This window comes from Sceloporus occidentalis, unplaced genomic scaffold (assembly GCF_023333645.1).
Source record: "Sceloporus occidentalis isolate IW3139 unplaced genomic scaffold, rSceOcc1.0.p SCAF_48, whole genome shotgun sequence".
In the NCBI taxonomy this organism is placed as follows: domain Eukaryota; kingdom Metazoa; phylum Chordata; class Lepidosauria; order Squamata; family Phrynosomatidae; genus Sceloporus; species Sceloporus occidentalis.
In genome coordinates this window covers 1,654,945-1,727,033 of record NW_028317028.1, presented here as the reverse complement: position 1 = coordinate 1,727,033, position 72,089 = coordinate 1,654,945, and the positions used below count along the sequence as shown (strand labels likewise).

General features: G+C 40.3%; 3 protein-coding genes across 4 annotated transcripts in view; 2 read left to right on the top strand and 1 right to left on the bottom strand.

Moving 5' to 3' along the window:
* The window catches only part of LOC149289066 (MAP kinase-activated protein kinase 5-like), a 20,356-nt gene extending 15,306 nt beyond the window's left edge, over positions 1 to 5,050 (top strand). The window contains exons 10-14 of one of the 2 annotated variants that reach the window (XM_089490983.1): positions 630 to 750; positions 1,688 to 1,818; positions 2,875 to 2,990; positions 4,750 to 4,854; positions 4,953 to 5,050. In XM_089490983.1, the coding sequence (XP_089347109.1) occupies positions 630 to 750; positions 1,688 to 1,818; positions 2,875 to 2,990; positions 4,750 to 4,854; positions 4,953 to 5,050 (571 nt within the window). Of the gene's footprint in view, positions 1 to 629; positions 751 to 1,687; positions 1,819 to 2,874; positions 2,997 to 4,746; positions 4,855 to 4,952 lie in introns of both variants that reach the window. The other variant, XM_089490981.1, reaches the window with a different exon arrangement.
* A 26,341-nt stretch (positions 5,051 to 31,391) lies between these two features.
* LOC149289065 (endoplasmic reticulum resident protein 29-like) lies at positions 31,392 to 46,535 on the top strand. Its single transcript, XM_089490997.1, has 5 exons — positions 31,392 to 31,433; positions 36,337 to 36,467; positions 42,186 to 42,309; positions 44,000 to 44,138; positions 46,033 to 46,535. Exons 1-5 carry the CDS (start codon positions 31,392 to 31,394, stop codon positions 46,533 to 46,535), a joined length of 939 nt encoding a protein of 312 aa, XP_089347123.1.
* A 6,324-nt stretch (positions 46,536 to 52,859) lies between these two features.
* LOC149289064 (N-alpha-acetyltransferase 25, NatB auxiliary subunit-like) lies at positions 52,860 to 71,522 on the bottom strand. Its single transcript, XM_089491070.1, has 24 exons — positions 71,465 to 71,522; positions 68,675 to 68,760; positions 68,180 to 68,318; positions 67,267 to 67,385; positions 67,017 to 67,091; positions 66,405 to 66,512; positions 64,659 to 64,737; positions 64,155 to 64,266; positions 63,435 to 63,524; positions 63,078 to 63,247; positions 62,611 to 62,723; positions 61,679 to 61,886; positions 61,404 to 61,490; positions 60,878 to 61,061; positions 60,411 to 60,510; positions 59,614 to 59,765; positions 58,732 to 58,851; positions 57,639 to 57,882; positions 57,125 to 57,248; positions 56,412 to 56,477; positions 56,235 to 56,332; positions 55,621 to 55,728; positions 55,228 to 55,374; positions 52,860 to 52,982 (listed from the first exon to the last, which is right to left on the bottom strand). The coding sequence occupies exons 1-24, from the start codon at positions 71,520 to 71,522 to the stop codon at positions 52,860 to 52,862; spliced, it is 2,910 nt and encodes a 969-aa protein (XP_089347196.1).
* Positions 71,523 to 72,089: the final 567 nt, after the last annotated feature.

Below are 72,089 nucleotides of genomic sequence, written 5' to 3'. Positions count from 1 at the left end.
CTTAAGTTCCTCTAATAAAACATTCATTGCTGTGCCTTAGTTTAAAAAGATGATCTTGTGCAAAAAAAGGTTTCAAAGCGGCTCGCATATTGAACATTCAAGGTTTGGGAGAACACAGTCCTGCCACGTATCTGTTCTTAATTATTTGCTTAAATAAGTGACTGGTGGCTGGTTAATTTAAGGTTATGCAGTTATTCAAACGATGTGGAGTGTGAAACTCAAGGCTCCAACAACCGTTCATCTCTAAGTGGTGGAGGTTAAACATGCAAAAGCACACGGCTATGCTGTAGCAAGAAAGTGTTCCTGCTAGTAGAAATGTAACAAAAAAACAGACATGTTGCGCCATTTGGGTTTCTATGATAAGCGCATATATCATGCATCTTTTTCTCCAAACAACCTAAAAGGATCATTTTTATTGTGCAACCTACCAGAGTGACTACAGAAAGGATACATTGTCGAAGCTCAGATTTCTGATTGTCTTAATTAAATTAAGCATTGTGCAGGGCCAGCTCTGTGTTTCTCGAAGGTGATACCAGTAATACCAGTTCATTCTTCGGATTTCCTACAGCCTCACAGTTTAGTGAATATGCACCTATTGTCCCTGATGATTACCCTTTTTTCTTTTATAGGCTGCTAAAGGTGAAGCCAGAGGAGCGACTCACTATTGAAGGAGTTCTAGACCACCCTTGGCTGAACTCTACTGAAGCCCTGGATAACATCTTACCATCTGCGCAGATGATGATGGACAAGGTTTTAACGCCTTCTAATTCCACCTCCTTTGTTGCTAACAGCTGATAGATTTCATTTAAGATTAATCCTTGATAGAATGTCATACTTGCGCCCATTTCAAAGGAAAATGAATGCACCGGTCGCCTATAACCGCAAAAAGGGTTTCTGGGTCATTAGCGTTTTCCTTGGAATAGTGATGTTCAGAATTGTGTACTAGCTCTCGTTTTGCCCATATTTAATTTAACTATTTTTTAATTTCCAATTCTTATGTTGGATTTCTAGACTATACAGAGTACAACCTGCTTTTGCAACATAATACAGAGGGGACCAGTCTTGTCTTTCTGTTGTACAATATATGATTATTGTCTTACAGCCCCTGTTGAGTGTATCAATATCATTATTGATTAAATCTACAGCGACTGACTTAGGGCCCTTGTAACTTTGAATTAAATCAAACTTCTAATTTAAACCATAAAATTAAATCTGTTAGAAGTAATGACAATACAAGGATGTATTTAAATCATAGAAGAACATTTTAGATGTACATCTATCTTCTGTAGCTAACAATCAAGAAGACCATTTTTGTTATAGAGGGGATCCGTTTTCACCCTTTAGAAAGTGATCACCCTTTTTGGAAAATTCAGTTGTTCACAGGGCCTCATGGCAACTTATGGAAGCCCTGCAGTCTCCCACCGATGATTTAGCACGTCTGCCATGTGTTGACCTTTTAGCCTAGGCTAGCCCCAGGGTTTAGTTGGTAAGCCCCCAAGCGGCTTCATGGCATGTAGAAATCTTGTGTGTGTAGCTTTGGGCAGCTGGTTTGGCATACATTGTCGCAATATAATTTGTAGATTGTGTTCATGTTTGTCGTGCAGTCACTCCTGTCTCATTCTCTGTGCATACACATTGTTAAAGACCATCTGATTTACTGACATATTTCTGCGTCTCCCCATTGCAGGCAGTCGTTGCTGGCATCCAGCAAGCTCATGCAGAACAACTCGCCAACATGAGAATACAAGATCTTAAAGTCAACCTAAAACCTTTAAATATAGTCAACAATCCCATCCTGCGAAAAAGAAAACTGCTAGGGTAACTCCTTTTTATTATTATTGGTTTTAACCCGTTGGCCACATCTTGCTTCAGAATTTGCTTTGCTTTTGGTTAGTCCACATGTGTGGATATAACAAAACCTGTCTGCCTCCTTTATATTGGGACCACTTGTTCTAACATTTCTCCTCCTTTGAAATCCCTTAATTTTTCCCAATGATTTCTCTAATGCATACTGTTCACGGTTTTAGTAGCCATTCCCTCTAGACTGTCAATATCCTTCTTGAGAGGATCATCATTAAACTTCCATGGGGTGATCATTCTTCTAATCTACTTAAGTCATTTACCATTTGGCTTATTCCACCTGGAATATCCACAGTGTTGTAAACCTTTATAAGATCTGAAAAAATACATACCTTGCCATTAAGACCTTTTGCAATATCACTACCAACAAAAAAAAACAAGTATAGGTCCCAATACTCATCACTGTGTTACCCTATTAATAACAAGTCCTCTGAATATACACCATCAACTACAAACTTCTGCCTTCTGTCACTCAACCATTCTGACCTCCAAACCCAAAGACTACAAAGTCTATTTAAGGTTTTCTATGTTGTGAGCAGTGTGAAGATGTGTGTGTGTGTGTGTGTGTGTGTCCCCTCGTAGGGCTATAGATAGACTATATCGACAGCTCCCCCGCTCTATTATTTTATTCACCCGATCAACAAAAAAAAATTGTTAGTCTGACAAAATCTTCCTGCGGTAAGCCAAGTTTCTATTAATTACTCAGCTGCCGACGTAAGACTTACTGGTCTTTACTTGGCTTCCTTCACATTGCATGTTATAGGATGAAATAAATGGTTTGAGAACACACTGGTGAGCTGTGATTGCACCTTAACAGTGAATAAGCTTATTATTTTTTATGTTTTTGACTTAAGTGATGTATATGTGATCTTACAAGAAGTCCATTTTATCCACGTTTGATGTAATACCAACCTTTTAAAGGAAATAGTCCAAAACAAAGAAAAAAAATCAAATTTTGCTGCAAACAGTTGTATTCGTTTAAAAAGGTATTGAATCTGTCCTTTTTAATTACAGTACTAAGCCAAGAGATGGAGTTTACATCCAGGATCCAGAGAATGGAACTGACGACTGTAATGTTGCTGTAGAAAAGCTCCGAGATGTGATTGCACAGTGTATCCTGCCCCAGGCTGGTAAATTTACCTTTACAGCTACATAAGTGTATGCAGATGAATCATTCTAATTCTAACCACTGTTTTGCTGATATTCTTATACGCTGGGAATTGGTTTTAAGGAAGGATTACCGTATTTGCTCGATTATAATCGAGCAAATACGATATTATCATTATTATCATCTTTTATTTATATAGTGCCAACAATACAATACATATTCAAGGGGTATGACAAGACGAGAATTGACAGACTGATACATTAGGTGGAGAGAGTCCGGCTCGCAAGCTTACAATCTTGAGGGAATGGGGTGACAAACATAAGGCACAGAGACGGGTGAGAGGTAGTGTGGTGGTTGTATCAATGAATGGGAAGTTCTGGCAGCTAAGATGGTGCGGCTTTTCTGAAGAAGTGGGTTTTGAGAGGCTTCTTGAATGTTGGGAGGGAGGGTGAAAGCTGAAGGTTTGGTGGAAGTAGTGAAATCTTCTAGATGGGAAGAGGTGATAAGTGAGGAGCAGAGCCTTAGCCCATGGGAAGAACATAGGGATCGAGTAGGAGAGTATTTGCTTATTAGGGCAGAAATGTATGGAGGAGCAGTGTGATTTTAAATTTAAAAGGAATCCAGTGCAGTTTTCCTATTCAAGAAAATAAACTACTGTATTTGCTCGATCATCAAGATCCCAAACTTTGGAAGAGCATGAATATAAAACAACCCTTATGGGGGGGGGGGGGATCAAAACCACAGTTTTTGCTTTCTCACACACTGTCTCCGTACCTTCTCTGACAACTGCTTCCGTGTCCCTATCTCCTTTTCCATAGCTCCGCCTTTTCTCTTGCCTTTTCTTTTCTTTCTTCATCCGCTTCTCCTTGGTATCGGCTCCATTATCCATTTACCTGGATATGGACATGAGCCTCCCCACACACACGCTGTCCACTGATCAGAGAAACGGGGGATAAGGTTGCCGTACTCCAAAAAGTCAACGTTGTAGATGGATAACTGAGCTGATACTGGGAAGAACCAGACTAAGAAAGAAGACAGAAGAACAAGAAGAGGCAAGAGAAGAAGCAAAGGAGACGGGGACACGGAAGTTGTCAGAGAAGGGAAGGGATGGCAGTTGGAGAGAGTGCGGGTGAGTGAGAAGCCCCTGGGCTTAGTCAGCTGTGCACTGGTGCCACAGATCTGATGTCTGAATAACGATTTATTGATGCTAAATCTGACCCCCCCCATTATCTATAGTCATTGTGACGGTGTTAAACAAAATACCTTTGTAACTATTTACAGTGCTCTCAAGAGTTAAACCAAAGATTGTGAGTTCCATGGGAGTGTGTATTTGTGTACCCATTAAGTGTCCATGTGGCATCGGCAGGGATAATCCACTTAGTGTGTTAATATCCGCGAAGTGAATTTGTGTTTACTCTGGATGTGGATACATACTTTGTAGATCTGCTTTTAAACGATAGTCTTTAATAGTTTTGGAGAAGTAAAAACAGTCCGGAACTAGACTGAGATGATAAGACTGATACCTATGAGAAGACCTCCAAAATATCAAAACGTATAACCCATGTCACGGGCACTATGTCTTGGGCCGGCCCAGTATAGTCCTATAATACAACTATTCTGATTTTCCATAAATCCATGTCCATGGGTACATGCTCGTTTCTCTCCGTTCTTCGCTTTCTTCGGCCCCTGCCCTCCTTTTTTTTTTTTTTTTTCCTTTCCTTTTCTTGTGTGACTCTGCTTTCTCTGTGACTCTGAATTTAAAAATAATTATATTTGTACAGGAGAAAATGAAGATGAGAAACTTAACGAAGTAATGCTGGAAGCGTGGGAATGTAATAAAGACTGTAAATTATTGAGAGACACCTTGCAGAGTTTCAGCTGGAATGGTAAGATGTGGATTTAATGGGAATTTCTTGCTGTTAAATGGCGTACATAACGGCTCAAAAAAGGAAGCGCTGAAACCTAATATTTCTCTCCCTCTTAGGTCGAGGATTTACTGATAAAGTTGATCGTCTCAAACTTGCAGAAATTGTGAAGCAAGTTATTGAAGAACAAACAAACTGTCAAGAGGATTCTCAGTAGCTAAAGTGGTTTCGCCCCCCCCTTGTTATTTTATTTCTTTGGTTTTTTTAAACACAGGAAAGATCTTACAGCGTCTTAAACTGTAAAATAATTTTATGTAAATTAGTTATCAATGAATTTCCACATCGCTTGAACATACAGTATAAATGTAGATAGAAATTCTAGTTAAAAAAAAAAATCATTGGTACTGTAATTTATTTAAGAAAAAAAAAAGATTTGAAGAGATTTTTTTTTTTTTATCTTACTGTACGGTTAATATGTACAACCCTGGCAGGGAATACTCCGTCGTTTATTGTATTGTAGCGGTCTACAAAGGATTTGGCCCTCTTTCTGTTTTTGCCCATACATAGCCAGTAAGGCTGTGTTACACATATCCACAGGCATGAGCTGGATAGCGCTTTCACTGACAGCAGGACCTGCGGTACATGGCAAAGCACTCTGCGGCAGAATCAGCTGGCAGTCAAAGAATTAAAATAACTTGAAAATAGGCTTTGTGGAATGTAACTGATTGGTTACACTGGCAACCGGCATCCTCAGGAATACTTGGAAAGAGCACACGCCTTTGACCTTGTTCACCAGCTGCTCTGATTTCGTGCCAGTATAATTCGAAAAGAAATAAGACTCTGGATATTATTTATTACCAAGCCCATTTCTTTTATACTTTTTTCCTGTTTTACAAGGACAGAATATTCCACAAAAAAAAAAACTTAACAACCCTGGAACAAGGAATGTTGCTGTTGACATTTTTAGCCACTAGATGTCGCTCTTAACCTCACATTTACAGCAATGTATTGCAGACCTATCCAAACTGTAAAGGTGTTTTCTTTTAACCATTTTGGGGTTTTATGTTTTTCCATTCTGCTGCACAATTCTGAGCTTTAACAGACTTTTTTTTTTATTAGCACATTCGAGTTTTCTATTTTAACATACTTTTCCTTACTATAAATATGCATCTGTGGCATAACTGATAGTGTGCCTGAGCAAGCAGTCCGTTACTGCCGACTAAAGTGCCAACTCTGTGGTTTTCTACTAACAAACTAGTACTAGGTAACATCCGTGAGTTGTGATTCAATGTCCTGTGGTGCACTTCGGGAATCCCCTAATCTTTTTGCAGGAATGGTTTGGTCCACACCAACTTGCGGTGTCCATTGCTGCGGGAAGCTAAGCCGTGAGGAGCAGTAAACACATTCCAGCATTTCAGTTACTAATTCCTTCTTTGCCGATATTTCAGAGCCTTCTTACAAAGAATGAGTTAATATCTGCTGCTGTTGTAACATTTCTAAGTGGTTTGCAATGGCAATCTGTGAATACTTATGGAAACACAAAAAGTTAAGTGCTCATTATGATGCGTGTGTGTGTATGTGTGCGTGCATGCGTGTGTGTGTGTGTGTAACGAAAGGTTACAAATGATCCTTCCAAGATACGTTACCCATTTTATGTTAACGTTTAGGTGTTTGGTGGCTAGAGATGCAGCGGTTGTTAAAAATGCCTTTTTTACCCACGTGAAGGAAACTGAATGATACTTTAGAATATTATGCAAAATATTGGCTTTTTTTTTTATCAGGACAGCAAAACACGTTGTGAATCATATAATTTAGTGTCTGTACTACCAGATCTTTATTCTTGTGGCATTCTAACCCTATGATAACGGCCATGGCTCCTTTCAATTAGTAAGTTAATGAACCAAATGCATTATGCTGCTTTATAATGTTATAATGCGTGTGGGTTATTACCCCCTCGTGCACTAGATTAAAATCTACCCTAAGGTGGTACAGAGGACAGTTGGAGTGATGGTGTCTGGTATCATTCAAGTATTGCCCCATGGTTAGACAGTTGGGAAGGGAAAGGCCCAGTTGGTAAATTACGGTTAACCCTTTCATTATCAGGGCTGCAGAGTGGCATACTGCATAAATGTTATTGGAGGACACACTATATGCCTTATCTAGCCAATGTAATGAAAGTTTCTGTACAACTCATTTCTGAAACCTTAAAATATGAGAAAATACAGAATCCCTGCGTCGTCATGGTTAATGGGAGGTATAAGGCACTCTTGCCCTATTCAGTGGCTTTTGCCGCCCTATGGTGACTACAGATTGTTTGCACAAAACACTAAAGCAGAGCATATGTCACGGTGCTTATAATGCCCCCAGATCTCCATATTAATACATGACTTGGCTGGTCCTAGCACAGGCCTGCAGTGTATGTTATTACGCTACGTCGCAGTTTGTATAGTGCATGCAGTCATGTCGTTTTTCCTCTGCATGCAGGATCTGAATCAGGATGCTGCATTTAAATTGAGAACGTTTGAAGCCTTTTGGGAACATATTCCTTGTTCTCAGTTATTCTTTTTCTGTATGCCTGCAAAAAATTTATTATGAAAATGTTTCCGACTATGTCTGTAATATACGCTATAATTTGCAGGTTTTATTTTTTCATTGGCAGCTTTGTTGGAGTAAAGGAAAGCGTGCGCTCATTGAGGTGGCGGCCTGAGCCAGCATCCACAATTGGGGAAAACAGGGGTACTTCCGTGTAAACTGGTACTTAGATGCTACTGCGCCTTGTAACAAATTGCACATTTTTCAATATTATTTATTATCGAAGTTCATGCTAATTGTTCTATTGTTTACTCAGCCCATTCGTGAAATATTAAGTGGCTTTGTACAGAGAGGGACTGAACTTGGTGGCTTTGCTTCACATATCCAAGATCACTACAATACTACACAGCCTATGAACTATCTCTAGACTTGACTCTTATATCAGTAAATGTGAACTTATGAACTAAATGTATGGGTAATATCACACCTTTTTCTTGCAAGAGGGTCCAAAAACACTACGAAGCAGGAGACGGGTGAATCTGTGGTAACTCTTTGTAGATCATGATAGCATTCATGGTTAAGTAAGCAGTTGCTGACAGATCTCCAATGTCTATCAAACTACGTCTTCCATGATTCTCAGGCTACATTTGGCTAGGCATGGATTGGCCACGGATCTGGGACAGTTGTAGTTCGGCAGCTGTAAAACCCCTTTGTTACAGGCTGCCCACCGTTTGTTCCCCAGCGGACTAACGGGACAATTTATCACAGGAATGGATAACTAATAGCTGTAGCTGGTTCTTGCCTCTATCGTCTTCAGTAATATAGAGTCAGTTCTTCAGGTGAAATAGGGTGACCGTACCTTTTGTAACCCTCGGCTTGTCTGAAAACGACAGCGCCGTTATATTCTAATTTATAATGTTACATAACTCTGGCCAAGAGAGCCATAATCTACTGCTCTTCACGCAAAAAAATGACCGTTAACATTTTTGTTGAAGTAGACTACTTCTTCAGGAATGCATTGTACTGTTGTCATACAAGAAAGATCCAATTTAGTATTGCTTCTCTGAACCTTCTAATGTTTTCATTCACTAATATGGACTTTGTAGCAGGGATGTACTTTCAATTCATATTCTTCATTAGGCGTTCTAAATGGCCAGCCCAGTGAGCTCCTCTTCTGACAAGGACTTAGCTGCCCATTTATAATACATAGTTAAATAAGTGAGTTGCTCTTTTTCAAGGTGTGTGAATAATTTCATCAACGCTAAACCATCTCTCTATAATTCAGAACAGAAAAGGCGTAAAGTGTTGGATGCCACCATTTCCAACGTATCCTCGTTTATTTTTAAGTCACAAATTACCCACCATCTTGATATGTCATATCAGCATTCATTCGCTGACCTTCTGCTGTGCAGCAGATTCAAATGGGATGATCAATGCTAGCTTAGGATCAGGAATTAAAAGTATTCAGTAGAGGTGGTTGTATATTTGACACTTTTATATAAAATGTAATTGTTTGGTCTTAGTGCTCCTAATTTATTTAGTGTTAATGAATGAATAAACTGTATAGAATGTTTTTTGCTGGTAACTAAAGGTCAAATGTTAGACACTAGCTACGGACAACAAAACTAATGGATTACTCACCCCTCAGGTGTGAAAAACTAAAGTCACATTTACACCATGCCTATAGGCAATTCCGCGTCGTTACTTTTTTTTATTATTATTATTATTTATTTTTTTTTAACCAAAATGCTTTTACCTTGGTCATAAATTCCAGATTCTCTGTTGTAGTTAACGGTGCCAGCATGATTTATTTTGTTTTAAAGACCGAAGGAAATGCATCAAAGCTTACTTTCTGTCTGTGTCTTACAATGTTATATCGTCACATGATTGCTTGGCAGGCTTGTTTTTAATTGCAGTTAAAAATATAGGCGACTCCAGTTTACATAGGTCTGTATGAAAAATGTAGATTCCCACAATTTTACTGGTGCAGTCACTCAGCGTGCCCAATGCTAAGGGCGGTCTGGCCAATACAGTACAGGAGGGGCACTAAAAAAATTGCTTCAATCCAGATGATTGTTAGCAGAAACGGCACAACTGTGAAAGAATTACGGTACATGTTTTGCGATGTCAACTAGCGAGCAGATCTAATGATTTACATTGCCCACGTTTTGCTGTTGGGTATAATCTGTACATATATTACAGAACAAGGTGCTTTAATTACCTAAAGAAGGGTATATGCACATACTATCTGTGAATAGGCAATGCTTCCCATTAATATAACACTGGAACATGTTGGCAGCATCTGTGAAACAAGATAAAATCATTAAGATGTACATTCCTGCTATTTATTCTCACGATAGCTTGCCGTAATTTTGCTTTATCGTTTGACCTCTAGTGACAATTAGGAACTCTGCTAAATACTGTGTGTCCAAGAGCCTTTCTGTTGAAGTTAGGTTTTTGGGGAGGTATGTTGCATTGAAGTGGGTTTACTGTTTTTATTTTTATTTTTTTTTGCTCCATGCTTGCTCTTTTACTTTCATGTTTAATGTGCTAAACACTTTTTTTAATTTAATATTCAATGTTTCCTGTTAGAAGTCCTGAACCTTTTCTTCTGACCAGTATTATGTAATGTAAATATGCATCGGTGTATATAAAATGATTTTACTTAACTCATCTTGTCTGTAACTTTTATTAATAATTTTATGTTCTTGCATATTTGATATTCTAATATGTCATTTATTAGAAACCTTGTGGCACATGAAGAGGAAAGAGAGAGAGATATATTTCAGGAGAAGAAATCTTAGTAGAAGAGGTCATAGTCTAAAACTGTAGGGTCTTAGATGTGATTTAAAGAAGCTTTACTTCACTTATATAATGGTAATAGTAATGGAGTAGCATCCAAGCAGAAGTAGGAAAGTAGTTTAAGTATAAATGAGATGGGTGTAAGGCTATTGTATTTGAAACAAAACAAAGGTTCAAGTGAGGGTTTACGTCTTGTCAGGGACACTGGACTCTGGAGTTCAAATGAAATCTATAAGCAGGTAGTAAGCTGGTATCCTGCCTATGGGCATTTAAGACTGGCATGGTATAAGACTGGTATATTCATAAGTTAGCTTTGGTTGCTGCTTGGGTATCCTACTCCAGAGCTACTAGACATGTTACCATCAAAGAAGGGCAGGTAACATTAAACACTGGTGGCAAGCCCAAACAAGTGACCTTTAATACAGTAAGACAAACGTATTTGGTAGGCAACAAGCTCAATGCACACAAACCCATTTTTCCCCAACACATACCTGCTAAAAGGAAAATGCATATAAAAACTAGATTTTGAATATAGAAAAGATCCAGTCATGGTGTAAATGCTGAATAAAGTTACTGATTCTACACACCCCAGTGGCTACGTGTGGAATTGCAAATTACATACACAAAAGATGTTTTCTGGTAGTGGCTCCGGGTGTTCAGATCAGAGCAGCCCAGACCGGCATCCTTGCAACTCCTGCCTTGGTTCCATTGAATATTAATATTATTCTATCTTCTGGCTTTCTACCTTTTGGTAAATGTTTATTCTGTATTTACAAGAAAATGCCTTTCTGCACAGAATGTGAATCACGGTTTATACATCTTGCCCCTAACTGCAAATTGATCGTTTGAGTGTTTTTCCTATCTCTAAGCTGGTTGTTGCCAGGAATCCAAGGTAAAAACTTATTTTTACTTGGCACCAGGATGTTAAGTTGCCATTTTACTGCCATGTTACTGAATATGCTTTATAAAAATAGCAAAAAATATTTTTACAAATTTTAATCATGTGTTGACAAGGAGATTGCTTTTGCTGAAGTTTTGTAAATCACTTTGCAAATAAGCTTCGGATGCATGGTCTCTATCAAATGGTCATAATCTAATTATAATGAAGTTACCTGAATATGCATGTATAATTGTTTTCTTGTAAATTTGTGATGGTCTGTAGATGAATTATCCTCAGATTGTTCTTACAGTTTGCTTTTAGAACACCGGCACATTCTGTAGTGCTATTACAATGAGGGGAGAAACCAAAATGAACAATAACATTAAAATGAGCTCTGCGCAAAGGGTCCTGCACTTAAACTTAGAGCCACTGGAGGTTGAGGGACTACTTGGGGCAATTACTTGGGTAATTGTATCAAAGGTCATGTAGCAGGTTCAGCGACTTTTAAGTTTGAATGTGTTTCCAAAACAAACATTGAATATACATTGTCTGATGTCGTCATTTTGCCCTTAGGTATTTGAGGCTTTCAAGAGCCATTCAGGAAGGATAGGATGAGGGGTTTTAACCCCTTAAGGACAATGGTCTGTCCTTAAACCCGTGAAAAACAATGCATTGCGAGCCCGTACGGCTTTGTCATGAAGGGTTAAGGAACAATGATGTAAACAAAAAACTTTTGAAATGCTGCTCCGTGTAATTACCCCCATTTCCTGCAGGTTGGTACTGTGTGGGTCATTGTGCCATATAGTGGCTGGCAGGGTTCAATCATGTGCCCTATTGCTAAGTGACAATGTATGTTGAGTGCATGCAAACACTTGCTTCTAGTGAATGTCTGCCTAGCATTAAACATGGGGCCCTGGAGCCGTTGTTCAGGATTTGAACGTTGGCAGCCATTGCAAGTAATCAAGAGCGAGCACAAAGTGGTAGGAATATGGTCCATCCAATAAATATGCGGTGTAAAGGGGAAGAAGCAAAGCAGTAAGACGCTAACATTGTTTGGTGGGATATGTATATTGTGACAGCATCTGTGCCTTCTTGCCCCCGGGCTCCATGTACAGATACTGATACCCAATTTACCTTTCAACTTGGTACCAAAGCGTAGGGTCGTTTTGCCTGTAATGACAGTTATGCTGTTCTTGCGTGTGCTATTACAACAGTCTAACACAAACCACTCATTTTGGTAAACTTAGAGGTATAGAGCAAGTTCTAACAATCCCCTGGATCTGCAGGCCTTGTTCGTGGAATGTGTTAAACCGACAAGGACAGATCACCCACCTTACCCAACGAGCCATCTCTCAGCCCTCCGTTGCAGAGCATTGTGAGATGGATGGATGAGTGGCAATGGAAGTCTGTGGTGTGACAGCACAGACATACTTTTTTGCTCCCTTGCCCAGACCGAAGCGATCAGAGGATCTCCCCAACCTCTCCATATTCCCACAAAATCAGAACAATGCACAAAATTAACACTTGTTAAGTGTCGGCAGGCTATACAGTTTTGTACTGGAGCTGTCGCCACGTAATATTGTGGTGATAAGTGAAATACCTAGTCCTTTTACATAGGGATGTCTACTCTCTAAACATGTATATCACTGTGCATTATGTCAGTGAGTGAGCTGCCGCCTTCATAGTGCATCGGTATATTAATGAAAATACTTTAATATAGTTAAATTGGGAACATTTCTTGAAACAGCGCCAACTCAGCCCTTTTTAAAAGAAGACACGAGTAGACCTTTGACTAATGCATACGGAACACACGGAATTGCCCTGAAAACTCGCTTAGTGAATATACCCCAGGTAGTAAATAAGTGTTGCATAAACTCTTCAGTTTGACATATCTGTTGACTGTAGTAATGACACAAAAGTGACAAAATTGTTTTTTGTTCTCCGCCTTTTTTTCCAATAAAAAAAAAAAAGGACCCACTCCGCAACATAGCTTTTCAGCTTTGCTTTGGTATGTAAAGTGTGTGCTATGGGTGTCTTCTGGGTCACATACCTACTTCTGAAGTGCTTGTCATGTGAAGTTCATCGTACAACATAAAAAAATGGGCCTCAGCAGTGATTTCCCAACCCATTCCAAATTCCAGAGCATTCCAGCCTAACGGGAATGATCTTTTGGCCAGTCTTTAGTCAAAGCAAAGATGGGCTAAAATGATGAGTCTATGGGTAGGTAGCAGTGTAGACAGTCTGGTCACAAAATACCAAGTTCCAATCACAGCACACAGATGGTATTATTTACAACCTGAATAAGTCATTATTTCAACAGTTTCTTTTAGGGAAAATAAATACTGAGTAACGCTAACACATACATTATATAAAATAGAAAAAACCAAACATAGTATTAATCATCAAAAAATTCTTGGCACAGGTATGCAGTAGGATGTTCAGAACAATTTACGCAAACACAATGTATGAAACACGACATAAGAGGTTTGTGGCTCTTCCAGAGTCCTAAACTGCGTAGAGATTATTTTCCTCTGATTTGGAATTTTTACCTAACAGACATAAAACCTACATCAATATGAATCATTTATGTATTTCATTTTATTGTTAGGTAGGCAGTTTGCCGTGTGCAAAATAAATGGAAAACCCAATGGGTATTTTAAAATGTCTTTATGTCCTACAAAAATGAGACACCCTGAAGCATTTCCTGAAGACACCCAATAAAAAATGTAATTTGAATAGCTGCAGCCTTCATTCAGTTCTTCTTGTTGAAAGTGGAGATGCCATTAGACCAGGGGTGGGCAATTAATTTTCCCATGGGGCCACATGAGAAATTGGAATGGTTTTAGAGGGCCAGACCTCTACAAACTACAAACTCCGAAGCCTTGTCCATTTTGTTAACTTATGTGCTGTTTAATAACGTTATTCAAGCCTACGTCATTGGTAGAGGTGCTTGAATAAGTAAGGCCTGAATAACTATTAGCACAGCACAGAAGTGAACAAAATGAACAAGGCTTCGGAGTGCATACCGTATTTTTCGCTCTATAAGACGTACCTGCTGATAAGACGCACCTAGATTTTAGAGGAGAAAAAAAAGGAAAAAATATTTTGAGCTAAAAAATGGGCTAAAATATTTATTACAATAACTGAATAAGCTATGAACACAGTAAGACACACGCAGTAAGACACACACAGACACAGTAAGACACACACAGACACAGTAAGACACACACAGACACAGTGAGACACACACAGACACAGTAAGACACACACAGACACAGTAAGACACACACAGACACAGTAAGACACACACAGACACAGTAAGACACACACAGACACAGTGAGACACACACAGACACAGTGAGACACACACAGACACAGTAAGATACACACACACAGTAAGACACACACACACAAACACAGTAAGACACACACACACAGTAAGACCTCCCTCCCTAACCCCCCTTCTCAGTATCTCCCCTCTAACTCCCTAACCCCCCCTTCTCAGGATCTCCCCCCCCGCCCCGGTCACTTACCTTAAACTCCTGTGTTGGAAGCGTGAGGCGTTTGTCTCGGGTGCCGGCGCTTCACTGCTGATCGCCGGCGTCTGACGTCATATGCCGGCGCCCAGCGTAAAGCGCCGGCACCCGAGACAAACGCTTCCAACACAGGAGTTTAAGGTAAGTGACCGGGGCGGGGGGGGACACCGGACTCATTGGTGAGTCACCAGGACACTCTTTGCGGGCCGGTCCGAGCTATTCAGCGGGCCGGATGTGGCCCGCGGGCCGTGCTTTGCCCAGGTCTGCATTAGACTGAAATGTATCTGAAATCCATCATTCAGTCTGCTGACGACACATCCATATTTGTAGAATTGAGCTGCACATTTAAAGGTCCACTATACATATATACAGTATATATAAATGTGTACTGATCATCCGTGTTCCACGCCTAGTGTTCTCCTACTCGCAGGTACCAAACACTCTATTGATATTGTCTATCGTCTTCTGTTAAATATAAACGCAGTTCTTGATGTACTCATAAAACTGTGATGTTTTGTGGCTGTGTACAAAATGTGGATGTTTGTGTGCTAGCGTAGTGTCTCTTCTGTGAGCGTAGGAGGGGTGTCTGAGTTTCCACATCATGGAAGCTGTTCTGCTTTAAACATCGTAACATTTGATGAGTCCATCCGTATGCCAAGCAGTTGAGAAATCCCTGAGATATTGAAGTAAAAGCCTGTAAAAATATAAAATGGTTAGTGTGTACGTTCTTGAATTATACTTCTATAATGGTGTTACTATGTTAGCTGCTACTTATTGCCCTATCTGAGTAATGTTGTCCACGTCTAAGACCTGTGTAAATGGACTGGTGCTACCATATTGGCTGTTTTTTCCAGGACACATATAGACTTCCAATATTGCTCACCAGAATTTTAGGTGCTGCCCTGCAATATGTGGTCCATATGAACTTACAGAAGGGAATCAATCACTCAGTTACATGGCCAACCCTAGGGTTTTCTAGTGCTCTAGGGAAATTGTGCCTGGTGTCTGCATGCATGCATTTTCTTGAAAATATGTTAGAACGTGTAGCACTCCCCACCAGCCTTTAGGCAGTTGCTTAGATGTCCTACATGCTGATCTGCAACACCAAACGTCTATATATGCGTCCTGGAAAAAGTGGCCAATGTGGTTACTTTAAGTGGGACGCATACTTGTCATACATAATGGGGACTTCTGTGCTCCTGTTACCGACAGGCTAAGTAGGTATGAGAAACCACACACATTTTATCATAGACAAACAAAGCTATCGTAGGCCACGTTTGAAGGTACAGAACAAGGTTGATCTAAACAACAGTATGACTGTTCGCTTTGGGTATTAGATTTTAGTTAGGATGAAACCAAAGATTTAAGTCTAGGCTTCTCTGTCTCAACGTATTCACTGCTGTATGTACGAAAGACGAGACTGCAGCAAGGAGTACAGTGTATTTACTGCTGTGTCTGTATACTTAACCAAATGCAGTTCTAGCTTCCACCCAACAACCGAGGACAGCATCTGACATGAAATCCTCAACACACAGATCCATGAGCACAAAGTTAGCTTTTTTGTATTGTGTCTGGATCTGTTTATATTGCTTAATTTTGGCCCAAACCGCACATTACATGGGGAATGACTAATCCTTTCCTCTGACCAATGTAGGGAATAGATGAGAAACAGTTTCCACCATCACAGCACAAAACATTTTATCCAGTTTGATGCTATGGGAATGAACAACGTCCGGGGGGATGTTTTTTTCTCGAAGCCAGAGAGAAAGAGGAGGAAATGTGGAGAACAGACCAGGCAAAAAAATGTAAAGGTAACAAAACGGTACAAGAACTATATAATAGTTGTTTAATATTTCCTTTTTAATTTTACATTGTTTTTGCCAATATATATATATTTTCATATATCCTCTTTACCAAGGTCAGACTGCAAACTTCCAGTGAATTGGTTCAGTAATAAACCCAATGAGCCTTCTCTTGCCTGGTAAGTAAGGCTTAATGTTAATGGTATAAATGCACTCTTAAAACTCCAAATTTACGTACCTGAAAAAAATAAAGAACTCTGTAATCTTCACTTTTTCCATCCTGATCAACCAGTTTACAAAGGGTTAATGCAACCCCTATAAAGAAAAACAGAGAATATGGATCCTAGGCTGTAATGCTCCCACGGTACATTGAAAACTCTTTATAGACAGATTTTGAAGCACGCACCTTGATGGGCACCTTTCGTTATATCTGGGCATGCTGGAATGGACTTGGACATATTATCAGGTGGAGAGGCTTTCAAAACCTTCCGCTGAAATGGCTAAAATGCCACCCAGTTTCATTTTTGGGGCACAGGGTCTGTCTCGGCCCCAACCCAGCTCAATCTGCTTTGTCACTGATTATGGCCATCAAAACATGATGCTATATGACTCTAATCTAATCTAACAGAGACATGAACTATAATAATAACATATTACAAAAAAAAAAAACAATTACGTTCGTTAAAGGGTCCCATACGTCTAGAGAGCAGACATTAACGTGATGCCAAGCTACATGTAAATATAATCAACCTGATACACAATATGTAACTCACATACCCGTGTGACCTCTAATATGACTGGATATGCGGACTTAATCAGAGTTGCGAATTTGCATATTTAACTGCTTGTATCATAAATGATAAGACTGTTTGTCCTGCTCTTTCTTTGCTGATCAAATGACTTTAGCTAAAAGATTAGTCATTAGTTCCTGTTTCTATGTTCTAAAGGTGTTGGCTGGACTGAACCTGTGAGCAATCTCTTTAGAGCTCTTTGTGGCTACATTGTTACGTACGGACGGCCTGGTTCTTAAAAGTACGCGCTTACTTCCCAGCTACTGAGCAAACACTTGGAAAGAGCTGTGACGGAATACGGGCTTTCAAAGGCATCAGCCACTTGAGCCGAGACCTGGGCTTGCCAGTACATCTACCGTTACCGGAAATGACTCCTTCGGTGACTTGAGGATTTTAACAAGGTTTCGAGTGTGCTAATGATGGGCAATCACAGGGCTTTCCAACTGTTTTTGAGTTTAACCTACCATAATATTCACTGAGCTTTTCCCAAGCCAGCTGAAGACTATGGAGTTTTCATTTAACAATAGCTGGATATGATCAACCCTTTGCCTCTCTTTGTTTCTCTTTATCGGCTATGAAAATGTCAAATGCGAGAAGGCTTGAGAACACTACTTCATAAAAACGTGGGGGGTTTTGTATTTAATCTACTCCTGCCTTTTAAGTAAAATCAACATTCTTAGATTATTTAATTTAACATATTTCATAAAAAAAAAAAAAAGACGCATTATTATTGTCTCTGGAGGAAAGTTTTTATTGGCAGCTTCTTTAAAGTGAGACATGGACAACTCAAACAGCAGATTAATGCTTCAGTCGTGGGTACAATTCCACAGGCACAGTCTCTACTGAAACGTATAAAGGTAGGACAACCACATCGGCCAGATTTCACATGATACAATCGGTTCCAGATAAAGATAGGTAGGCACTCACCTGGTAATGAGCAGAAGAGGAAGATGGCCGAGTACAGCAGAAAGGCCCGTTTGGTTACTGTGATCACCGTCCGATGTTCGTCTGCTATTTTACACTTCCTTAATAAACTAACCACAAATCCCAGAAGGACCTAAAAGAGAGAGCATTTGTGAAAGGTGTTGCTTGATCTTGGAGTTTGCTTGTCTTACATGAAGTAGGGCAATTATTAAAGGAGAAGTATTATTTAAATCGTATGGAAGATTCAACTTCCCTTATAACATTTGTGTTTGGTCCTCTTCCCTCCCCTGACTTCCATCTTTTCAGAATGTCTTGTGGTGTAAGTATTGTAAATAAAATACGTATTTATTCGTCTAAATGCCTTACTTAGCTGCACAAACACCTGTCAATAAGTGACAAGGCACAGGGGTTTAGTCACTAAAGACAGAATTGGGGAGTTGTGTTTCAGTTCCTTCACTACATAGTATGAGGAACCAACCTCGGTGAGCTGGTGCAGGAATAGCTTGAGTGGCTATAAATAATGCATAGTTAAATTATAGGGAGAAATGTGTTAGTGTCGGTCATTCTTACTGAATATTGAAGTAGGGGAGTTATAACCGCATCTCTCCTGAAAACATCTCTGACAACTCTCCATTTAGCGAATAAACTCCAAAAGTACATAAAAAGTCTGAATAAAGCCTTTTCTCCCAGTCATCCTTCACCCCTTGAACCCGAACTCTTTTTTGGCAATTTGAGATGTTGGGAGGTAGATTTCTAATAACTATGTTTCTTATTTGAATTAACAAACTTTCGTACACAATAAGAAGTGTAATACAGAACACTTTGAGGCTGTCTTGAACAAACATTTACCCCGAATTGCACAGTAATTAGTGCATTGGAGCAGACTAGAATTACTTACCAATATAGAAATGACTGTGAGGAAGAATGTGGATAGAAAGACGGCTGTGATGTAGAAGTGGATGGCTTTGCAGGTGTTATTGGTATACGCATGCACATCTGATGTAACAGATGATCCTACGTTCACAACCAGGCAACTGTCAATAACGAGAGAATGGAGACGGTCACAGAATATAACACTTCGTACTACGTGTCTCCACGTGTACAACTTAGGACCTTGGTATCCTCCCAGCAATAGGGGTCACAGAGTCAGAAACATATTTACACAAGCCTTGGTGCTCTAGTAAAGCTGGTTGAAGTATAAGAACATTTTCCAAAAACAAACAAAACAAACATTACCTAAACTTTCCTGGTCAATTCTACCGAGAACCCCCTGCAATATTGTCAGTTACCCCAAATCATCTTAAAATAGCCAATTCTCTAGTAGTTCCACCACTCTTGTCCCAATGGGTGTCAGCCATGGGCAGAGAAATATATCCATGACCCCACACTCGCCCGCCTCCATTTATTTTTCCTCTTCTATATATTTCATTGTATATATCGTTTCCTTTCATTTAACCCCTAACCTACCCCAAAGCCACTAGAGGGCACTGTTGCAATGGTAAGAATTTCCATGGGTTCATGTTTTGCCCTTGCCATTGCCAGCAGTTGATATTTCAGTCTTCCTTAGGAGGATAAACTCTGTGCCAGACAATAAAGGTTTTGCTCTCAAAACCACAATTACAACTTCTAATGAGCTTTTAAAAGATATATAACCAACTTACTATCAGATAAAGTTGTTACGCAGTGTAAATAAAAGAATTACCTGTGTGGATGGGTGGCATTTCCATAACATTGTTCACTATTCCCGAAATACAGAACGGGGATGATGAGAAATGCAGGCACAACGCTGATAGAAAGAAAAAAAAAAAAAAGATGAGCATCAATGGGTTAAAATTAAGAACATACAAAATTGACAGTAACGTATAATAATAATAACTATCTACCTATTCCCCATGATGTGATGAAACAAAATCCATCTAAGTAAGAGGCAGACTATGAGATAACAAAACGCGGAAAAGTCACTCATTCTGAGCACCTTTGCTGCTAAATTGGGTTGCACAAGATAGATTTAATGGTAGATAAGAACCATTTGGCCCATCTCACTGGCCATTGTTTCCTGCTACTAAAATCCATTTTGGCCTTTGGTTTGAAACAGAGTTTATTCTGGAATATTGTTCTATGGACAGGTATTTGTTGTTGGTGTGAATAGGTATCTATACAAATACTGTAAACTGTAAGGGCATGTTTGCCTCACCATGATCTATATCATTAGAAAGCTGGCTGTGCTCCAAAATACATTATTACAGTGAGTTTGGAAAGAGAATTTTCCAATTCTGCGCACTATCCTTACTTTGCATTATGAAGAGCCAACCCTGGTAAATGCAACGTTAATGCGAGGAGTCTTATTGTCAGCCATCTCACCTATTAATCCATACATTAGGCAGGCCACTTCTACCCTTGCTGCGGCTGCTATAGACAATTATTTATTAAGGGATTTGCTAAATCATGTTTCACTTCGGAGAACATATTACATACAGGCTGACGCAGTATTTGCAAAGTGTACATTTCTAGGATGTACCATTTGAACTGTTGAATCAAGACGTTTACCTGGAGAGTATTAACGCAATTCTTCCTATGCAGCGTTCTAGGTCTGATATCTACACACAAAAGACAAAATTAGATTAATGCATACTTTATAGAACCGTAGATTTTAACAACTAAAAACCACTTTGGTGAAGGGTCCTAGTGGCATTGGTACAAGTGATTAGTCCTCGCAAGGATCCTTGAGGTCTGACGTCACTGCAGGAGTTATTTGTGTGGCTCTAGCGTGATCTTGAAGTACATGACTCACAGTGGGAAGTGTCCATAGTCTATAATCCTCTCTATAAGAGGGGTTTATTCACTAAAGCATGAGACAGGAGTTGCCAAGAGAGTTTGCAGGAGAGCTGTGGCTTCAGTGCAAGAAATGCATTATGGATGATGAAGGGCCAACACAGTTATTGTTACTAAAAATGTCTTCTATCAAGTATCTAGTTCATTCTTTTAAATATTTACATATTTACATTATAAGACCAATGATTTTCCTCTTTTGCATTCTCATTATGTCCCTCGCTCGTTTCAGCGTATGAATTATTATTACGAGTGGTCAGACAGAGGCTTTCCTGCTGCCCAAACTACCACTGGCTTACCCCCAAAAAACTGAGAATAGTAAGAATTCCAGTAACCAAAAAGGATGAGTAGCCACTCGGCTTTCGGAATTCTATAGGTGAAAGATTCCAGTGGCCAGATAATGTTTTCATTAATGAAATAAGTGGGTTTTGCCGATATGTATTATATCAAAGTGATATTAGATCTACTTAAACTTATGACTATCGCAGCAGACCTTAAACAACATTACACAGAAGCTGCAAGATGATAAAAGATGTTGTCAGTAATTTAGATCAACATGCAGGAATCCCGACCTTGTGTAAATCATTCTCCAACTTTCTCTTCAGGCTACTGCAGAGCTGCCACATGTAGTTTAATGTATAGAAAAAGGTAGACAAATAAAACATCTGTAAAGAAAAACAAAAAGATATAAAGTGTGTTTATTTACCTTGGTGGAACACTATTTTTCATATATATTTGTGTAGTAACCATGTTCTTTTTATTGTTTTCCTTATTTCAATACACCGATCAGCCATAACATTGTGACCACCTGCCTAACATAGTGTGGGTCCCCATTTGCCACCAAAACAGCCCTGACCCGTCGAGGCCTGGACTCCACTTGACCTCTGAAGGTGCGCTGTGGTATCTGCCAAGACGTTAGCAGCAGATTGTTTAAGTCCTGTAAGACCTTGACTGGTCTGCCGCTACACAGCCCCATACACAACAAACTGCGATGCACTGTGTGTTCCGACACCTTTCCATCAGGACCGGCATTAACTTTCTCTTCGATTTGAGCTACAGTAGCTTGTCTGTTGGATTTGACCACACAGGCCATACATAACGCTATCCTGAATCTTAGAAGAGACTAAGGACTGATTACGGTTTGAGTTTTTACATCAGGAAAAATGGGCAGACTAGATGGACAGAATGGTTCTTGCTGTCAAATTCTCTCTTACAGAGTTCATAGTCGCCAAGAAATAGCTTCATAACTCCGCTTTAACAAAGTATTTTGTATTTAATTAAAAACACAAGTAGTTCACCCAGCAATCCAAATTCTATTAGTCCTTATTTTTAACATTTGTTGTTTTGTGAAAACCAAACCTAATTCCAGATGGCTTTATTTGGACAAATCACTGCTCTGCCTTCGCTATAATCCTACTGGCAAGCAACAACATTTCATGGCAAAAAGGCACGCATTGTGCGACTGCCTTCTGTTAGCAGAATAAAGAAAAGACATGTCGTGAGACACTTTGATGTTCTTCATTAATAGACACTGTAGCCTTTTTTTAAATGTTGAATATAATCCCAACGCAGGGACTCGTTACCCTATTTTCCTTGGTCTTAAAAAGGTATGACACACACATGGAAATCCCACACCTTGTGGTCAGCACTGCCTGGTGTTTATAGAGAGAACTTCTATTAAGAGAAATATATTGGGTTTGTTTTACAGTGAAAAACCTTGGATTTAATTCCATATCATTTGTATCAGCCAAGATGGACATTTAATCGGCTGATGGTTCCTACTGATGTGGGCATCCGATCTGCAATATTGTGTCCTCATCAGCAGGATATTATACTTTTTTTTCTCCATTCTATCAATCCTATTTCACAAACACCTGTTCACCATTATTACTAGAACACTCGTTCCAAAAAGGTCAGCATTATAAATAGTTAAAACCAACCAAAGACCGTAGTAGGCGAGCATCTATAAAGACAGGCTCTGGACAAAGTAGAGTACCGAGGTATGAGAGTGAGTATGTTTTAGTGTGAACATGTATGTGTAAGTGTGTATGTTCAGAACAGAAGCAAGGAGGGGGAAGCAAGGAGCCCTCCTCTGCTTTTAGGCTTGTAGAATGTGGTGATACACTCAATTGCAGCAGAAGTTGTGGGTTCTTAGTAAGGGAGGAGAATTGAGAGACAAGATGGGCACAGAGAAATGGATCAGAATCTGCCACCTAATAAAGCTTCACAGGGGCTGCTTCAACTTTCGACCGCTGCCTGGTGCGCCCCTAAATCATTCACCCCACGCATCTACCTGAGATGTCTGTCCCGAAGACCACCCACGGATGTGATAGAAATACTTAAAGATATTTAACAAAGAACAGGAGGGAAGTTTATTTCAAAGGAGAAAGGAAAAAAGAAGAGGTCATAATCTAAAACTAGACAATCCTGACTCTAATGGAAGATCAAGGAGTCTTGCATCAGGAAAAATGGACTAGATGGGCTGAATGCTTATCTGCCATTGAATTCTGAGTTTCTACTGTATTTTAATATCATAATAATAATAAATATCATAATAAAATGAAAAGCACATCAATCGACACAGAAACATAGGAATGTATTAAGATACATTTTAGAGGCAGATAAGAACTATTCATCCCATCTAGTCTGCTTGTTTATTGATGTAAAGACTTAAACCTTAATCAAGCCTTGGTTTTGACTTAGATTCAGGATAGGTTTATGTCTATCACATGCATATTTACATTCCCTCACTGTATGAGCCTCTACCGCATCTGATGGGAGGCTGTTCCATTTATCTGCCACCCTCTCAGTAAAACATCCTTACATTACATCTAAGCATCTGACCCTCTAGTTTTAGATTACAACCTTTGAAATAAACTTCCCTCCTGGACTTCGTTAAATCGCTTTACATATTTAAATGTGTCCACCTTACAAGAAAGAACAAAAGTGACTTAAATATGTGTTCCCAATAATACAATTATTATTATTTACTATTATTAACATGTCCAAGTGCTTCCATCTACATTCCTGCAGGGGATTTGTCCGTATATAATGTTGCTAGTACAGATTACACGCTGCCTGTCCAGATTAAATACCTGGTGCTTATTTGAAACAAACGCTGAGATTAAAGTGACATCTGAAGCAGATCCTTAAACTAACCTGTCAGCAGTTAATGACATGGTCAGTGTCCCAGGGGTATGTTTGGAAAGGGAGCTAACGTCAAGCCCAAAGCAAGGGAGGTGTGTTATTAACACAGAAATGTTATTATGATAGAGAATCTGTGCGATGTACCTGCTATGCCATCAGTCTACTTAAAACTACTTACAATTCTTTATGCATTACGTCCACTGATGATTTTTCTTTTAATTATTGAAAACTTTGGTTTGGGATAGACAGGGTCACTTGGGATATTCGTGTAGGTTCCTTAACTCTAACGGGACCTCAGAAGGGGAGACTCTTTAGATTATTAATTACTTAGATAATAATTTAGAGAGGAGTCTATAGTGGTTTGGAATAGTTGGTGTTGTTATGGCAAGTCCAGTGAAGGCTTAAAATTGCATGAGAGTCTCATGGGGTTAAAATGCAGGGCAGTCCCACTGATTCAGCTCCTTGTAACCAATATAGCCATGAAAAATTATTAGGGTATTCCCTAAACTTGGGGTACTTTGACGTAGTGGCGGGCTAAACAACATATGGCCATACAGTGTGACAGAATCCCCAATATTTATACCTTAGATGGGTGTTTCTTGAATGGTATTCGCTGGGTATGCGCTGAATTCTTGCTTTGTTTTATGTACTTATTGGTCATTATTATTCTAGCAGCAACCCTAAAATGTCTATGTCTTTAATGTTTTTTAGGCTGTCTTCCTATTCCTTTCCCTGCTCATTTGCCTTGCTGTAACTGTATACAAAATACATCATACATGTCCCTGCATTTCTTTTAACAAATCAGGTCATTTTATCACCATATTTATGTACGGAATAGTTATCATCTCATGTGGGTACATAGGATCCACTCACCTGCCCCACAGACTGCAGATTGTAACAGGCCACATTCTTACTGCAGACTGATCTTCTGTACAAAATGGCCCCTAGGAGCCAGCAGAGGGCCAAGAGCAAGTCGGACAGACTGAGATAGAAAAGTGGCCGAATCTGATGGGAAAACAGAGAGGTTTTTTTTATTATTATTTATAAAGTATATTTGGTACTACTGTTCAATAGAAGTGGGTTATAAGGTGTTATACAGACAATATAATCACAAATAAACACTAACCAGGGGTCTGATTTTATCTTACAGAACGTGGGGTTGTACTGTTGTTCTTATCGGGGTCATTGGAAGAGTTAAAAATAAATTTATATAGGATAAGAGGAAATCGTTGCTAGTAGTCCTGAATTTGCTGTGCCAGTCCTGTCAAACTCCTTTACTGTGCCATCAAATTCCCTGTTTTGTTTATGTGGCCTTTAAGTGCCTATGAACACCTAGACCAGCTGACATCACAGATCAGCTGCCCAAATACTGCGGGCAAAACCAAAGGTGACATCACATCTGCATACACTGGGAACTCTCCCAATCCCTGCCCACTTCCTTGTTAAAAATTGTGTGTCCTGCAACATCGACGGAACTGCCCACCAACATTAGCGGTAATTCCTTCCCTAAAAGGTTTGCTTAAATGGTGCGCAACACGCGATCTCAACACACATAGCATGGAGAAAAGAGGGGGGATATGTCAGAAACATTTCCGAAGCTGCTATTTCAAAGGAGGAGGAATACTAAGAAAAAGGGTTAGAAAGTCAAGGGCTTACATGCTGTGTATTTCTACCAGGTATGGTAGTAGATAAGTAATATATTCTTACGCCAGAGGTGGTAGTGGCTAAATGTAGGGATTTACAACAGACAGTAAAATGGGTAGACAAGATTAGCAAAAAAAAACATGAAATCATGTTTTTGTTTTCAGACAGTACTTGGCGGAAAGGATTTTTTTCCTGGAACGAAAGAAGAAAAGAAAAAAGAGCCTGAATGGTTGTTTAACCTAAAAATAACATGGAGACAGCTTGCTCTACAGATTTGAAGGTGAAGGTGTGAAGGTGAAGCCATGTTTATGTTTTCTAGCAATGCTAGAAGAACACTCTGACTCCTGGTCTGACACTCTGACCCGCCTGTGGTAACCATGAAATCGGCACAACATTTATCACCCACCCGGACTCTGCCTAATGGAAGAACAAGTTTTATTAGCATTGCCATAAAGAATCCACGAACGACAACAATGGCAGCCTCCAGGTCTACAGGTAAAGGGGGTCTATCGGAACAAAATTAGATAAAACTAGGTTTTTGTCAGTGCTAACATTACTGTAGACAGCAATACTTATATGCTCAAGGGAAAAATATTACATTTTCTGCCTGTTTCAGTATGTACATAACTGAATCAGAAAGTTCACCGGAGATATTAGAAATAGAAGTTATGCTAAATGGAAATATGAAAAGGCAGAAAGGACAAAATGGCTAACTGCAAATCCTACAGGGAAGGACAAAATGGCTGCCTAATGGAAAGGACCAATATTTACAACGGATCGTAATACACATCAGAGAGGATGAATGAACACACTTGATATGTTTGTCCATCATTTATCAGAGTCCGATAAAGCTCTTACCTCTGGAGATCTCACGGCACTATGAAACACAGCGTAACCAATGATTGATCCAGAACCTAAAACACTGGGATGAGGAACACTGTAAGTATATCATACAGTAAAACCTAAAGCACAATTTAATACTATTTACCCATTAATACATACTGAAAGGTCCTGATTAATACATTTCAAATTTGTATGTATATACAGGCCGAGCCATAATTCGAGTAATTGTGTTAGAGGACCTGCCCTTCACTAACATCGCAGCTGCCTCTCTTGCCTAAGGGAATTTATGTCCCTATACGTTATTCTACACCATTATTCTATCTTCTGACAGTTTGATCACATAAAAACAAGATTCTGAGAAGAGTCAGAGCATTCGCTGAATAGAGGTTAAACTGCTTTCTTTTCTTTCCAAGCTACTTATTACAGTGATACAGAGAGTTTGACAAACATGTCCAAGAGCTATTTTTCAAAGCAAACATTTTTAGAAACCTTCCTCTTTTTTGGGTGTATTGTCAACTTCAATCATATCTCCAAGAAACCGTACCATCACCATATGTGACGGCCACATTTCTACGTGATGAATGTTTTAGATATCTCCAAGAAAACCCCGATGGGTATTGCTAATCATGAATGTTAAGTAAACAAAATTAGTTCACAACAATATAGTCATGTGGTCTCTGACATTCCTGTGTGCTATATTTGACAATAATCGCAATGACTTGTTTACATACGTGTGACTATGTCTATGTATTTCATTATAGTAGACTAATCTAGAATAATTTCTCACACAGTCTTATTAAATTAAACAATATCAGGTATTCCAGAATAAAAATATTGAATATGAAAAAATGGAAGGGGTTCAGTCCAATGGCCAGTACAACATTACTGTACCTACTATGAGATAATGCCGTGATATTGCATTCAGCAACTTTAGTGTTTATATATAAAATAGACTTGTGCTAATGGACACAAAAAAAACAATTTGGAGAATCTTTTCTTTTCGTTTTGGTGTATTCATTTTAGAAAACCAATTTTGTTTCCTGCCCTTTCGTCTTGGACGAAATTCCAACTGGTTTCCAGTCTCCCTTTCCCAGCTCTGCTTCTTGCCTATTCTAGTTATTCTGTCTGCTCTGTTCTGTCACCTTTCTTGGTCTACTTCTCCTCGCTATCTGCTCGATTAACCTTGCCTCCCTGAGGAGTGGGACAATATCCCTCCTGAGATGTGTGCAAACCTGGTGGCCAACTACAAGAAACGCCTGACCTCTGATTGTGAATAGTTTAAAGGAGAAGAGGGTGGTCCTCAGTGTCAAAAGCGGTAGAAAGATCCAGTTGGAGTAGTATAACGTAGAAGTATGCAAAACAAGGAAATAAAGTGCTGCGCAAAATTTACAAACGACACCACAATATGTGCGGAAATTAAATTAAATAATACTTAAATGCACCTGAAGAAGCCGATTGGTGAAACGCGTTGTGCTGAATACGCCCATTGAGGAAGTGGACACAGAGGAATCCTGTGAGAACCAAGCTGTTACTGCTACAACACAGCATTATTCCGGTCCTTTCCACGGGAGCGTTAAAAAGAAATTCCATTCCCCAGAAGGAGCTCTATTGGCTTCCCAACAGAGGAACCTATTGAAGAATCCACTTTAATTAATTTAAGTATTATTTAATTTCCGCACATATTGTGGTGTCGTTTGTACATTTTGCGCAGCACTTTATTTCTTTGTTTTGTGTATTATCGTTTACACACTTGTGGTCAGTGTGTTGGTTCTGCAGAACCAAGGTATTATACTTGTTTAAGTTGTGTCATTACACCAGATATCTGGCATTTTTATTTTAAGCGCTGAATATCACTATTTTCTTTTCCTAAAGTAGAAGTATGCTGTCTATCAAAAGAGGAGGTAATGGAAAGGAATTTCCAAGCCATGGGACTCAAAGTAGTGTCTACTGGGATGTTCAAGTCTCCAAGAATGAGAGGAGACATTAGAGGAGAGGAAGTGGGGAAAGATATTAGCAGGGCCAAGGGGACTGTATACAAAAGCAATGTGTTAAGAGATGGGAGTAAATAGCTGGATAGCATGGACCTCAAATGAGTAAAAAGTGAGTGATGGAACAGAGGGAATAGATTGGGGAGTGTAGGAGGTCTGGGAGTGTGAGTGAGGTGAAGGCCACCATAGGAGAGAGCAGCAGGAGAGGCAGTGTTACCTGAGGTTAGCCGGATTTCAGTTAGAGTGAGAAGATATTGGGAACTAGAGATGAGGTAATAGTATATGGCTGTTAGTTTGCTACACACAGAACGCGCATTCCAGAGCAGAGGTAAACGGAGGGCAAAAGGAGTCCCAGGGAGTATAGATAAGATTATAGAGGTTTCTGAAGCCTTGCATGGCCCAGGATTTGGGGGTAATGTCTAAAAATAGAAGTAGTGAGAGAAGATGGGAATAGGACTTGTGGAAGCAGAGAGATTGATGAGTGGGGGAGAGAGAGTTGGTGAAGGAGAGAAGTGTCTGGGATGAGAGAAGGTGAGAAGAAAGTAATGATGGAACAATAAAAATATAATGTGGTGGTGCTGGTGGCTGAATAGACAAAAACATCATATTGACCTTCCTTCTCAGACTCCTTGGTAAACTCCTAATTAGTGGCACACAGATAGAACCTGGCACATAGAGGGAAAGTGGCCTGTGCCTCCAAAGTCAGTTCTGATATAGGGAAGGCTGCTTGTTACTGATTGATTAATTACCCCGCAATAAAATCACAGACACACGAGGGAGAGGATCGCTAACAGGGAACTAATAATGTAATACAGACAAATCAGGACAAACAAATGGATGATACTGATAGTAAAAAGCGAAATAACTAATTAATTAAGAAAGAAAGAAAGAACGAAAGAAAGAACGAAAGAAAGAAAGAAAGAAAGAAAGGCAGCAATGATGCAGATTACAAACAACCCCTGACCTTTTCCTAAATAAAAATCACTGACAGATGATCACAAGATAGATGAAAATGTTTTTTTTTACATTTTGCATTTCTTTATATGATTAACTATACAATACATACCTTAGAATTGCAGTGACAACCTGTATCCATTTGATTTCACTATAAACCTGGAAAAGGAAAAAAAAAAAATTACCAATAAAGTACATTGCATATAAAAATCATTCAATTGTTTTAATAATAAAGTCTAGCGTTGTACAGTAGGGCAATTGCCCTATGGCAAGGGAGGGCTGGCTCTGTGTTTCCAGGTCGGACAGGCCCTTTCTGAACAATTTTGGACTGGCCCGTCCCTGTCATATGGGCTACACTTAACATTCTGGTTTACAGAAGCCTTTTTGTGTATTTTACTTGTAGTTCAACACAAAGGTGTCTAGAGTAATAAGGATTTTATCCAGCATTTTCATCATGTCTAGATCCTTTCTGCAGCTGTACAATGGGACCCCTATGTCATGCAGCCCTCTTCCTATGGCTTTATGTTGTATCCCAAATACTATTTTTTGGGGCCAGGGACTAACTTTTACGGTATTTAAAGCAAAAGTTATTTTTCAAATACAATCATCCTATAGGCTTCAAAGATATGCAGGAAATATACAAAGAACAAATCATAACCAGGGACTGAAGTTTTGATAAATGAACAGTCACCTGAAAACAAGGGCATTTATTCATCCTAAGGGGTTAACAACTACCATTGAAACCAACATATCCTCGTCTAATCCTCTGTGAACAAATGCAGGCTACTAAAATGAATTATCTTCTACGTCTCCATTTCTTCTGCTTTAATCTACACTCAGTCTTGGTGCTATTGCACCAGCTACGATTATTTGTCCTAAATCATTGGTGACCCTCTTTGTTTCAGCACATTCTTTCTTCCATTCCTGCCCATCTCCTTTCGCATCTACTACCCAATGCCACCACAGGTTCCTGACATCTCCAATGTTTATCCTCTTCCTTCTCTCTGCACGGTATATCTGAAATGCCTTCAACTTTTACCTCCAGCAACTTCATGCAAGAGCTTGGAAAAGAAAATGGCCCTGGCACTTTAAGACCATCGGCTGAATGCATGCAGCTGTTGACACTCCTGCAGCATGCATGTATCCAGACTGCATCCACAAATGAAAGCACCGGCACTGGCCAACCAGGCATTTGTCCGATTGCTTGCCAGTCCCCCATATAACTTTGAATGATGTAGAAACTGGTAGTAGGGTAATTGGTGCTAAAATGGGCACTGTACTAGCTGGACAAGGGAAAGTCTGAACAGGGAACCTGCCTGTAACTGTGAGGTCCCATATCCATACCTGGGAAATCTCAGGGTTTTGCCTGGAGGCTACGGGAGAATTGCTGCTTCTCCCATTCCCAGAGTCAACACTTGAATCCTCCGGGTTGTGGAAGCTGGGTCCTGATACACCCCACTCCCCACCCATTTCCCTTTAAATGGGGTGTTTCTTGCAAGGTCGTCGGAGCTTAAAAGTTCCCAGGTATGCCCATGTCCTATGTCAGGTTCAACCCCAATGGGCAGTCTGCAAGCCAGAGACATGTACTAGGGCATAATTCTGACCTTTTAATAAGGAAACAATGCTTTTTCCCCTTCAAGCTCCAGTTAGGGGAAAGCACTCAATCAATCTATTAAAAAAAAAACCATAAGCCCTGTAGTTTATGATTTGGTGGTTGCTGGTTAATATTAATATTTCTAAAACCTGCAGAACCACTTAGACTACCCTTCTTGGAGGAAGAAATGCATATAATCAAACATATTTGGAACATCTCAAAAACCAGTTAGAACCAGTTAGGCCACTGACATAGAAGTTTAAAAAGAAGGTATACTGCATTACTCGTTTGGATGATTGAAACAGACAATCACTGGCAGAGTGCATGTTCACCGGTAAGCAGAAGATGTGTTCGACCGAATGCACCTACTCCAAGTCACGGAGATGGAAATGGGGAAACATGCAAATACATGCATTGGGATTCTCATCGGAAAGGAGAAAAATGATTATTTAAATGGAAACCAAGCTATTACATGCATTAAAGTGTATGTGGTTGCTGTAGTCCAATGTTGTTCATTATCCAGAAAGGGTCCAAATTATCATTATAAAATGTAAGCATTGTATGTTACCATACAGTAACATGCATACATGCTAACATGTGTACACTACAATGCCACAAAGTAAAACACTCAAACACCATATACTTTCATTTACACTCTCATCATACACTAACACACACTCACTCTAACACCATACACTTGTACAAACATACATACATACACACACGCTCTCTCCCAACATCACTGCAGCTCACACAGCTCTTACATCGAATGGAGCACTATCCATGCAAATAGCTATGCCTAACACGAGCTAGGTGACACCACTTGGTTACTTGGCACATGGGTGCCATGCACCCACCTTGGGGGATCTCTGATGCCTAGTCTATTCTATATATTGATAGACAGATAGATATTTGGGGCAATGGCAAAAAAAAGTGTGGCTGCGGCTTGAGCTGCTGCTATTAAAACAGAGCTCTATGTTGCATCATAGCCGTCAGAATTACTTTACAGCAGCACGAAAACATACAAAACTAAAGAGGCCGATAGTTTGATCAATGAATTGTACAGTTATCAGCATGCAAAATAAGTCATAAAGCAATAAAAACAGATAAAGTAAAATGTTTACCTGGAACATGTGGACATAAAAAATGTGCCAATGAGTTCTCAGTTAAGTGAAATGAATCACTGAATGGTGGAAGTTGAAGCCTTTTACCTAAAGCTTCGCTTTTTGGGGTAAAGGAACTGTCATGTGAATAAAAAAATAGTTGGAATGCAATGTTCCTTTAATTACTTTAAAAGAATGTCCCTTTCAATAATTTTTTTGCTCGCTTTGTCTGCTCCCAGTGTGCTGCACTGCAGGCGATGTGCTCTTTCTAAAGGTAAGAGTGCTTTATTTTTTATCTTATAAGTAAACAATGCATGTTAAGGTACTTTCCAAGCGTGTTAACATGCATTCTTCTCTGGTGGTGCCCTATGGGACAGCAGACTGTCCCTTTAATGCCTTCAACAATTCCTGGGAGAACTTCAATCCTGTAATATCCAGAGGCTTTGGACACATTCCATCCAAAGGAAATTGACCAGCTTTGCGATGTTTTGGCTTCCACATAGAACCCCCTCTTTAATATTTAAGGCAGCGTTATTAATTATGCACTGTTTTTTCCAGTTTGGAAAAGGCCTTTCTTTAAATCGATATGTAAATGTCTACATATAAACCACCATTTAGTATGAAAAATCTAGGTATATATGGGTTTTTTCTACTACACTGTTCCACCAGGACCCCAGTGATATACTGTGAACAGGTCAAATTATCCTACGAGATAAAATGTGATGTATGGGGATGTTTGGTTTTTTTTAATAACCCCTGTAACCAAGGCTTGACTCGCCATCACAAGGTGGCTCTGGGACCAGAGCAGTGGCGACTCTAGAAACAATATATAGGGGGGGGGGGGTACACAATATACCACAGTCAAACTGGGGGGGCATTCATAATTTCCAAAAGTAATGTGCTATGGAATTATACTTTTGTTATTGGGCTAAAATAATATCATTCAACATGGGAAGCCTGAAGCCACAATTGAGTGCGGCTAATCCTTGAAATAAATATTATAACACAATAAATAACTTTTCCACTAAATGATTTCAGGGCCTTGAACGTTTTGTCCCCTGAAGTCACTACAACTTCAGGAGGGCATTTTATCTCTGGATAAATATAAATTAAATAATTCCTACTGTAAGTTAAGTGCCAGGAAACAGATGACCAAACACACACACCAACACAGGCTCTGTCACACCGACACCCAGACACACACACCAGGACAGGCTCTGCCACACCAACAACCAAACACACACACCAACACAGGCTTTGCCTCTTGTGTATTGCTGCCCCTGCTGCCCATATATATTAATATTAGCCCCAGTTGCCGATAGCAGGTATACACAAAGCATCAATACACAAGGGGGGCAGCTAGCTAGGTTTCAACATGTACTGGCTGACTTGGCATGATAGGAGTGTGATTGCTAACAGCAATCACAGTCCCATCATGCCTAGGTTCCAGCATTTACACATCCATGCTATCACATACACACACTCATTCATTCATATTCTGATTCATTCATAGATTAATTCCCTCAATCACGCATACTCATTCAAACACCCTCCCCACCCCGTTACCTCGATGCCGCTCACAGACTTCAGCAGAGGGCGCGGCCTCCCTCTGCGTTCTCTGGTACTGCACAGAGGAAGCAGGACTGGAGCAGAGTCATGTGATGTCACGTGAACTCTGCTAGGTTCCGCTTCCTCTATGCAGTACAGAAGACCCTCCCACAGGTAAGTAGCAGGGCTCGAGGTGCAGCCAGGGCAACCGATCTTACGTGGGCCGCACCCTCTCTCTCCTCCGCATTAAAAAAAAATAATAATAAAAAAAAAGAGACGGGATTTAAAGTCGCATTGCGACTTTATTCCAAATTCGGCAGGGGGGCAAGGATTAACCTAGGGGGGACTATTGCCCCCCCTTACCCCCCTGTAGCGACGCCACTGGACCAGAGGCCTCCTGATGATGTAAGAGCAGTAGAGGGTTGTTGGAGTGGCAGATTGGGGCGGATGGGCAGTTTGGGCTTGCCTTGGCCTTGATCCCACCCATTAGTAACCCTGCCCAAATTATTAATAAAAAAATAATAATGTAACCATAAAAAAAAATCCTTCCTCTCCCTACATCATAATAAGGGTAGATTGAACACTATGATTGCTTTGATATGATCACTATGATCGCTATGCTTAGCAAACCAATCTTGCGACCAGGGACAGGAATATTAGCTGAACGTTTTTAGTCCCCTCTTGTGCATACCCTCGCCAAGCATAGGAAAAGAACGTGGTTTTGGCACCTCCGCCAGCCCGGTGTCTTGGCAGCCGCCTGATTCCCCTACATACTAGGACCAACCACGAGCAAACACGTCCCGGCCAGCCGTTCCATAACCATCCCTTCTTGAACTATAGAAAAAAAGGTATATTACGGTATATATTGCGTATTGCTGGTAATTGTGAAATGTCGTATTCAAATAATTTCAAACAGTATATTTGTAGGGTAGTAGAGGTTCCTAGAAATACCAAGGTCATTACATCAAGCAGTACAAACACTTACAAGCCCGACGTATGTTAAGCAATAGGAGTTTGGAGGGCTGTATGAAGAAGTATATTGTTGACAACATTTAAAAGCTATTAAAATATATATTAAAGGTAAATGTATGTTAAGTGATAAAATATAAATTCTAGACGTACACCATGGATGAGTGTTCCAGGTGCCTTGTCTCTACGTGAGAAAGAACTCTTATTTGGGGAAAAAAAAACATACAACATGTATGGAGTGATAGTAAGCGAAGTACTATCATGTTTATCTTATAGTACTAGTATATAGAACAACCTGATGGATATACTTACAATCTTCCATGGAATATTGTTCTGATTCAGGAACAAGTGGGTAACACTGGGTTTTAGGAGGGTCTGTATTAAACATGTTATGCTTCATACATAAAGTAAGGTCTACGAGCCTGATAAATTCATTGTAAATAATCCCTTGAAATAATCTCTTGAAACACTGGAAATTATTTTTTCATATAAAAATTCAGAATTTTAGGAATAAAATTAGAGATAATCAAATTTTAGGAACTTTTAGAAAACAGCCAGTCTCACATGTATGTATATATATATATATATATATATATATATATATATATATATATATATATATATATATATATATATATATATATATATATGAGACTTTATGTATATGACTGTATGTATGTTTATGATGAGACTGTATGTCTGTATTATGTATTGGGACATGATTACCCATTCAGATAAAATCAAGTTGTTTCATCTGAGAAATCATTGTAAAAACTTCAACAATAATGTAGATGCAGCCCACTCAACATATATAAACACTACTAACGATCGATAGAGCTACCGTTTAAGAAGATATCTCAATTGATTTCCTTATCATCAGATGGCTCACTTGCCAGCCGCTGCAGATTACTCACCCCACGCCACTCATCTGATAAAGAGTCATTAATCCACACAACATCAGCCACCCTTATGGAATCCAGCTTGGATCCTATAGAATGGAATCCATCCATCTCTGCAGTATCCCCACTCGCTGAATCCGCCTGCGCCTTGAGCTATTTCCCTCGCTCCCCTCTCTGCCACCCCACCCACGGGCTCCTTTATACTGACCGTCCGTGGGATCGCAGTAACGATAGTCATACGGGGTGGGCGTGACTTGGGAGGGGCGTGTCAGCACCGGAGCAAGTGACGGGCATCAGTGCGCTGTTTCGAGGGCTCTGCCCATGATGTACTTTACAGTTACTATAGAGAAGCTAGGAACCGTCAGAAGAAAGATCCCGTTCACAGTGTGCTGGAGTATTAACACTACTAGTAGTAATGTCATAGGTCATAAACATAACATACATTGTACACGTTTATATATATATATAGATATATATAATTATGATTTTTATTGTTTTATATAGCGCCATTATATTCTGTATCATAGTATGTATGATACAGAATATGCGCAGTGGTTGTGACACAGATTTATCATGATAAAGTTCCTAAATTATTTTTCTAGTAATTTTAAGATGTTTTCCATACAAACGATGTGGAATAAATACATACAATTCAATATGTCAAAGATTCCTTATTATTTCATATTACTGCAGATGTTAATTTTAGCCCATATGATAGTGGGGAGGACTTAGCCGCCCTGGCGCTTTAAGGTCAGTGGCCGTATGTGCATCGTTTGGCCGCCAGAGCTGCTTGGTCATCCCCAGTTTGCCCCTGGTCGCCATCATGTGCCGCAAAATGTTTTCTTCAATGTAATTTTATTACAGATACTTTTCCCATTCTTAAAGCAAATTGCGTGTGTGCGATACTTCTCGCTTCAGTGTATGTAACTTGCTAGAATCCTAAACATGCAGAGTTTAAAAAAAAATCTCTCTAATTTGTCAGTTTATCTATAGGGATTATTCACTAAACCAAAATGTCAGCACCATGATATTTCCCTGTTTTCCTGTATTTCATCTAATTGTGTCATTTAGTTAATCTAGCCTTCATTCACATCTACCCACATTATGCAGATCTTTTTACTGGAGAAGACATCAAGGTCGATCCTTTTTACAGTATATATATATATATATATATATACAGCAACCGCAATGTGTGTGGCCACTTCTATTCATAAACATTTTTTATGGCAGTAAAGTGAAACTCGGAGAAAGTCTCACTATGTAACGTAACGTAAGGGCGAAAGTGTGTTAGGACTTCCTATACGCTGGAAGAGATTTATTTGCCCACCAACCACAATTTCACTGGCAGGCAATAAACAAATGACACTATGCCACGGATATTATTTTTTTGGCAGGAACGCTGTGGTTGAAAAACATTTCATTTGGCAATGATCTGTGTGTTCGGATTTTTATTCAGTGGGAAATTCCCCGTGTTTAACAGTTTATATCTATGACTAATTCATATTTAAGAAACAAGCAATAGCTGCCAATGTTAATGATTACCCTAGGGGAGAGTGATATAAAAACCTCTATCTGAAATCATCTGTAAATAATGATAATAAATGTACACTGGCTGGTAAAGTATCGAAAATATTTGGAACGTTGTTATTGAATCCAGCTTTTCAAATCACTTTGTAGTCTTTACAAGGGTTGGAGAGCAAGTCAATTGATCAAGTACCAAAAATGGATCCACAGGTAGAGAGCATACCTTTCTGGGGTCTATTCACTTAATAGGGAGTTACCAGGATAATTGTGTCTCACCTTCTTGACTTCACTATGCATTTTGAAGGTCCAAACTCCAGTGAGCTGCTGCGGCTACAGGTCAGCCCTGTATAATGTATGGTTAATCAGTGAAACGTCTTCTTTGGAGAAACCTGCCATTGAATCAGGGGAGGGCTGGCAGCCTAAGGCCTGGGGGGCAAGTCAAGTGAAGTGGCCCGTTGTGCCACGAATCAGCCCATCATACATGCCCATCTTTTCCTGAACGCATATTCATTATAAAAATACAAATATGATTCAACATAAGTAAATTTAATAGCAACAAAGAATGGTAAAAAAAAAGCAAAACCTAATGTCCCCCTGATGCTCAGCCAGTTAAATGCCCCCATCATACTGGCTGAGGATTATGGGAAGTACAGTACACAGCAGCAGGGAAATTGTAAAGGCTAATATGAGTACCCTACCAGGATCACACCTTAAAGTGGGCTGATTGGGGACAGAGCTGACACTGAAGAGCTGAATGGGGACAGCAATGACACGGGGACTGAAGGGGGACAGAGGTGACACTGGGAGGGGCTGATTGGGAACAGAGGTGGCAATGTAGAGCTGAATGGGGACAGCAATGACACGGGGGCTGATTGGGGACAGAGGTGACACTGGGAGGGGCTGATTGGGGACAGAGGTGACATTGGGGAGCTGAATGGGGACAGCAATGACATGGGGGGCTGATTGGGGACAGAAGTGACACTGGGGACACACTTACATAAACACACACACCTATTTTTTTGTTTTTAACGAATACAAAAAAAAATATTATATAGCTTGTACAAAAATAAATTGGTTTACTAACCTTCTACTTCCACTTTTGGGGGGTTTCGTCTAGACCCCCATCCCCTGGTAGCAACAGACTACTATGTATACAGGATGTCAGTGACACGACATCCGGTGCTCCAGCAGTGCGAGGGGGCGGAGCTTTCACCCCTCACGCTGCTCCCATCACTATGCGGCCATCAGATTGCTGGAAAACTGATCTAAACGGCTGCTGGGTGCTGATGCCACTGGCCGGAGCTACTTTAATACTTTTTAAAAAAAAATTTATATGGCAAGCCGGATCGGCTATTAAATGAAAAAAAAAAGTATTCAAGTAGCTCCGGCCGTATTAAATTGCCCCCCGGCCCAGCCCACCCCTGCCTATGTTCCTAGAACCTAGTAAAGTATAATACATTTTAGCTTTACCTGTGTGGTCAGGGGAATTTTCCATTCTGTTTGTTTGGGGTTTTTTTGGAACTCTACTTTAACCTGCTGCTCATAATTATTTCATATTAATGGGTTTTATTATAATTATTTATTGGTTTATATAGTGCTTTTTTTGGCTACATGCACTATACACAAACACATACATGCACACATACACTATACACACATACTACATACATTACATACTGTACATACATATGAATCACATACACACATACACAGTACCTATTTGAAGCTAGGAATAAAGCGTGGCTCCTTCACACTGCCCAGATTGCTCTGTGATGTGGCTGATTCACTCTTCTTATCCAGTTTCTTGCCCTGTGTGTGAAGCATCAGCACCCAGCCCTGTGTGTGAAGCATCAGCACCCAGCGGCCGTTTAGTTAAAAACTAGATTTTTTGCCAACAATAATGGCTGCCCTGCTGTGACCTAGTGAAAGCAGATAACTGCTTTTGAGGGTCATCGCATGTTGGTTATACTCCTCTGCATGGTGATTTACAAATAGGGTGACCAGATGCCCTACTCTCCATAGGAAAGTCCCCAGTAGATGCTTCTGTCTTCAGAAATGATTTGTCCCAGCAAATTTATTTATAGATAAAGGGGTCGCTGAGCTTACCCCCCCCTTCCAACGCAATCACATGTACCTGGAGGCAGAGCCCTTACGAAAAATTACTGCAGTTTTTTTCTGAAGTAATACTGCAGTTTTTTGGACATGAAAAAAACTGCAATACTGCACTTTTATTGCAGTATTACTGCACATTTACTGCAGTTTTACTGCATTTGTACTTCACTGTACTGCAGTTATTTTGTAAGGAAGTACAAATGCAATAAAGCTGCAGTACATTGAAGTACAACTGTAGGTTTGAAATATAATGACGTAAAAGTGCAGTAAATGTGCAGTATTGCAGTTTTTTCATGTCCAAAAAACTGTATTACTTCAGAAAAAACTGTAGTAATTTTTCGTAAGGGAGATCTATGTGGTCAGCCTTCCTTAGCACTTTAATGCATATGATTACATTACATTACATGTATTTATAAAGCACCGGCAGATTCCGCAGCGCTGTTACAGTCAGTAGAACAATTTATAAACACATACAATAACAAACTGGTGCAAAGGAGAAGAGGCCCCTGCTCTTGGGAGCTTATAATCTAGTCGGTGGTTGTGGGGGAAGTGAGACAATAGGAGAGGATGATGGCCAGGATCTTTTATCCAAATGCATAGAGGGATTCTTCAGAATCTTCTCTGTGTATTCTACGTTTCTCTGACCCCAAATTTCTGACCTTAAACCCACAGCAACGTGTACACCTGACTACTCACCTCCAGCCAGCTTCAGCCGTGGCTTCCACCTGATCTCCAGGGGGTCCAATGAGACCCACCATGTACATTTGCTGCTCCCTTTGGGCAGCCAAAGCTGAAGTTAATCATAAGGAACTGCAGGATTTTAACGAGATAAGTAGATCCCTCAGGTTAAAGAATGCATATTAAATACTTACTAAGTCAGATCAGGTAAAGTTTATTTATCTCTTATCTGTCCTGCTTTCAGACAATAGACGCTGCAGTTACTGTAGCGGGTTTGTCTATTTTTACATTACGCGGAAACCAGAACAAGTTTTTCAGGAGATGGACTCAACTGCAGAAGCTCGGAAAATCCTGCGTCGCTAAGCTGGTAAATAAACTATTATTGTTCATCATAGGAGTTAGTCCTGTGTTTAATTTTACTTGTGCGCAGAGCATAGTATAGTTACTTGTAAACATTTGTTTACGATTAAATACCACGGCCTGTTTATAACCAGTGCTTGCGTCGAGTGTCTTTGTTTCAGTAGGACATTGCGTTTAAGTGTAAAAGGCTAATTGATCATTAGAAAACCCTTTTGGAATTATGAACAGTAGGTACGTTGGGTTGTACGGTGATGAAACAGAAGATCATCAGTCTCTCCGAAGCTTCGCTGAGTTTGTTGAAGACCACTTGTCCATGGGAACATGAGAGGACAATGGGCCGTGTGACCCAGTTCTGTCCTGGCAGATGCCCTACCTTGACCAGCTTTTCTTAACTCATTAAGACTGTCAAATACAATTATAACGAGGCTGCGGATTTACAAAGAAGTGCATTCGTTATGTTCTAATTACTTCTCCTACCCCATTGATTTTCTTTTGTCTTTCTGTCATGTCGGCGAAGACACCCCAGTTCTGGCAAATTAATATTTTGTGCTTCATCCATACGGCGAGTTAGTTGTCGTGAGTAAGCAATTAACCCTCAAAGCGCCACTGGTCTGACATATTCACTGGTTTTCTATTATAATACGTGTAGAGTTGCGAGAATCTATTCAACCGCTGAGTTGAGATGAAATTTCTTTCTGTAGCGGTGTTTTTCCGCTTTTTATTATAGTAATTATAGTAATTTTGGGGTGCGGTTTATTTTTTTTAATTATCTGTAATTGTAATACTTTGCGATAAATGTTTGCAGATGAGAGCAGTTTGCTTTACATATTATTATTATTATATTTTATTTATATAGGGCCAACAATTTAGCAGCACATCTTACCGCCCATACATTCAACGGGAATGACAAAACTAGAACTAACTGACTGAGATAAACTGATACATTAGGTGAAGAGGGCTCGGCTCGCAAGCTTGCAATCTAGAGCGTTACAAGATTTACAGTGCTTTACCGTGTGTGTGTGTGGGGGGGCAAGCTCCTCTCTTAAAGTGTTGCTTAATGGGCTGCCTGATTAGAAGCACGAGTGGGGGGGCACGGGGTGACCTGACGTTGTGTGACCAATGCATGGGGTCATGTGACTTTAGATGACGTATGTGCCAGCACACGCATCTACAGCACACAGCAAAGTATACTGCAGCTGGAGGTATGCTGCCAGGGATGAAACGCCAGGACGGAGCGATTTGACGGTACGTACTCGCCATGTTCCGCTTATACTTTATGTCCAGTATTTTAGTCACAGTTATCAATCTGTTTTTTAATAGAAAACATCTATTGTAAAATTAACAACATATAAAAAATTTACCGTAACACGGCACAGAAGCAAAGGAATGATCGGTACAAGTCATTTGTGGCATCAGACATGCTACATATGCACAGTACAGACTACAGAAATACATTCCTATTACATGGCACATATGGCTTGACATATTTGATGTGACCGGGGTGGGGGTGCCCTTGGGGAGAGCTAGGGTAAATGACAGATTGGAAGAGGCGTGGCCAGGCGGAAGTGGGAGGTCCCCAGAGCTGTCATTCACTATATACGCAAATGATGGGTACTGGGTAGATGCATAAAATCACAATACAGTCACAGGTAGTACCGCATGCTTATTTCTGTATGAAGCACGGGGGGGGTACCCTGCAGTGATCAGGGTGGCATTAAAGCAATCATAGAGCATTAATTTGCTAGGACCATGCCATTAGGAATGTTCCACCTTTGACTCTCCCCCCCCCCTGGCATGAGGTTGTGTGTTGTCCTGGGTGGTACCATATGAGGCCTGTCACTCATCACACAGAGACAGACGCATCACGTGATCACTCCTTTGATCTCGCTCCAGAATCATGGCGTGGGGATGTTTTGGACTGGCTCTATGTGCAGTGCTGAGCTTATGCTTTCTCCATCCCTGCTCTGCGCTGCACACTAAGGGCTCCGTGTCTCTGGATCACATCACCTTCTATAAGGTAAAGGGGTGGGGGGATCACCATACAGCTGTGTGACAGCAGCAGCAGACTCCCATCACTGCTGCCCAGCTTGCACGCACCATTCCCCGTACAGATGCTGAGAAACCCCGCGAGAATAAAACAATGCATATTAATCTCATTGCGATCGCCCATAAGCGGCGGCCCCTCTGACAACAGACCCGGCTATAGTCTGTTGGTATTATGTCCAGACACGGTGTGCATCTGTACCAGCATACACCGACTGCAGTCACATATAGCGCTACATACATGCGTAGTCTTTATTGGAACCTTTACATGTCCTAATGAGTCTTACATGTATGTAGTTGTCATTCCTATGCGCCCGTCTTCCGGGTTAATGCGTATGGCTGTGGCAAGCTAGAATAGGCTTTATAACAGTCTGTCCAATCCCCTGAGCCCAAGTGTCATGTTTCCCCAGTAGCTGCGAGCTGATTGGGTGGCTGTAGGTTGTGGGCAATGGCTTTACCTGCATGTAAACACGTCAGGTGTGCAGTCACCAGGAAGTGTGCAATATTCACTGGCCCCTGCAAAGCCTGCTGCCACTCCCAATGCTGTGCATGACAACTCCCATCATGTTAAGCCACCAACTCGCTGACAAATGGGACGTCTTAAAGGGACACTCCCACCATCAAATACAATTTAGTTAGGGTGACCACAGCAGCCGTGTTTTCCAGGACACAACAAGTTTTACATATTGCTGACCATCCCAGAGAAAGCGCTGCCCTGGATGATGTATAATTTACTAATTTGTTCCCTTCCATGAGTCTATACATACTGCAGGGCAGCGCTTTACCTGGACTGCATAGCAATATGAATTACCGTATTGGCTCGGATATAGGCCGCACTTTTCCCCCCCCACTTTAAGTCTTTAAAGTGGGGGTGCGGCCTATATTCGGGGTCTAGCGCCCGACGCCCGGGACATGCAGTCCCGGGCGCCGGGCAGGCAGCGGGGTTAGGATACAGATCCCCCGCAGCGGTGCAGGGGACCTGCATCCTACTCCCCGATACGCTCAGACAGCCTCCCCTGCCAGCACTTCCCACGGGGGGGGTGCCGGCACGGGAGGTTGTCTAAGCACATCGTGCGGTTGTCTAACCGCACGATGCGTTTTACCTCTGGCCCCCCGCCTGACTTACCGGAGCTGACTCCCGGGTGTCTTGCGGGGCCGGCGGGGGACATCTACGCAATACGCGTATACAACTTCCGGTGCCGGCACATCCAGTACCGGCACCGGAAGTTGTATACGCGTATTGCGTAGATGTCCCCCGCCGGCCCCGCAAGGCACCCGGGAGTCTGCTCCGGTAAGTGAGGAGGACAGTCGTAGCATATCTCGGGCAGGGAGGAGGACAGTGGCAGCATATCTCGGGGGGGGACGGACAGTGGTAGCATATCTCGGGGAGGGAGGACAGTGACAGCATATCTCGGGGGGGGCAGAGTGGCAGCATGTTTTTTTGGTGCTTTTTTAAAGAAAAAAACTTTTTCTTTAAAAAAGCACCAAACTTTTAGGGTGCGGCCTATATACGGGGGCGGCCTATATCCGAGCCAATACGGTATATATAATTATACCGGTATTTCATTACGTGCGATACATAACAAAACAAAGGAATGGGGAAGTAAATCTGTTTGTGGAACCTGCGATAAGAACGTCGTAAAATGGTTGTTTTTGGCCTGCAGGTAATTCCGAAGAGTAGATTTGCACTGGTGAAGTTTGATACTCAGTATCCTTACGGTGAAAAACACGACGAGTTCAAACAGTTGGCGGAGAGCTCGTCTTCCAGCAGAGACCTTCTGGTTGCTGAGGTTGGAATATCAGGTAAAAATAACGCTATCGCGCACGTTTCAGCCGTCCGTTTCCCCTCCGCTTACCTGTTGGACGTGCAAACAGAAGTCAAAGAATTCAGATCCATGTAATTTAGACGTAATGTGAGCAAGTGCTAATTTACTGAGAGGGTGGTAGATAAGTGGAACAGCCTCCCGTCCGAAGTTGTAGAGGCTTATACAGTGAGGGAAATGAAACGCATGGGACGGGCATAAAGCTATGCTGAATCTAAGACAAGGCCAAGGGCTGATTAAGGTCTGATTCTTTACGCCATGAAGAGTAGGCAGACTAGATGGCCGAATGAGTGTATAATACAAGGGGTGGAAGCAGGATATATGCTGAGCAGAGCCTTGGGTTGTTAAAATAACACGGTTCTGGTTATTATATAGTCTTCCAAGGGGGAATCGGTTATTTAATGAAATAACTGCCTGGATGCACCTTTTAGGTGCTGGTCAGCAGCTTGCGAAATGTTAAGGGTTGTAACAGAATGCAATATAAATGAAGGTTCTGGCTTGCCATACGTCTGTTATGTAGGGAAATTTTATTTTACAGAAAGGGTGGTAGATAGAGCTAGTAGAGGCTAACACAGTGAAGGAATTTAAACATGCAAGGGGCAGGCAAAAAGCTATACTGGATCTAAGACAAGACCAAGGGCTGAGTATCATGGAAGCACAGTAGTCTCCTTCAAAGATCCAAGCCATCGAGCAGACCCGGACCCGTTGGACATCAACAGTGTCCGTTCGGTTTGAATTTCTCTTTTATTGGCTCACAAACAAAGTGGAAACATTGTGGAGTCTTTGGATAAATGTTGTTTTCCGTGCTTTTCACGTGGGGTCGGTTCTCTCAGGTTCTTCGGTGTGAAATGTATAGGGACTCGGTCGCTAATTCATTATCGCGAAAGCCCCGAGAATTTCTCCGGGAAGAACAGCTTGGCCTTGCATAATGCTTAATTAAAATGATGAGCTGCCAATCAGTAAATCCCACCGATCAGAACAATTGCCCTCAAGCTTAATAATGTCAAATATCAAAAGGCAAATATTGCAGAAAAATTCCGGAATGAAGAAAAGAATGTCGGTGTTGGTAAGAGTGCTAGAATGACAGTGACCGGAATGCACAAGGATATTGCTGGCTTAGAGCTACAAACGCGGGAATAACAAGAACAGATGGGCTGCTTTGACCAGAGGAAATGAGGCTGTCGACTTGAAAAAGTCCTCCTTCCTCTCCTGGGAGTAAAGAAACAGATTTTCCAGTTTGATGAACGTAGACAATAACTGGACGTTTTGGCACAATCCCGACTTCTACAAGGATTAGCAGAGCAGTGACAACACTTGGCTTTTTAGTCTGATGAGTTGACTTGTTAACAAAGCAATGGCTACAGAGCAAATGAAAGCATACCCCCTGGATATCTACTAAGGGCCAAAAATGGTTTTAAGTTTCTGAGATTTAGTGAATTTGAATGTTTTTTTATTCCACCAATAATGTCAATAAACAAAGTGGGGCGAGCGGCTGGTGATCAAGGTGACGTTTTATCTGCTTAGCTGTAGGTCATTTAGGTTGTTCCTTTCAACACTTAAAATCAGAATGATTGAGTTGATCTGGTTCCCTCGACGTGGTGTCTTCAGTTATTAAAATGTAATTATTGGAACATATTTTTTTTTTAAAAACGGTATGAAATACAGCCATATATTTCATTTTTTTTGCAGTGCGTATTTGTAAGAACTTTGAAGTTTAGCTATAAACAGGTTTCCATTATCTGAACAGCCAAAATAATTCTGTACTCTAATTATGGATTATATTAGGAGATATGGCCAACACAATCCTTACTGTTAGTTTTAAATTAGGTTTAACAGATTTGTATGCTATTGCTGATATATAATCAATTTTACAGATTACGGGGACAAACTCAATTTGGAGCTTGGTGAAAAGTACAACCTCGATAAGGATAAATTTCCATATTTTTACCTCTTTGTGGATGGGGACATTGACCATCCAGTTGTCTACGCTGGTCAAGTCAAGACCCCTGCAATACAGCATTGGCTGAAAGCTAACGGGGTGTATCTGGGCATGCCAGGTTGCCTTGAGGAATATGATATCTTGGTTGGAGAATTTTTAAGGTCAGCGTCGAAAGAAGGGCGAAGTGACCTGGTGAAGAAAGCTCAGTCCATGCTGGAGGACATCGGCGAGTCCGAGAAACAGTCCGCAAGGCAGTACGTGAAGATCATGGGGAAGATGCTTGAGGTAGGGGAGAACTTTGCCAGTAGTGAGTACGAGCGCATTACTAAACTGATTGAGAAGAACCAGATGAGCAAATCCAAGAAGGAAGACCTTCAGAAGAGACTTAATATTCTTGGCAGCTTCCAGAGCAAAGTAGCAGAGAAGGAAGAGCTCTGAAGGGAATGACGTGATGGTGTCCAAACATGCTTTGCGGGTCTTTACTTCACACAGAGCAACGCTTTCTGAACAATAGTAATAACATTACATTCTAATGTTAGACTCATCTGTTTATAACACACAAGGCTGCGTCTTTTATGAACAACATTATGGTTGCCTCGTGACAAGCAGGTCCATCGCCCACATTAATATCCGTTTAGGAATAAATTGAACTACTTAGACATTGTAAAGTATTAATTACAAGAAAGAGCACTAATAAGACAAGTCTCAGTAAAATGAGGATGCACCTACTTGTTAGAGGCACATAATCCTCAAAGCAACTGTTATAATTCAGTACACAAATACACTTTATCAAATCTGCGTATAAAGAGCAAGTCTCACGCAGGTTTTGGAAAGTGGTCTTATTACCGTAGCAATCTAGGAAATGGTGCAATTAACAGGAACGTTTCATTGGTTGCTATGGTGATAACACCAGTGGTTAAAACGCCTGTTTTGGTTTTAATATCCTTTCCTGCTTGTGACACTTCTGCGACTACAGTGTTTTAATGCGTGATTATTTGAACGAATCTTATTCCAGAAGCAATGGACTTTAACAAATCATTAGTTTTACTAATTATCACGCCAGTGTTAGTTATATATATTATCACATATGTGACATGTAGTAACTTTTACCTTAAGAACTAGTATTTCAGATAAAAGATCAGCTGTAAATCTGCTGGATATCAGTGCCAAAAGGTTTTCCTTATTCTCGTGTATAATTAAAGTGTTCTCTCCATGGTAATGAAATATAACTTAAGTGTTCCTTAATTTAAACTCTGTTCCTTGGAAGGTGAATATTGTTATGTTTTATTTATATAGCGTCATTAATTTACGCTATAAAGAGGGTAAAGAGGGTCCCGCTCGCAAGCCTACTCTCTAGAGAATACCGATGGATGCGCCATTTGTACATTGTAAGAAGCAACAAGGATTGTTTTGTTGTTGATCGTACACATTGAGCCACATTTGTGTACTTTTAATCAATATGACACGAAAATATAACAGTAGTTGTTTTTTTTTTTTTTTTATGAAGTGAGCTGAGCATATTCCATGTCTTGCATTATTTAAAAAAAACATTTTCTCTTGATCTGTACTGTTACTTGCGTTTTTGGTATCAGAATGTGTAGATCAATTTTACATGCCAGAACAGGCCAAGGGTGGCGATAACCTGTGAGCTTGAGGTTTTATTCTCTAAAGATTGATTTAAATCTTGTATTTGGCTTAATTTTACCTGAAAGCACTGGCTTGAGAGCTACCAATCTGTATGTACTATATACTGTATATGTATCATCCCTGGAACGATTTTTTCAACACTATAAATGCTTCTTTTTTTTTTTCTTTCAACATAACTATTAGTGCTGATGCAAGGACTATATAATTCATAAAATAAACTGGTCATCATTACTAATACACAAAGACTGTTCACAATATACAATGTTAATGTATTCATTAAAGTGCCTCAATCGGTAAAGCATATAAACTGCCTCTATGTTGTGTTAACATAATCGTTTAGGTTGAAAAAGACCTAAGTCTATCAAGTTCAACCCTTCTACCTATCCTTCCTAGGCAAAACCACTTCCAATTAAGCTGTTTTTCAGATTTTGCCACTTTAGGGGGGAAAAAAATCTTTTGTGACCCCGAAAGGCAATGAGATTTCTCCTTTGACCAAGAAGCTCTAAAATATTCATGTTAAATCTATCATTTATAGCCTTGTGTGTTTTGCTTTTTTTTTTTTAAAAAAAACCAAAACATCCAAACCCTTTTTGAAGGCATCCATTGTATTTGAACTGCCTCCCTTGGCAGTGAATTCCATAGCTTTATTGCCCTCACTGTTAAGAATCCCTTCCTTTATGGTCTATAAAATCTTCGCTCTTCCAGGCTCAGAAGATGACTTTTGTTCTTTGTATGTTTATGTTAATGAATACGTCACTATTCATATTGGCTCTGCACTTATTTATACAATGCTATAATTGGCCCCTCTAAGATGCCGTGATCTTCATAACCAAGATCTTCTATTCCCCCTATTGCTTTTGTAGTCCTCCTTTGCACATTTTATTAGGACCAGTGGCCAGAATTGTGTGGTTCCTTTAAGTACAAATGCTTGGACAATATACCAATAAAAACACTGTTGTGTAGCTGTAGTGCTATGTGACCATCCATCACTATGGGTTAAGTGGTATTCACTGAGATGACCCGCCATATAACTGTGACCAGCAACAGTCAGGCCCACGACCAGTAATCTAAGTAATGTCCCAAAAACCAACGATAATGGAACAGCCGAGACTATGCAGTTGCCTTAAAACCATTATTTTCAAATAATACAGAACATACACCAGTCCCACATTTCAGCGGCCAATGCTATTTTTGTAATAATTATTTTTTTAATGATCTGTGCTCAGCATGCGCCTTAATATAATGTCTTCACGGCCCGATTTGCAATTTCCATTTTGTTGTGGTTAAACACAGCATTGACATTTGCCATATTTTAAGTTCTCCGACAACATTTTGTATTTCTAATCTCGATGAAGTAGTTTAAATTGTCACAGTTAACGTCTGAAATCTACCAAAAATGTTACTTTACCATACAAAGGGAGATGCATGAAACCCCAGAGCTGTGCATTGACGGTGTGTCTTGTAATATCACCTTCTGAGTTTTACATGCTGTCTGTTCCTGAGCTGAAGAACTGCAAGAATCTCTATCGGTATAGAGTTGTGTTAGCCAGAGAGAAAACAAATTTGATAAAAATGATACCTAATTGGCTAACTGATGTATAATGGATTGCAAGCTTCCAAGACTATCCAGGTCTCTTCTACACCATATAAGAATCTGTATTAGGAGAGTTGTTTTGTGTGTGTCTGAAAACAAAGGGGATCTTTCACCTTACTTTTATATCCTTTAGCTGTCCTATCTGCTGGCCTTCATCCAACGTCATCTCGTGTCTATTTTATTGGGTATGCTTAAGCCCTAGTGTTTTATAAATCCAAAATCATGTGACTTTGTGGCTAAAAAACCCCCAATTAAATTAAGGATGTTTGTTAGTAGATATAAATCAATGTGTTTAGTTGTATTTGGTGGCAGCAATGAGGTAGAGCCCTGCGCGGGACTGTCTTTTTAATCCCGCTCCCGCTGATTTTTTTTTTTTACCAATCCCACCCGCTCCCGCAATGTGGGTGTTCCGCTCCCGCCACATTTGTGGCCAATCCCGCCCGCTTCCGCCACATTTGTGGCCAATTAAGCCCACCTCCTTACCTGAACTGCAGATATCCTGCGCAGTCCCGCAAAGCTGCCCTCGAGTTGCTCCCTCACAGCGTCTCTTCTCGTGCTCCGCCCAGGAACAAGGCGGAGTCACGGGAAGTGACATCACATCACGTGGCTCCGTTCCTGGGCGAGCAAAAGAGGAGACACTGTAAGGGAGCAGCGAGAAGGCAGCCTTGCAGGACTGCGCAGGATTACCGGGACCCGCAGGTACAGTGCCTGATCGCCCGCTACCGCCCGCAACCCCAGCAAGACCGCCCGCAACTTTCTTGGCGGGACCCACCTCCCAATGCAGTCCTCTACAATGAGGCTCACAATTTGCAGAGTACAGTGGGTTTTATGTGATGCCCAATTGGACGTAGATAGATAGATAGGGATTCAAAATAACTACATGAAGATGGAGAAGCAGTGAATTGTGACTTTCCATGAGAAACGCATGGAATCAAGAAAGATGCGACTGCAAACTGGATGCTTTTTTTGTTGGCTTTTTGCACCTATTACTGTAGTAACACTATGTCCAATTTACCCTCTGGGTGGAGAACACTGGGAAAACTACCCTATTATGATATGGTGCTAGATTTTGTGTAGTTAAGCACTTGTTACGGAACACAATCATTTTGGTTCATTTCGCTGATTAAAGTGCAATTCAAATCACAATACAGGAGCAGAACGCTCCATCCTTTTGGCTCGTAACGTGATTTTTAATACTCTTGTTGCTGAGGGAGTATCACGTTTTTCAGGATTTTTTTCCTTTGTAAGATTTAGCCAAATTCATTCAGTGTGTTTTCTTCCTTCAAATATCGGTTCGGTTCAGCAAATAAAAACAAAAAAAATTTGAGCTTTTTCCAGTGGCGTCCCCGATAATGGATGAAAGGGAAATTGATTGTATGGTATGTTTCAGTAACATCACAAACCAGAATCCCATTATCTATAGAAAAGAAGCATTTGGGGATTTCTAATCCCCATGAAGTCAACTTTAAAAGAAGAAAAGCAACGGGATAATCACAGCAGAGGGAGCACGTCTTATCAAAAAGCCAGATTTAATTGTAAAATAATTGGTACCTGACGGAGACATGTATTCAATTGCCTAAGGGGATCACTCGGACAATGTTAGTGCAAATACTTGCAGGACATCATCCATCAATGATGGAATAAACAGAGACCCCTGTCTCTTATAAGCCTCCAACTGGCAGATCAGTGCTTTCAATGGAAATTCACTAAGGCAAATATACAGTAGCTTTAAACCTTAAAGTGCCAACCACCCAGGAGATACGAGGCTGGCATAATAGGCCTGTATGACCTTTCTTGTGTAATGAGGATTTTATCTTCGTTCTTCAGTAGCCTCGCTTGTACGCTCAAAGACAGCAGATCAGCTTTTCAGCCCCTAAAATAATTGTTTACAACTCACATAACCCTCAGCCAGAATAATCACAAGGATAGCAGAGCTATAATTAAGGCACATAGCTCCCTCTAGATGGAGAGCAGAGCCTTCTTCATGTATCGGCTTGGTCTAACAATCATAGTTATCCTTCAAGAAGGACTTGGCTCTACATAATGTGAAATGTCTTGAAAGCCACGACTGAGATACACTGTGCAGGACATTGTCACAATATGTCCAACTCTCCTGGCCAAATATCATTGTATCAATACAACTAAGAAGATAATAATAATAACTAGAAAAAACCAAAGGCTAAAATTAGAAACATTTTTGCACTTATTGTATTTTTCACCTCTAAACTACATATCCTCCTCAAAAGATGTGTACTGCAAGTTTGGACCTATTTTTATAGGAAGATACCCAGCAGGAAAATCATATATTCAGTTCAGTTTTGCTTCAAACATACCATCTGGGTGCTTTTTTAAATGGTAAGAACAAAAAAAAGTCATGAATACATTTATTACATAGGTTTTTATTTTAAAAATACCTCTCTCAACCACCTAGCATTACTGACAAAATGAGTTCATGCGATACGACAATGCCCTGATTGTCAGAATCTGGAACTTTACATACATTTTTTGAAGAATGTCAAGCAGATAAAGGATTCATAAGAATTTGAAACACCTCAGGCATCAGGAGACTAAAAATACTTCCATTTCTTCTGCTGGTTAATTTAACGTAATAGAGCGCTCAATTTGCATTGCTTTACACACAGGTTTTTTTGATAATTATAGCTTTCCATAAATAAGCGTACAAAATGGGGAACTGATTTTGGAATCAGACCACATGGTGGAAACGAAGTCTAGCCAGATGAATGGAGTAGATGGTCAGTTGTTGTAAAAACGGCAGATCAAGGATACTGGAGGATCGAGGACCTGGATGCTCATTTAAAGGGTTTAAAACAGTGCTTTTATGTGAAAGTGGCTTAAGGTTTTAGAACATACAGGACATGCTTAGTACACAAGAACCATCTCGCTCTTCTTCAAATAAAATACATGAGTATGTAGTCCATCTTGAACTTATTTCAGCTGGCATGAAGTTAAATATTGATGCAACCGATGAACCCTAGGGACCTAAAGTCTTATTGACAATTCATTATCAGGCTTGGAATATCTTCACTTGCACTTCAAAGGAGTTAAAATACAAACCAGTTTAGATGGGCAAAGAAAACAAAAACTATTCTCAGAGCCGATGGCTCAAGGAAGCAAAAAAAAAAAAATAATAATAATCAGCAGAGCTAGGTGTCCTAATGTGTACAAATGACAGATCCTTATAAAAGGGAGCAAAGTGTCCATGAAACAGCCTAAACTGATGTCTATTGCTGCATCAACAGAGTTTGAGGTCAAAAAGCAAAGAATTCTTGCTGTTGCAGCAGGTCTATGAACGTATATAAAAAGTGGTCAAGCCCAAAGCATGGGTTCTGCTTCTAGTTTATGTACAATAATTTAATTCTGCTGTATATAATTCATTTTTCACACCTAAAAAAATTGATGATTTTAGTCCTTCATGCATTTTCTCAGGAAGTTTTGGATTAAGGTTAAGATGGCCACGAAGAGCTCACAATATTGTCATGTGTAAGGTCTGTGTTCACATTCTAGATTTTTAGCTTCTTGACCGTTTCTAGTCTTTTTTTCAAAACCTCCCCAACTTCTTGAAGGGAATGAAGGTAGCTGTTTTGAACCCTGTCCATGGCCAACTTTGTAAACTTCTTTTCAGCCTGTAAAGACAAAGGTTTTAAACAATCAAAAAGGTATCTAATTTGCCAATTGGAAGGCAATCCCATAGACGATTGTCAGAACAAAGTAGGAGGGATAATTCTTCATTGGCTGTATTCAGTAAGAGGCCAAGTAACCATCTGTCTGTTCCATGGGTCACATCATGGATTATGGCTTCATGTTAATCCCCTTAACCAATGTCTATCCCTTGTAAATGTTACATGTATTAAAGAGCCCCCCCCCCCCTTAACACAGTCACCCATTCCATCTAAAAGCTTATGCAACCCTTAATCTTTCTATGGTGGCCCAATAAAAAGATATGACCCACAGCTCAAGATTCAGTGTGACCATGAAAGCAATATGCCTTGTTGCTTCCAGTTATCAATATAACAATATTCAATAACATGCTTTAAACCATCAATGACGCGCCAGTCACATCATGAAAAGACGGTCAGTTAACGACCAATGATGTGCCTGACACGTTATGGCATTCAATACGATTAGAAAGCGATCAACAGTCGCTTTCTTCACTTAAACAGTGTTGCTGTAATGCCGCAATGTCAAGGCATTCAGCAGCACCGAAATCTGCTCCAGGGACCCCATGTGGCCCCTCCCCGGGGACTAAGCTCCCACCATATACAATATGACCAGATTTAAATAGCCTCCTTAACTTAAACAGTCAAGCGTCATTGCGAGATTTTGTGTCTCACAAGATTTAAAACAGTCTATTAAAACGAAAAAAAACAAACAAGTTTCCAAGAGGGTCCAAATATATGAAAAAAACATGTTTAAACATTTTATTTTTATGAGCAAGTGCTTAAATAAGTGCTGTATCTTCCCAAAAATCCTGGCATGAAAATTTAAAATACTAGCATTTCAAATACTCATGGGGTGTCTAGTTTTCAAAAATATATCGTTTGATGGGGTAAATTGAATTGGCCGAGTTCAAATAAAACATGGGGACATGTTTGAGAGAATAAAACAGATTTGTCCTATAATTTGCACTAACACGCTGTTAGTCTGTGAGTAAATTGGTGTCCCCACTAACTCTACTGGCTTTGTCATTAGAAGATCCAAAAGTGTCAGAGAACTCATCATGGTCTACTAGAAATATTGCAAAGTATAATTTAAGAGCTCTGTAGCAGATTATTTTGTTAACACCAAGATGAGTGATTATCACCACCTGAAAACACCTCGGGGAGGTAATTTTGCATGTAAAACAGTCACATTGCATCCATCAGACAGACACAAATTTAACAAAAGGAATGCACCCCCCCAACAGGATTTACACGCTCACTGGCTCATGCAGATGTCACTGACAGATTACACAGGCCCCTAGGCATTAAGAATTAGCATTTAATTTTGTAGACTCAACAAAACAGACAACTAATTCTCTTTGATTGTATTATGAGAATTTTTTTAATTCATGCAAGTTTTCCGATGATGCCTTAGCGATGCGCCTAGTACAAGTGGGGAAATCTGCTTTAAGGTCTTTCCTAGTTATCCAAATCAAACCTCCACATTTATTATTACAAGGAGCCTTCTAAGGGTGACACAAGGATTGTCAACGTTGCAGAGAGCCTTCTTTGTGTGCAACTGTGCGAGGACGACTCTGGAGCAGTCTGAAATGGGATGAGTGGAACAGCTCCATCCCTTAAATCTGGATTACATGTTGGTTTTATCTGGACATTATAACATTCTTGAAGGACGACCAGACAGAGGGAATGAAACTAGACTTCAGGTCTTCTAGGACAATCAATGAGCTCAGAGTACGAAGTAATTTTAGGACACCATAAAGCGTCAGCAGAGACTGTCTGGTCTAGCATTGTATCAAGCAGGCTGACAGACGAATGGATGATCACAGGAGACCTCTATCTACGGAAAGTTATGCAGGTGGAAAATAAACTTAAAGACTGAGCGGAGAAGTTTTTCCTGCCACTCCATTTTGTATGCACTCTTCTTTCTACTGTGCGATCCATTGTTGATGGTATGAAGCAGTATCGTACTTACAAAAGTATGAATTTTTTGATGTCTCAAATGTGCCTTATTCCAACTCACTGTACACGTTATGTGTGTATATATACGTGATTAAGCAGTCAATATTTTTGCTCTGCTCAGAATATTATAATGCATGTTTAGACAACAAAGCCTACTACACAGTCTTGCCAACATAAAACTTTTTCAGCTTAGCTTTCAATCTTTAGTATGCACCATGACACTCTATGTGATATAAATCAAAATACTTACCTCGGAAAATATTACGTTATCCAATGAGAGATCTTCAAGTTTCAGTGTGGTCAGCGAGATCTCCAGTCCTCTTAGATGGTCTATCGCATTGGATAATAGAGTATGAATGCCAGTAGTGTACTCCTGGAAACTGGTAAATACTGGAGGCTGAGGGATTAACAGCAAAGAGGTTTTAACCGCTTCCATAGAGATAGAACATACATACATTCGTATTTCTCTCTATTAACACACACATATAATATATATATATAAATAATCAACTAGGCACAGGCCTCAGTAGCGTAATAAGGAAAATCTACAATCTCCCCAAGTGGCTCATAAAGCAGAGGCCTAGATAATGGAATTAAAGAGTGGACGGCTGAAATGCAAGAAGCCCGGAACTGGTGTACTCACTGTTGCCCCACTTTCTTTTTTCTTCTTCTTCTTTTTTTGCAGAGTTGATTTGAAAGGCCGGAGGACACTCACAAAATAGCCCGATACCCAAAGGCATATAGAGATGGTCTGATATAGAAGGCAATAACAGTTATTTCAGTTGCATGAATATACATCTACTGTAGACCATACTAATGTATTTCCATGCTACGGTCAGCAACTAACAGAGCTCTGTTTTCAGTATATACAGTTCAGGGATTGTACACAATAGGCTTAGCGCTCTCACGCATTTGGATGGAAATGCAAGGAAATTACCAAATAAAAAAAAATCATATAAATATCAGACTCTGGACAACCAAGAACTAACAAGCCAATAACATTGTAATGTTAATAAACCTAACAAGATGATATCATGCTCAACCAAATGTTAAAAAAAAAAAAAAAGCTTGATCCCACGATCAAGAGGATTGTATATCATTACTAAAAGGGTAGAGAAAAGTGTTTTTTGGTCTAATAAAAATACATTTAACAATATTTTGAGAGACTGAGAAAATGTGAGCAAAATTCAGGACACTTTAAAACTGCCAACAAGCTCAGACAAATGGAGAACCTTCCAATAAAATCCATAAACTGACCTCAACAAAGAAGACCAAGTTTTCTATAACGCGAGGGAAAGCTCTGCAGTGTCCTCCTTGGGTGTCAATCAAGTCTCCTTTACACTGGTTAAAAAGATCTAAACACAAAAAGGCATTGTGAGCATCCACAAACTCAATCACCACGGTTTATAAAAATAACACCATAACGAGTTTTACCTTTTAAACGTTCCAGAGAAGATTTTAACTTGTTCCCGATTTTCTCTTGGATGCCAGAGGTATCCCCTGGAAGGTTGAAAAATAAGAACCAAAAATTAAGAAATGTAAAGAAACAATTGAATTCAATGCATAATCCAGATCTGAGAACACGTTTAACTGAAGGGGATTATTAACACCTGAATCTATGTCCAGCTTTGCAAGAAAGAGGCTTTACAGAAATCCCTCCAGATTTTTGTTCAACCTAGATACGCTGTTCCTTTACAACAGGTTTTGGAATAATCCGATGAGAACGGGCGTGTGTCGATTTCATTAGTTATTTCCTGCAGCCATTGTACAAAGGAAGCCAGGTCAGTGGCCCTAAACACCTAAAGATAACGTTCCTCAAGAGTTTGACCTCTGCGAAACAACTCATTTCAAATACATCAATGCTTTGATGTTGATATTTTAGTTCCTAGAAGCAAACCATGGACTCAAACCACTTACAAACAGCGCTATAAAAAGAGTACTAAAGCATTTTGAAGCAAGAATGAAAGGACTGGTTGACGACATATGCGAATAATTTAATGTGAAAAAATATTTCTTCTTCTTTCAGTCTCATGGAATGGTGCGCTGCCTGGATAGCTGAAGAAAAGGTAAGCGGCGATCTCTCAATGAATGCTGGAAAGATGTATTTCTTGTATTTTATATCCCCACCCCCCCAGAATTTCACTCACCTACACCGTTTGTGTCCAAATCGTAAATATCGTTCACAAGCAGAAAAGCGCCTGTCTGACATTGGCAGCTGCCGCTTGCTAGGAATCCATTCAGCCGAGATGCAGGAGGACCAATGAACGGATACTGGAAAAATAAAAATACAAATGGTGTGTGTGTGGGGTAGGTGATTTAAAATACGAGCCTGGGAAACACAAACTGCTAATCGGGCTGACAATTATCTGAATCTATAAACATCTCGGCTGAACCGGCTATACTGAAACTAGTTTGGCACGTAGCAGCAGGCAATATTTTACTAATATTAGTACAATTTAAGAGTAAAAGCTTACACTGAACAGCCCTAAGCACCATTGTAGTTCTGACCACTAGTGGTGGCCAATTTTAAATAATTTAGCCGCCTTTGGAAGGCAACTGAAACCACCCCAGCCCCAACTATCTTCCATTTTGACATGGCAGAGGGTGTAGCCACAAACACTATGTACTGGTTACGGCATTGTAAAAAAAAAAAAATCATACCTTAATTTTTCTCTCATTAAACTGCATGCCTGAATTCACCGCCACTTCAAACTGTTTTAATAAGGCTCGAACAGTATCAATTTTGGAGGAGACGCCATTTTCCGTACTCTTCTCAGAATTCTTGGGCTCAGATGAATGGCTTATTGTAGGCAGTCCACAAGCCAACCGTAACGTTAATGACCTGATCAGCAGCCAGATGCGCTCTTCCTCCAGGGAAAGCTGCCTATGCTCATCAGAAATGTTTCTATAAAACAAAAAAAAGTGTAAGTAATACATTCTGGTGTCTTTTGCTTTTGTACTCCATGATACAATAGAGGCCACAAGAAGCAGTACAGAGACCTTCTAAACTGAGCTCCATCTGTTCCCCTAACGCAGGGCTCGACAAATCCCAGGCGCCACAAGTGTGGGGACCTGACACAACACCCCCCTGCTGCCTGATCGCCCCATGAGGGCGACAGTGCAGCATTAACCCCTTCAATGCCACGATCGCGGCATTTAGGTGTTAATTCCCGTTTTGTACGGGGCTCTGCTGCTGGCAAAAACGAGCCCCCACAAGCCTGGAAGCCTACAGCAGTCATCAAAGAGACTCCCCTTGCAATGGCTGGTCTATAGACCAGCAATTGCGTCCCAGCTGCCAGAGGCAGCTTCAGGGACAGGGGAGAGGGTTCTTCGGTCTCCACATGAGTGTGGAGACCAGCCCCAACACTCCACTGCTGCCTGATCGCTCCCTGAGAGCGACAGTACAGCGTTAACCCCTTCAATGCCACAATTGTGTATGACACATTCATGGCATTGCAGGGGTTAACATTTGTCCCCACAAGCTTGTGGGGACTAAATATCAGACAATGCTGTGCTCCAATGGAACATCAGCATTGAAAGAGTTAAAAAAATTTTTTTTTTTTTTTTTAAAAAACAGCACTGACCTGAAAGTCCAGGGTGCTTCCAGGTCAAATGCTGTGAGTTTAGTAAGTGGGCTGATGATGATCAGATCACTCCTAACCAACTGTTAGCTTTAAAAAAAAATCATGGCTCCTAACTTTTTTAGCTGGCGCCTAGATTCACAACAAATTTGTCAAGCCCTGCCCTAACGTACCTGTCGGTTGGATCCCAATTAAAGAGAACAGTCAGGTCCCGGTTATCTCGAAGATCCTTCCATGGAATGTCATCCTCTTCTGGACTCAGGCTCATGGATTTTACATTTTCTTCTAAACTACTGGAACGGTTCAAAAAAGTGAAAAATCAGAGACGAGCAACAGCCAGAAACAAAGACTTAAAGCCATACTAAAGGGAAGGTGTCATTATTTAAATATGCCATCTATATTAAAAAAAGTATATTTTTCTGCTTAAATCGCAGCACCAGATTTTGCAAGCATTTATGGTGTCTATTCACAATAAATTACGAAGGTACAACCTCAATGATGCAGGAAGAGCTTAGCTGGCCCTGTGTAATGTACAGTTAAATCAGGGAGATTACATCAAAGTATCCTAGCGCTGAATTATTCGGGGCTAGCTCAGACCTTCTTGCTGGACAAACCTGTCTGTGTTAGCCGTCATAATGTACAGTGAAGGGAGTTAAAACCATAATGGCAGCTACAAAACTTTCCTTTTAGTGAATAAACCCCATTGTGTCATTCAAAGGAGGGGCCGTGAAAGAGCCACATTGACAACTCTATGGCTGGACACCACCAAGAGAGTTCCTAGCTATGCCTAAATCCTAAATGTATAAGGTTCGGCTACACAATGGCCAACATTGGAGCTTTTCCAGACCTTGTCTACGGCAGGGATGGCATCCGTATGGGGGGAAAAAAAAAAGTCTATACAGAATGATTACATATGCTGGAGAAATCCTAAACCTCTGGCAGTGGCTCCATCGTATTCCATCATGCCACTATTTTCAATTTAATAGATTATGGGTTGCAAGAACCAGTCTGATTATTAAAGCAGCAGGTGTTGATGAAACGGAGTTGAATCTTACATATCGGCTTCAAGAAACAGGTCCAGTAACATTCGTTCTGTTCGCACTTGTGCAAAGTGAAGAGAGTTATTCAGCCGGTTTCTAAAAGCAATGAATTCTGGGATTTTCTCAAATGCCCCATACTTGTATGCTTGAATGATATATTCTGAGGTCTGGGTGGGATAAGGCAGAAATAGTTGATTTATTATTTAAAATCACAAAACAATAGTTTCCGACACACTCAGTTAAAATAAGAACTAAACAAAGCTTAAAAGCATAAACTTTACGTGATTAGCAAACCACTAGCCAAATCCAGGGCTGTTTATGGGGAGTAGAAATGAAACAGGTGTTCCCTAAAGAGCCAGCCATGCAAAAATATACATTCCCAGAATACAATCAATGTACCGTGGATGAGCATAAGCACGAATAACCTCTCTATTAAATGGATAATATATCTCATATATTGTAACTGTAAGAGGATCACTTTTTTTTCAGTCACTCAAACCAAACCACACAAATTTAAAAAGTGTTTTGGGCTCCTGTGGCAATAAAGTCCTTCAAAACTATAAGTGATAAGTTGTTTTTGTGCTCTGATTAAATCATTATACCGGGTAAAGATGATAAAACACAGTTAAACATCATCAATGGTGGTAATAATATATAAATTGCCATTTCCTCAAACGCGTACTTGGTCCCCTCTTAACAAAAGGACAGTTTGTACCCCCAAATCAGGAAGATTAACTAGATTTATATAGAATACATGTAACAGGAATGTTTGCATTCACGTACACATAGAAGGTGAAATGAAGTATACTCACATCTTTCTGGTTGGAGTGGAAAAACCTTAGAGCAGCGTTGCAGGCTTGAGACGCAGCTGTGTAGTGACCCAAGGGTCCTCCAAAACGGGTCAGCAGGTACCTGCAAAATATGACACACAAGTCCTTCTCTGTCAACCTGCCTATTCATGGTTAAGGCTGTGTATGTACCGTCCACAGCGAGGTTAGAAAGATTAGGAATCTACTTCCGCCTCCTTGAAGCCTGAGGAAAACGGTTTCCAATAATGTAATCCACTATGGACAAATAACCAACATTCATTTAGCTTCTCATAAGAATTAAAGGGAGTTTCAGTCCATAGCTATGTACCTGTCAGATATTGCTAGAAACACAAGAAGTCAATATTGACAATTATAATGTTTTCTAATAAACTAGCTGTGGTTAATTATGTTGGAATTTGGAAAGCGTGAGGCACACAAGTAGGACACGTATATATCTATATGAAACTCACCCAATGGTGTCGTGCTGAATGTGCTTCGCGTCAAGGCTGGAGTAGAGCTCCATTGCGGGTTCAAATGCCCCCAGGGCACAGTAAATCCGAATAAGTAGCAGTTTAAACTGAGCATTTGATGAGCTGTTATTTAACCCTTCTTCTAACAGAGTTAAGCAATGCCACACAGCCCACTCTTCACCTGTTAACAAGGGCAATCCATAAAACAATGGACAGGAAAGACAAACTTGCTCCTGGAAACCTCAAGTCAAGGCCATATTCACCCCCACCAGAATGGTTAAAGCATACTAATCCATGAGAAGCGTTGGCTCAACAAGTTGAGTTTGTCACCCTGCTTGGCTCACCCAACCCTATATAAAAGCTCCAGGAAAGCCAAAACCCTAACCTCTAGAAATCACTATGTTTGCCCATAAACTCACAATTATGAGACATTAATACATTAACACTGAAGTTAAAGTTGTTTCAATGGAGACATTTCTGTGTCTAGTAGTCTAAGACAGAGACATGCATTGGTTAATATACTTGCCATCCATCCATAGATCCAGAAGCATGTGAGCTCCTACGAGACAGTAGTAATCTGAGAACTGCAGCTCTGTTTTCAGACATGACTTCCCTGTCGGAGTAAGTGAAAATAAAGGCAGTTATAAAACGTACAGACGATCTTTATATAGAGTGCCGCCCTAAACAGAAACAATCTCTCTGATCTGGAGACTTAAACTGGGACCAGGCTGGTGCAACTGAAAAAACAAGATTTTATCACCTGTCATGAAAACAGAAAGGATTGCCAGAACAGTTACTCACCAAACACTAGCCCATGCCTGTATCGTGCGGTCATCTCGCGTATGGCCTCCTGCTTCTGGGCTTTGTCCATCTTGTGGTAAATACCAAGCAGCCTGGTGAGCTGAACGACACACAGATGTCTCTGCAAGGCCTTGATGTCTTCTGGCAACGCAAGTTCACCGGCAGCTGCTGTAGTAAGTTGTAACGACCCCAGCAATCGGTTTATAAACTGCAAACGTAAGAGGGATGTTAAGTATGCGTACTTCATTTTCTTGTGTAATTTAACACACATGCTTGCTATAAAAAGGGGTTTATCACCTAGTTGAAAGCGTGTTGCAGATGAAGAAACATTTGACTATGCATTATGAAGGGCCAGCCGGTTCCTTTAGAGGAATTACAGAGCTGCCACCGCATGATGTACACTTTTTTTGTGTTACATCTAAGTCGGCGACTATCGAGTTTAAGATTAGGACTTCTTCCTCTAAACAGTAAGCCAGTCCTCCTTGCAGGAAAAAATAGAGATTTTTAGAGGAATCTACTATGGTATATCCATAAAAACCCACCCTTTCAATCTGTACATTTAAAAATCTCCATATTGTATCAAAGGAAAATGATATACCAGGGACACATCTGCCTCAAATGGCATCCTATTCGCAAAAACAGACCAGCTGCGGCAGGTGGAAGTCATTAGCCAAGAGTTATCTTTCCATTAAGAAAGGTAGGACATTGGAACAGTGATGGACATCTCACAAATGAACATGATGTAGGAAGATAACAGCTTAACAGAATTTGAAAACATGTTTAATTCAAACATCATCCCGCTAGTTTCATGCGATTCAAGACCTGGTTACACCAAGTGGGTACACATCTGCCGAACCGGAAGACAATCCTACAAGGACGCCACGATAATCACATTGCACTGTGCCAGTTCAAGCTGTGAAGTTTGTACATACACTCATGTGTTGGCTGCCAGGAAGAAGGTCTATAAAGATCTTGAGGTCCGTAAAGCAACATGGTTTGTCTCCAAACTTAACAAAGTACTGGAACATCAGGTCTTCTGGGTCTCCTGCACCAAGGACACAATTCATTCGCCATACACAACAGCAAGAAAGATATAGTCAGCATCCCTGCTATCTTCTACAAAGTATTTCAATGTTAACGAAGCCCAATCAAGAGCCATTACATTTCAAGGGCGCTTACTAACAATTATCTCATATATAAACCATACAACCAATCTGTTTAATGTTGCTATTGGGATATAATAACTAGACTACAATTTCAGGTACAATATTACAAGCAAAAATCACTACAAAAAAGCCCACCATACTAACAGGTATACATTTTAAATAATGGTTACATAAATTCTACTTTCTAGAGAGACATCAATAAAATAGTTTAGTTCTGGGTTGCTTTCGCTTACCCAGCTTGTACTCATTATTACACCCTCTCTTTCGCAGACGTTGTATTAACTCCAGCTTGGCTAGGTGCGGCCCTCGGAGCTGGCGTTGGCTCTTGGATTCTGCTGCTATCTGTCCTTCCACAAACTGGGCCGCCTGTTCTAACGTGTAGTCCAGATCGCCTTCCAGTGACCTACGGGAAAGATCATTATGTTGTGCAGTGTGACGTCTCCCTCTATAACACGAGACAAGCTGGAGGTACCCGGGTACATGTAAACCCACTCCAGATAGAGACAGTTATGTAGCTTTTGTATGGCAACACTAACAATGTCACAATTGCGTATTAATGCACCAATATGCTATAGCATGTTGTGACTTACATCTGCTCTTGTGCTGGAGGTGTCCACCCTTCCTCAACAAGGTAGAAGAGGGAATCAAAGTAGGAGAGACAGAACTGCCAGTCATCTGAGCTACAGCAAGGAGAGAAGTACACATTAAGCAGGAGTGGTCAGATTGTTACCCACGAGTTAGTGTTTTATGCACTGTACACATGTTTTATATCAGATGTAGCCAATACATTTAATTAGAGCTATTTTTCATGAATTTCAATAGAAACATTTTTTTTTTTAGGTAAATTATATATTTTTCAGTGTGTCTCATCATAAAAGTGTCACTTGAGAGATGAAGCTATTTCAAGTACACATTTAGATTCCCAGCCTTCACTGCTGCCACAGACAACAAGTATGGCTGCCATACGGACTTCAGCATGTTCTTATCCCCACAGTCGTCTACATCCTATCATTCTTTCTACATCCTGGCTCCCTCTATCCTGTAAGATTTAATAATGCAAACGTCTGCACTACCCTATGCCACACTTCAAGAGGGGTCAGAGGACACTGACCCCTCTACCCCACTCACAAAACATTCTGTCCCTTACTCTCACCATCACTAACCATGAGCCATGGACACCTATCCTTCTCATAACTACATAACTCAATCCCTTTAGACTGTACATTCAGAAAATACATGTAATTAAAACGTGTTTTACGCCACCCAGCCAGTTCACAGAATACAGATGGCAGCATGAAACCAGGACTCACTTTTTTAAGAGAAGCCTCTTGGAGAGGGCATTGCACTCCGGCCATTTTCTCAACTTCTTGTACATCGTCATACATTTGTTTTCACGGCTCTGCAACTCACTTGTTAACTTCTCTGGGTAGCAACAGAAACAGGAGTTAATATAAAAGGGCAAAGGAAGACAATATGTTTCAATTTAAAAAAAATAACCAATTCATAAAACCACGGCGTTTACAATATACTCAGTGAACAGACACTAATGATAAATTTATGACAGTCACTCACTCAAAGGTCCCGCTCACTATACATGACATGGCGACAATCCATGTAAAAATGCTGTTGGCAATTACAAGTTTCCAAAGTAAAGAACGATTATTTCCATTACAGAATACAATAGTTTATTTTTAAGTCTTTAATACTGTACCAACCCAGCAGCTCTGATTTTTCTCGTATACTATAGCATACTTAAACAAATTGTGACCGTATAAAAAGGGATAAAAGCTTCCATATTTCTCCCTTTTCCATACCTCCCAGCTTGCCCCTTATGACCTCCAGAGCCTCTTCGTGTTTCCCTAGGCGCTCCAAAATCATATAATACAATTCAACCTGAAAAAGAGCAAGAAAAGCAGCTGGTGTTGACAGTATTAAAGCAGTATCTAGACTTTAGCACAGGGGGGTTTATTTATTAGAGCAGAAGAGATGTGGTTTCATGGCACCGAATTCACTATGCATTACCGAGGGCCGTGCTCCTGAGCTGGCACTACACAATGTATAGATCAAATAGTCAGAAGACAAATTTAACTATGCATTATAAAAGACTTAAAGGACTCGCCTGCAGCAGAAACTCACTGGGGTTGGGACTGCCATAGTGTAAACGAATATCGGTAAGACGAAACTGCAAGCCAGCAACCTCAATTCCTTGTTAGCACATATTGGACAGAGAAAGGAGAGCTTGCAGTGAGCTTTATCTCATGCAGAAGAAAAGTATCAATATGGAGATATAGGTTACTTTTTAGCCACTACCCTTAACTCTTTTATGAGCACCACTCCCTACAGACTGGAGCTCGTTATTTTTACCATATATGTTGGTTCAACCATGATCCCCCCCCCCCCTTTATGTTTCCAATGACAAATAAGGCTTGTTTTTGTCAGCATATTATGCATTCCCTATAATTACGTATGAGGGATATATTTCTAAAATAAGGAAACATTAGGTTTTCTTTCATATAGCCTATGGAAGAAAATCTGACATTTCCTGATTTTGAAAGTAACGATGAGGAACCAAAAATAAATTGTTTCAGCCCCAACAGTAGTTTTGGTGGGCCAAACGTCTCCCTTAGAGAGAGAGATACATATAAAAAGGTATACATATTGATCAGACATATTTTCATACATTTTTAATATTCTCTTAATGTTACCTGTAAATGTTTTCAATCGTTATGATTAAGTCTCCCTGCCGGTGATAAATAACAAGGATGGAGTATTGCATCCTAAGCGATTTGGCCAACTTCTCCTTGGATGGACCAGTTTGTTCTAAGAGCTTTATGGGTGCTTTTTTATTTATTTTTTTTAAATGGAAGAATCTTGATGTGTGTGTTTTTGTCATTTCCCAGTCCCCGTTAAGGGTTAATTTACCATGCCAGAAAAAACAGCGCGGAAAAGTATTTAATCTCGCCACATTAACTTTGCAGTATTAGGGGGCATCTTGGCATGTCTTAGAGTAGTAGTGTCTCTTCATGGGTCTCACTAATGCCTAAGTGATATCAGGAGCAAATTGCTCAACATGGTGAAGGAAGACTTTCAGTGTAAATTACTTCATCGGGTTGCTACTAGGATTACAGTGAATTTATTGGTCAACCGAGTCTATCAATTACCCTTAAAAAGGATGTAAAGACAGATTTTTTACTTAGTAAGTAATGGAAAATTGTTAAGTGGGCTCATTTCTGACTTACATAGCATAAATCTCATAGTCCACCTCCAACAAAATGTTGGAGGAATATGTCATTTTAATAATGAAAAAAGTTAAGCCAAAAAATAGAAACACCATTACCGGAGATGATTACAAGACACAATTGACCACCGTGGCTCCTTGAAAAAGTTCATTAAACTATAAATTTGCAGCATGCTATGAAGCACAGACCAGCTCATGAGATAACAGCTGGAAATAGAACAGACTGACCAAATACCAGTAATCATAGCCAGCAGAAATGAGTCCCTATGGACATAGCAGTTCTATAAACTCACAAATTGATCCTAGGAACAAGTCTCATTACCTCAGCTTCTGCCTCTATCTTGTCCTCTCTCACCATCTTCTCCACCATTCTCTCAGCCAGAGGAAGAAACATTGTTTTCGAGAGATTCTCATCTTGTGCAGAAATAGACTGGATGGATTGAAGCATAGAAAATTCTTACTTGTCGCCGTTATTTATTTTTAAACATGTCCATTATAAGAGATTACCCTACCTACCGTGTAAAAGTTACTGCTGTACAACGAAACTCCCCAATAATGTAAGATACTACCATAAGCTTAAAACTTATTTATTGTGTTGTATAAGTAACAGCCGTTCCACAGACCCCTTTGATGTATCACACTATAAGTCTGTTAGTTACATTAAGGTCTTCCATGGGTGTATAACACAAAAAAAAATTAAACAAAAACGGACAAAACGCAGGCCTTAACCCAACATCACGACATCTCAAACTACATGTAATCTCATCCACAGCCACATGCTGTCAGGGCAGAGCTGCATATCGAGAATCCAAGGCACAGGTACTCCCATGACATCAGCCTCACATCACACAGATTGAGCATTAGTGCAGCACGGGGCAATTTCTTAAAATAAAAATTATAAATAAATAATAATAATAATAAAAAAGGTTCTTACCTGCATTATCAGGCTCATAACAGACCAGAAGTAGTATGGATTTTTGGGGACAATTTTATAAAGAGCCATTCCAGCCTGCAGTGCAAGACATGTAAATGATTAGAGACACAGCCCTAACAAGCAGTTATTGTTTTGACACTATATAAAGAAAAGAAATATCATTATTAATAATAATATAGAAACAGAAAAGAAATATCGGCAATTACCACCTAATGAGCCTGAGGTTGTATAGTTGGACAGAATTTCATACCTGCTGCATTTTCTTGTATTCTCCCACTCTGGCATAAGCCATGAAAAGATGAGAATGATACTCCTCACTGTTGGGGACCTTTTTTACAGCCGCTTCATACAGTTTAGTGACTAATTCCGCTACAGAAACAAAGAAGAGACGTGCCCACTTTCACAAAAAAACAATGGAAATATTGACATTTATAAACAAATTCAAATATTTTAAGAAGAAATTTATTTACAGGTTGGGTGAGCAGGCCGATCCACGGCTTATTTGCACTCCATGAAAACCTGTTCAGGTGATAATTAATGTTCAATTTAATTTAAGACATAAAATTAAAAAAAAAATATATATATATATATATATATATCCAGACTCAGAAACGAAGGGACCGCATTTGACAACTAATCTTGACAAAGGCTTCTGTAGAAAAATGTCTCAACTATAAAGGTGACCATGAGCATTATCTTCTAACATACTTATCTCCTGATCACCGATACACTGCAAATATGCAAAAAAAAAAATAAATAAAGATTTTCAAATGTAATTTATCAGGAAGATGCTTGCCTACCCCAGTGCTTAGCAGAAGTAAAAACGAAAATAATGTTACGGTCCTTTGGACTTGTTCAGATTGCTGTTTGATAATACGGTCTCTAATATGCTTTACAAAGGAGAACCATTTAAAATTTGCCAACTTCAGGACATGTAGATTAGGGCTGAATAACTCCAGTCCCCAAGGACCGGATACAGGTAGAGAATTCCCTGTATCCTAGACGGAAAACAAGTAGTTGAATGAGAGAGAGAGATCATATATATATATATATGCCTGCGTTGAAGCTGGGAAATTCACACATTGTGGCCCGTCTGTAGCCCTCAGAGACTGAAGCCGTGCAGCTCTGACGTAGATTGTGTACCGGAAGCAGTGTATTCTTACGTCTATGCATCTCCCGGTACAGTATGGTGAGGGCTTGCAAAGAGTTATCATCGGTGGGCTCCAAAGCGGCTACCTCCTGTGCCAAAACAAATGCTTCCTCTTGCTTTCCAGTTCTTTGCAACCCAATAGCCTTGAGCACCTAAAGAAAGAACAAAATAGAGTTACAACACTATATATGAGGAACACTGCAAGAGCCAAGCACACCTCCTGGTATATTTAGAACAGCTCACACATGGGAATCCCAATTAATTCAGGTTTAAAAGCAGTATTAGCCAACACAGGATGATAAAACAGACACATTTTTTGTCTTCTATATAAGCAAAGAACTGGAAACGTCTTCTTAGCTGGTAACAGCATCCGACAACACATAATTACATTAAGCTATGGATGAGAACTAAAAATGGGGTCTACTCAGTTCTGCCCCCATCTCTGCTGGCATTATAAAATGTACATGTGTATAAATATACAGGATAGCATAGTTTATATTTAGAATACCTTGGCACAGTGCAGATCTTTATGTTTCTTAAGCAACTTTTCAGCCTGCTGGATCGCCATCTTGTTGTTCCCATTGTCAAGATAATCTAAGTTAGAAGGAACACAGTATTAGAGGACATCCAGATTATAAAACATAAAACAATCACAGTTAAAGACAATATAAAGAGTACACCTGGTGTTCTAAAATAAGTAATTTTTTTTTTTTCTCTGATCACGCAGCGTTCCTCTTTACCTTTGAACCCAGCCAAGGTCAATAAAACCGCAGTGTTGGACGTTGGCAACAAAACCAACGTTTAAGATAAACTAAAGGTGGGCTCGGTAAAAGCCAAATGACACCGTTATATTTACAAAAGTCAGCCAATACATGCACACTTTATCTTTACAGCTCGCTTATCAATTCAATCACAATGTATAAGAATCATATTTTTTGTTACTTATTGTTACATATACTTGGAAAAGAAGATTAGGAAGGATAACTAAAAGCCAGCATTCTCCCATGGATGCTGAGATTAGAATATCTACTCAACATTTCAACCCTTCCCTGAACAATTCATAACTCCATGGGTGAAGAGACTCTGGAGAAGGCCAGTCATGCTTCTTCTTCCTCCACAGAAGCTCATTGGGTTTGACCCTTATAGCAAAGCTCTCCAGTCAGCTTTCCCAATTAGCGCATAAACCCCTTTAAAAGGCATGGTTATACCGTTTTGGAAAGAGTATAATTGCAGGAGATGGTCTGGGAGAGCAGAACATTATTTCTGCGCAGATTCAAGCTGTTCTACACACTACGTACACTTTAGAAATACAGGCCTACGTGTTGCTCTGGCTGAGCTTACAAATCTTTTCTCCCCAGCCCATTTTTAAGATCCCAGAAACATTAACAGAGGGCAATATATTAATATCATGGGCTAATATAGAATAACGAAAATGTATACTGGAAGAAAAGGAGATCAGGATCAGGGGACTTGTATATTACAAGGGGAGGGGATACATAAGGGTATCGGCACATATGGATAATATGAAATCAAAGCTAAAAATGACAGCGATTTAGCGCAGAAAATTGGAAAATTGATAGACTAAACACAGAATGCGAGGGGGGGTATTTGTTACAGAAATATTAGGTGCAAATGGAATCGTCAATTGAGAACATCGCTGGAGTAGATACAATGATTACTCGTGATTTACAACTTAGCATAAACTACATCGTCAGAGACTCCAGACTCTGAGCCACAAAAAGCCAACCCTGTTTAGTCTCAAACTTCAGCGATCGGGGAAGCTGCTGAGAAAACACAGACGTGAATATAAAAAACTTACCTGTTTAAACAAAGACATCATTAACCCCTTATCACACGGGCCAGGATAATATGAAGCCCATAGCCCTATTCTTAGCCATAAGAGGCTAAGAATGAAAGTTTACAAAATTGTATCCCCAACTCACAGAGTAATCCCTGCTTTCTTTCCCGACATCATAATTTTGCGTCGAATGCGCTCTGGCACTTTTCAGAGGTAAGTGATCAGTTTCTCAAGAATATGAATATAGTGTCACCGACGGTTATCCGAGTACATGTCATGCTGAAAATATATTAAAAAGTGCCGTTCTACGCCATACGCCGCAATAAAACAAAGTTACATATCAAAGTGATGCAAAGTTTCAAAAGCGACAGCTTTTAGGTAGTTGTGTAACACTGTATATAGAGAACATAAATAATTTGTCAACGCGAGGCTGGTATGAGATAAAGTACACTGGGAAGCTGATCCCTATTTGCGTATAATGTAGATGAAACATAGCGAACGAGCCACAAAATTACTATAAAATTTTTTGCTTCTTAATGAAAGGGCGCCAAATGGATGGTGGAAGAAGCAGAATAAACCTCAGTAAGGTTGCCTAGGCAACCGAGACATCCTAAATAATGCACATCTTTAAATGCAGGACCACAAGAGGAACTTTAGGAACACAAAAACCATCCGTACGCATCACAAAATGCCAAAAATGGTCCAAGCCCAAAGACTATCGGTATCTGGGGATGATGAGAGTGGCTGATAAAGGTTGTAATCCCTAGAGGGTCAGTAAAGACCGATAGGCAAATTAAAAAAAGGTATTAGCGAAATCACAAGGTTCTTCTTAACCATCATGACACTGCACCTACTTGAGCACAGGTAGCATAATCCCAACCCCCGCAAGTGAACTGAATGACTCTCAGGCAGCGTTCTCTAGGGGCACAGTTTGGCAATACAAATAATCATTAGGGTATAAATAGCACACGGCTGGCTATCCATTTTATATGCACCCCAAGAGTCAGAGTTAACCCCATCATGCCCCTAGTCTTCGATCATTACATGGCTTGCCCCGTGCAGCTACACATCCTGACAAGTAATGGCCAATGCACCCGGCATCGGGCTGCTGCACTTCGACTGCATACAATGGAATTTAGTCTTTCAGACTAAATGGCTCGCCACGCACCGTATGAGGAGACACCACATAAACAGGGGTGCCACCGGACACTAGTATGGAGATATGATATATATATATGTTTCTATGTTTACAGTATGCCTGATGTGCGCAGTAAATGCCAGGATGCGTCCTCAAGCGTCTTTTGCGCCAAACCCCCGTGTTTCACCGCCGCCATTCATCAGAGACAACCATCACTCCACCCGGCGGGCCGGTTACAGGCCTATCACTTTCTGTAAGTATCCCATGGGTTTCCCACACTCGCCACCCTCTCCATATGGGTGATAAGACTCTCCGCTAACCGCGGTAGCCCCCTACGCGGACTCTACACCCCAGTGACTTACCGTAAATGGGCCTGAGTCGCCTGTCGTTCGGATCCTGCACATGGCCCCGCGCCGCCATGATGACAAGCGCAGAAGCGGAGAGCGCATGCGCGGCAGGAAGCGGTCGGCGGGGTTAAAGGGACAGAGCGCTGCTGTGTAAAGGACCTCCGTGTGTTAAGCACGGGAGACGGCCGTGCCTCTAATAATGGCATCTCACGCCGGCCAGCCCCGCTAATGCAAACAGCAGACGTTCTCTATCGCTCAAGGAAGGGCAAATGTTTGCCACCTGTTCTACTTGGACGGACGCGAACAGGCTTCAGACAAGTATAAAACACCCCAAACTTACCCACAGCACCAAAAGTGAAAGTATCTGCGAAAAGGCCGCCAATTCGGTTCATACGTATTATTATGCTGCACCTCCGATTTTAGGTACTGTTCTTAACCGTTAGCTTGCGGTACCTTTATACATACGCTCCATTGGGATTTTTATTTCCTTACATTTACAGATCATCGCCTATGCTGACTGGGAAGGCAGCCCTTCTAGGGACCAACACTACCTCTCACCCTTTCTCTGTGCCTTATGTTTGACACCCCATTCCCTCAAGATTGTAAGCTTGCGAGCAGGGCTCTCTCCACCTAATGTATC

Coding starts and splice junctions, on each gene's coding strand:
- LOC149289065 (XM_089490997.1), top strand. CDS start 31,392: ATGATTGAAACAGACAATCACTGGCAGAGTGCATGTTCACCG. Junction 36,468..42,185: donor CGCAAAATGTTTTCTTCAAT/GTAATTTTATTA, acceptor ATCTCGCTCCAG/AATCATGGCGTGGGGATGTT. Junction 42,310..43,999: donor ATCACATCACCTTCTATAAG/GTAAAGGGGTGG, acceptor TTTGGCCTGCAG/GTAATTCCGAAGAGTAGATT.
- LOC149289064 (XM_089491070.1), bottom strand. CDS start 71,522: ATGGCGGCGCGGGGCCATGTGCAGGATCCGAACGACAGGCGACTCAGG. Junction 63,525..64,154: donor AAGAGGCTTCTCTTAAAAAA/GTGAGTCCTGGT, acceptor TCCTTGCTGTAG/CTCAGATGACTGGCAGTTCT. Junction 57,883..58,731: donor AATTGGGATCCAACCGACAG/GTACGTTAGGGC, acceptor TTTGTTTTATAG/AAACATTTCTGATGAGCATA.